At 51.1% G+C, this 71343-nt stretch overlaps 3 protein-coding genes across 3 annotated transcripts; all 3 read left to right on the top strand.

Moving 5' to 3' along the window:
* The first annotated feature begins 21233 nt into the window (after positions 1-21233).
* Positions 21234-29861, top strand: LOC108865041 (calphotin-like). The gene is made up of 2 exons (XM_018641675.1): positions 21234-23203; positions 29735-29861. The coding sequence occupies exons 1-2, from the start codon at positions 21234-21236 to the stop codon at positions 29859-29861; spliced, it is 2097 nt and encodes a 698-aa protein (XP_018497191.1).
* A 9299-nt stretch (positions 29862-39160) lies between these two features.
* LOC114828528 (bromodomain-containing protein 4-like) lies at positions 39161-45340 on the top strand. Its single transcript, XM_029113026.1, has 3 exons — positions 39161-39229; positions 42069-42312; positions 42417-45340. The coding sequence occupies exons 1-3, from the start codon at positions 39161-39163 to the stop codon at positions 45338-45340; spliced, it is 3237 nt and encodes a 1078-aa protein (XP_028968859.1).
* A 15299-nt stretch (positions 45341-60639) lies between these two features.
* On the top strand, positions 60640-62557 carry LOC100900238 (transforming growth factor beta regulator 1). The gene is made up of 5 exons (XM_003738400.2): positions 60640-60748; positions 60942-61075; positions 61162-61714; positions 61864-62049; positions 62248-62557. Exons 2-5 carry the CDS (start codon positions 60942-60944, stop codon positions 62386-62388), a joined length of 1014 nt encoding a protein of 337 aa, XP_003738448.1. The 5' UTR covers positions 60640-60748; the 3' UTR covers positions 62389-62557.
* Positions 62558-71343: the final 8786 nt, after the last annotated feature.

Genomic DNA, 71343 nt, shown 5'->3' with positions numbered 1-71343 from the left:
ACAGAAGTTCCGCCTTTTCTGTAACCTGTCGAGCTTCCTAAGCCCCAGAAGCCGGAAAGTCACGACGGCTCGCTTTAATGTCGCGTCTCGAGTCTCGAGCCAGCTACTGTGCTCGCTGACACCGGACACGAACCCAGGGAGCTTCTCATGCGTCAATGATGCCCAAAGTCGCTGAAATTGAACCTTGCCCGGTCAGTTGCTTCAGATAAACTCTTGGAAGCTTCCCCTTGATGATATACTTGAGGACGAATATTCTACAGAATAATTCCTTATCGAGCCAAGAATTGAATGATGTGAGACTAAGGAGACCTCCCATGGAATGTGAGCGCCCGGTGCCAGGTCACCCTTCATCGCTTGCACAGTGGATTGACAACAGTCCGCAGCATTGCTCGTCCCGATAAGCTTGATGCTCATTTTCGACTCCCGCATCGCGTCGTCGACTCAACGGGCGAAGCAGAGGGAACGAAACACGAGAAAGGTATCTGGGATAGAAGAGGCCAAGGGAGAAAAAGGAGTTGGGTCCTATGGGGTCGGTCTTCAGGAGATACGCTCTGTCTCTGTCTATCGGAACATCGTCTCATCAGCGGATCAAGCTCAATCAGGAGACAGGGGATAAAAATCCGAATATCTTCGATTCACAGTGAAATCTCGTCATGACGGACCTCGCGGGACCGGTAAGATCTGTTCCTTGAAGCGAAACGTTTTCGCCCTACGAAAGATTATCCACATTATCTCTATAGCAGAATAGTCTGCGGGCGGCAGAGAAAAGTGCTCATTTGACTGAAAATTCTTTGTGACGGTTTTCGCATTGATGCGATTTCCTTGTCCATTTATTTCCTCAATATATTTTGAAGAGGGACATGCCTATGAAGCTTCGTCTAGAATGGTGTCTCGTACGTATGCGCGTATCTTGGGTGAAGCTGATCTGCGTTGTACAGCATGTGATAACGCGCAACAGCTGCAATAACGAAGACTCGTGCGTAATCGGGTTTTATCTTCATGTGAGTGATGAGCGTCAACAACGGGTGATAAGGCAGATGATTGTTAGGAAATAATTCACACGGCTGTAGCGTCGAATCGTGCCCAGTGTGTTTCAATGATCCAAACTCACCGTCAGTGAGATAATTTCTGTCGATAAGCAACTCGAACATCATGGAGAAAAAAGATATCCATGCTCCCGGACGATTACCTTGAGAGATCCCTGTGCGAGGCGAGGTGACAGGATATTCAGACATGTGGATTTCCCGCGAAATTATGGAGGAGATTCTTCTCGCGCGGCGAAGACGGCATTAATTTCTGAACATTGCGGTAAAGAAAGCATCTGCTGCCGTCCTGCGGGCGGGTTTGATCCGGACGACAACAACACTGACTTTCCGTTCGCTCGCCGCTCTAGTCTCCCATAAGCTCCACACCGAAGCGCAATTGACGTCCGTATCTGAACTTCGTCGACCCAAGCTCATAATGCTGTCGTGATATGCGTTGAGTTTGAATTCATCGGAACTCGGGGCCGCACGCCCCCTCTCCTGCCTGCAGTGGACTGACTTCAAGGTCGTTGAACGAGCGGATGAGGAGACGCGCCCCTCTTCCCTAAGCCACAAATGCCGATTTGTAATGCGGTCTGGATTCTGGCAGTCACAGGGCCTCGGCGGAGTAGGTGGGCTCGCGGACGCTCCTCACACGCCATCAATCGGCGAAGATGATCGGGAATCTAGTCACGATACGTTTCCGCATCGGCAGATTATAATTTGAGAGTTGGTCGAAGTTCAACACCCGACTAAATGGGATCTATAAGTTTTGTAGATATCAGTTCGAATGCTCCTTCCCGAGAAGTCAAAAGGCAGCGTTAATTGCCCGCACGGCTCGGCCTACAGACGTCTTGCTGGCGAACTTCTGATTCTGGCCACGACCGCTAATGTCCGCAAGTATTAGAGTTCGGAAGTGAACTGAAACCGCTGAGCACTGAGCTAATCAGTGACTGTTGGAGCTCACTCACGCATTGGCCACAGCCGCATTGGCAGTATCCTCGTCAAGGAGCCGAGTCGTCATTGTTTGGCCAGCCGCAGATCTGTCATGGCCATCTCGCTTTTGACAGTCGATCGGAATTGTTTCCGTTTTTTTCCTTCGCTCTGTCTGACCGGCGTCAGTCTTCGCATTTCGCGAGCTCGATCGTCCTGAGATTAGCCAGTCTGCCCGGTGACCTCTTATTATTAGATCTCGTCTTCAGGAGTTATTCCCGCCGACGACCTTGTGGTCATATCTTTGGATATGGATGCCTGGGGCGCTGAATTCTCTGATTTCTATTTGGCTACCCCTCGATCTCGTCATCCCGGCGAATACCACGGCGAAGATCCTGCAATGCGGCGAGCCACACTCTTCAGATGATTTCTGTGACTCATTTCTAGAAATGCTTCAAAGGCAACACAGATCTGACCTGCAGCAAGACCAACTCCTTCGAAAGATTCAATCCATCCGTGTATTGACAGCGGCACTTGAATGGATCAAGGATCAATCCCAGATCAAGCATCGCCCACTTGTTCTGGAGTTGAGACCGGCTAAACGCTGGAAGTCACGACCGCCATTATCCCGTTCGACGCGCGACGGACCGCTGAGGTCAGTTCCAAGAAAATTTTCTCCGTGGAAAGCCTGAGCACCGGGTACAGTATACCTCACTGAAGAGAAGAAATGAGTTCCAGAGGCGGATATTTGGCTTTGAGTAATCGAATATCACCACCACGCGACGACTGAGCAGGTTCGGGATTAATTCGGCTAGTCCACGCTCTCCGGAACATTTGTACGATTCATCACGTTATCATTCTTACGATTCGTCGTCCGCATAATTGTGCCCTATGTAGTCCGGGGAACGAGGCGCCTCTTCACTCTGAAGGCGTAGAAATACATACGAGTCATGATGATACTTGCCTATCGATTCAGCAGCCTGTAGACATCCCAAAGATGGCTCTTCAGCGCGGTGAACCCTCACTTTCTCCTCGAGCTGTGGTTCTAATCGGGTTTCATTTGTATCGTGTATCCATGAAAAATATTTCGGCGTACAGGCGTCATTGACGTGCCGAGAGTTTCGAGGTGGAAATTCTCAACACTGGGAATGCCCGTGGTAATCATTTGGGACCATCGAAGGGTGGAGCCTTTGAAATCCAGAGACCGATATCCGCTCCTGGGGAATCGAAGGAGAGCGCGAGATCGGAATGCCTCATTGAACACGAATCTTCCGCATCTCCAACTGGACCGATATTTGAATAAGGCGAATATAGACGGCATCGATCAAAATCATCATGGCGTTTTCGCCGCCGCCAGTACTTGCGCGTCTGAGAGAAAACAGCAGAAATGAAAACGGCACGGGGATGATGTGAAAAAAATTCTCCTGTCCTTAAGTCCGGAATCGCGCCCACATTTCGCCAAGCATGTTCAGCGGTCTCGAGCCATTTAAAGCTTCCAGAAAAGCCCGATATGATGGATACTGCAGGTCCCGCCCTTTTGCAGTCGGACGCTTGATCGGTCGCTTGATCATCCGCGACCGCGACGTTATACAGATCAGAATAAGAAATCCGTACAGCCAAGTCGGCGATTCAGAGTGATCCATTTGGAATTCTTTTCATTTTTACCGAGAAAAAGAACAAACTTTCAGCCGGAGCTTCAGTCATCAGTCTCGCGGTTTCCTACGGGACGGCCAAGGCCGAGGAACGCATTGTCACAAACAGGGTGTTCATAGTTCAATACACGCTTATTATAATCCGTGACGGAGACCAAGCGGTGATCCGACCGAGCGAGCCGCGTCGTTTGCGAAGCGGTCGGATCCGAACAACGGATCCAGCAGCAGCGGCAAGGGTATCGATTGTTGACTCGAGGAAAAAAGCGAAAAAATTGAGCCGAACGTATCACCCTGCGTCTAATGGCTTTTTAATAAGCCATCAGTGCGGTCGTGGCAGCCAGAATGTTCAAAATGTCGGTCTTCGAAAGCCGCCAACGATACTGTTAATTCAGATTCGCGCAGCCACGCGGGCGTGGGACCTGATCGCTGTCACGATGGGTCAATGAATTAGAACCATCGGAGCGCCCTGACCGAAGTCTTGACTCGATACTTAACGACTTCTGCGATTTCTGGGTGATAGTCGTGTTCATCTAGTCGCTGATCGTTCGGCGGAGCGATTAATAAGCGGTTCACAATGTAACTTGAACTTGGTCCTGAATGACGAAGGGTCCTTTTAATTTTGCCGGGTAAGGGTGTGTGCCGGGATAAATGACTCGGGTGAGGTTCAGGCTCCTCTTCTCAGAGTTTCTATATTCTCGCTCTCATTTGAATTAAGGGAACAGGCCGCCGAATAACTCGCATCATTCATTTGGGAGAGGTCCGGCGGCTCGAATGCATAAGAGATTGAAATATGCATTCCTCAGAGCGCATTGAATGAATGAGTGGAATCGCTGCTCGGACGATTCCTGTACACGTTGGTCCGACAGTTTTTCTCCTCGTCGCACGCTTCGGATGATATTCGCCAGACGGAGATGAGTGGGAATACTTATGTAATTGATTTTCCTCGTCGCAGTTTAGAAAAATGCAGCTCGAATGAAGCATTCGTCATGCGAGTCTTCGGTAGGTCTTTGATCTGCCGTTCGAAAGCGCTGGCGGGACCTGTCCCTAGAAATCTATCAATGGTCGTTTTTCTTCCTGAAACCGGATTGAGACATGAGAAACATTATTTGACGTGATTCGGACCAAAATGATTCACTGTCATAAATTGTCTTTAGACAATTTACTTCACCCAGAAGCTGACGTTGTCCGTTGATTGCGGTGAGCCTACGGGAAACGATTCTTGTAGGTCGAGCAACGATACCCACTAGAATGGTTAGGTTGACAGGAGCCTCATTATTATGCTAAAGGTCGATCTAGAACTCTGGGACAAAGATTTGCATATTACCGCTTAAAACAATCGGAAGAAAATGGCTGAAATGGCTTACGTTAGATTTGTACCCTCCTCTCGGGCTATTTCGCCGCTGCATCTAGAAAAAGATTTGAGAATAAGGAAAACTCGATCGGGAAGCGAAATGCTTGGCTCCATTCCGACGAACAAAAACGAAAACCGGATATCTTCCATGCGTTTGATGCTTCTTCTCGAGGCGGAAAACGGAGCAAGGAAGTCCCCGAAGTTCCAGGCGAGCTCTCTTCCCAACCCAGATCTGTTGGAGCCTACGACTGTTCTCGAGATTTCATTCATGAGCCGTGACGGGACCTCACAGGTCTTTCGACGAGCAATCGAGACATGCAAGCTAGGGATCGTGAATTTTGAGATAACTTTAAATCCTTGAACTTTCCGAGCTTGAATTCTCCCCCTGAAAATCCTCCCGTACAACTACAATTATTAATTGTAAGACGCACACCACATCAGCTGGTGACAATCCAGCCTCTGTCGCAAGTTCCGTCGGACTGATGAAAGTAAGTGCGCAAGACCGTGTGTCAAGTGAAGCCGAAACTGAACCGGCTCGACCCTGAGGGAAGAAGAGGCACCGATTGAGGGAGCTCAAATCGAGGGAACCGGCTGGATGAAGAATCTAAGTCTCTGGATTCCTCACGGAAGGGTCTCCCCTCGCAAGCCCCTCCGCATCGTACGTGTGGCTGTTCCCTGACAAACCACATTCCTCTGGCGCTCCAGGAAAGTATTCATCATCCCCGGTAGGGCAAATGTTCTATTCCGGACGTTTCTCTTGAACTCTGGCGAGAGTCTCGAGAAGAGTCGAGCCTCACGAGGAACGTGCTCGGTCGACTATGTTATTGGGGTCTGGTTCACTGAAAATTGGTTGCCAGCACCTAAAACAGATTCAGATGATGCACTGAATTCAGATTCAGTGGGTTTCCATGCGGAAGAATGATGCGAATAAATATCACGGAAGCTGGCGGTTTATCCCGAAATACTCCAATCTTAGTGGGAGGGGCTTGAAGCTCGTTGGACCAACTCCCTGCGGTACGAATAATGATGTCATTGGGACAACATCGTTAGCAAGAATCAGGCTAGGATCAAAAGTTCCCTGATTGGTCTTACGGTCAATGATATTCCCACGGAAACTTATGCCTCATGATTGTGAGAATAATAATCGATACGAGGTGTCTCCCAGGTGACATTGGAGGGCGGAATGGTCGAAGATGCACAGCCCATGTCGTGATTGCATTCAATGAAGTCGTAAATCCCCGGTAACAGTTATTGACTCGAGGTTCCTGAAATCGCAGTGTCTCTCCGAGAGTCGGCTATTCCGAACGACGGTCAGACTAGCGGCTCCGCTAGATAAAGCTTTGTCTCTCGGTGAGTGTTTTTTCGAGTTCAATCGACGATTACTCTTTCGTAAACACTGGTCCCGCTTGGCTTCTTTGCTCTGAGCACCACGCCCCGTGGACTTGTTTTGTTTTGCTCCTGCTTCTTTTCTGTTTTCCGCAAGGCAGTGTATGTTTCTTCTGCGGCGAGACGTAACGATTAACGAGATCATAAATAACCCCGCCTGACTTGTGTGTTCCGAATAAAAACTTTATTAGCCCGCCCCTCGGACGTTCTTTATCTGTTGTTGCTCCATCTCACTGAGCGGGATCTCTGCTGATAACATTCTTCCTCGTTGTGGAGTACCCGCTGCCGTCGACCTATCCTTTGGGAAGGGACGATCGGCGAGCTTTATGAACATCATAGGAAGGCTAAGTGAAGAGAGACTCATGATTACATCTGTAGCATCCTGGTGAGTCAGACAACTAGGCGCGCACAGTTCACAGGAGTCGTAGGCCTCCTGTTCCCGTCGCAAGGTAGTTGCTACGGCGGTCAGGGGAGAACAGGCGGGAAACACCCGGAAATATATTTGGGCGAAATTCATAGGATGTCTGGCTGACTCAGTGAGTTCCGCCGGAGACGATCTGAGTGGAACGCAGAATTAGCCGTCCTAGGCAAAGAAGACTGCACCGTGAAAATCGGGCCACACAGAAAGCAACGACGAAGACAATAAAAACAAAACAATGAGCGAGCGAACAACAAAATGAGCGTGGACGGAGGAACGAAACAATACGTAAACACGATGACATCTTCTTGTCTGCCCTTGAACATTCCGGACTCCTTGCATGATCGCTTGCCTTACAGCCCGCCCGTAGTGATCCGGCGACAGTCAAATTAACGAAAACCGCAGCTCCGAAAGTCCTGTAAACCCTGCCATCATCCATTTACTGCGAAACTGCGATAAGATTCCGCGATCCTTTCGGAGCAGTCCCAGATACGATGCCGTCTCGCGCGTAGACTCGCCGACAGAATTGGTCTCAATGCGGGCATCTGATCATTCGAGCAGAGGATTTTCGCGCGGTGGATGAAAATCATTTTTCGGAGGAGAGGGCCTCGGTCGCTTCCGCTGCTGAAGCGCAATGAGTTGATGGACCATCGGCGGCCGATGCTGGCCGAGTTGGAATCAGAACTGGTGGCTCGAAAGAAAGGTCGAGTACGTAGATAGAATGGCGCGCCAGAAGCGGTTCCGACTTGTCGAAGAGTTTCCATCTAATCTCTGAAAGGCTCCGATTTCAATCCCAGCTGCTCACAATGAGCTTTCCCTCTCGCGCGCCCCACCCATCGGGATTGAGGTCATCTTGTTGTTTACACTCTACCTGCGACAATTCCGTCGGCCGTCCCCCATTCACTTGGCTTGTGTCTCCTCTCTTGTCATTAAGGAACTATTAAGCCTTCGTTGGATTCAGGGAACGAACGGCGCGGCGGGAGGGACAAAATACATTTTCGTTGGTCGCGAGGCCCCGCGCGGACCAGAGGACAAAAACTCAATTCATTCGAAACACTGATAATTATAATGATCGATTGAGCGGCGAGTCACTCTGCGCAGTAAGTGTGTGATTGACTTCATGTTCGAAGAACGGGGCATATTCATGTCTCCTACCGAAAAGTCACCGTGGGCAAAAGCAACGGTAGTTCTGGAGGGTATCTCCCGGGGGCAAGTGAGAGCTAAATCCGCGAGGGGCACCGATTTCTCAGAATTCATCCTCCGCGACAGATGATGGATCATAACGGGTCGTCCTAATGATTGACGAACGAGAGAGAAGGACGAGACAGACGAGAGATGAAGAACGATCCGGTCAGACGGAGGGGAGCTTTCGTTATTGTGGGCACTATGCACTCAAGAAATCTCGCTGGTGACGACTCCGCAGGCAGCGAATCGTTTTCGCAGGCTTCGTTCATGATTTGGGCAAACGTGAAAGGGCATCGAAGAACAAAAATCATTTCCTCGACAATCACGACTCTTGCCAGATCTGCACTGATGTTGAGGCATTGCCAAATCGCAGGGATCCACAGAAATATCATATACCGGTTTTGGTTGGGCATTGTCTTTCAACTTCTAGAGATCGTAGCCGGTCAAGGCGCTTAGCGCGAAACATGGTGGGAAGGCGGAAAATTCAGTCAAAGTGGAATTCTTATGAGAAGTAGCGACGGATTTTCAATCCTGACCGAACAACTTGAGGCAGATGCAAGAGCGAATTCCCTGATCAGAGCGGCGAACAGAGCCGATCACTCCTAGGGACAACTTCAGCACTTCGATATCTTTCGATCGAGGAAGTCGGACAGGAATCGAATGCTTCCACCGAACCCCACGATAGATTGGTAAGAGTGGGTCTGTTGACACACGTCACACCGCTCTACGAGCGCTGTCATGCGAAATTGTGGAATTTCGTCCGGATGTCAAAAGTTTGCGCGACCTCTGGAATGCGGCTGTTCATGTGCGGAGCTGTGGGCGACTTTCTTCTGCTATACGTGACGGCCATTGTCGCTTGCGATCCGGTTTTCACGGAGCCGACTCACAATTTTCACTCGACTTCGAACTCCTCATCTTTCCCTCCCATTCTCGACTGCAGCCGCTTTGCTGATGAAGATGCCCGGCAAAGCCGCGGTTTCTGTGCTCTGACCGGTACCGACTTAATTGTCCGTGAGAGTTTCGAGGACCGTCAGGCCTCATGGCAGAATCTGAAACGCTCGGCTTTACCACAATGATTCGAGGAAGGGATGAAAACTTGGCTGCACATACGGGCTCAGATTCACACACGTACTATGATTGGCCATCCCGCTGATTCCTTGACACGGTACAAAGCCACGATAACTCAATTACATACCGCTTCATATTTCATTGCGATATCTTTTGATTTATTCATCGATTTTCCGTTTGGGTTCCCGCATCTGATAATCGACAAATTAAGCGGTCAAGCGTACTACCCATTAATGTCATCGATGAAAAATGCAAGAGAACAGTAGGCATCCATAAGCGGAAAGGAAGAGGCTCCGTTTGGATTCCAGAAATCGGGGATCAGCTAGCAGACATAATTTCTCTTCTTCGGCCTTCGGGGAATCTGCGAATTTAGAGAAAAAATGGCGCGGAATCATTTACCGCTCTGAACATGAGATGAATAATAACAAAGATAATGATGCCTGTCCCGATGTGCGTGGGAGTAAATATTTCTCATCGTTAGAGAAAGTTTCATCGAGCAAAACGAAAACGATGAAGTGTTCCAACATGTGGAGCGTTGGAGCCGTCTTCAACCGATTGGCGCCTTCGATTTTCATCGGCAGCGATTCCGATTGTTTTGATTGAATTCTATAGGAGAAACTCCGAATAGAAAGCGATCAGAGTTTTCGGACGAACGTGGTGCCATGAAATGAATTGATCCGAGAAGTATGGCAAAATCTCATCGACTCCCCGTAGCGCCCAGCTCCTGCCTCTGGACTCTGGATGTTTCCCTGATCGATAAAGCGAATCCCGCGAGAATACTGGGCGGTCGTTCTTCATGCGGATGTCCTGCGCGACGCTCATATCGAGATGGCCTGCGATGGCCTTCGTAGTCTAAGAAGAGAGCACCAGCAAATGAGGACTATGTAATCAGAACCCGGCTTTCTTCTTATCCGGACTCCGCTCGATCGACTGAGACTCTCCAGAGCATCAGGCCAACATTCAACCAGAGTCGGAGTTCTTGTGCGAGACCGGTCGGTTCCTTGAGGTCTTCACATTCTTCTCAATTTTTTGAGTATCCGATCTTGCAATCCAATACTCCGGTTTCCAATTGATGACGGCGATAGCAAGGACTGCATCGCGAAGGCCCTTAGGTGTGATGATTAATTGTCTTCGGATTAGATGGGCGACAGAAAACCGACATACCTCCTGGGACGCGGGCAGATGAAGCCGAGCAGCGTATCAATGGTGTAACACTGGATAGAAAAAAAAATTGAAAAACAAGGTGGTGGCGAAATTAGATTCGCTCCGTGGAACATTAATCATATCCGACGATGGTGGGGCGGGCGACGGAGTCATCTCTTATGAAGAGACGCTAATCGGACACACGATCAAGATATACGAGAAATCCACAGATCGGGTGCCCTATACACTCTACGGATTAGCAGAACGCGCAGTCGTCCGTGCGTCCATGCGTGTCACCGGAGAGGCAGCATCTTCACACCTATGGCTACAGATTTATTCACAGAAAGCCAAGAATTTTGTTGAATCAGCAGAAGAAAACCGACAGCGCAGGTGCTGATTTCAGATGTGTTCGATGGAATGGCAAATCTTGGGGTTTCCGCGTTCTATAACTCCACAAGGAGAAGACATCATTTCGCAAAGAAATTCTGACTCTCGGTCGACGGGACGCGACAGCAGAGCTCGATAGAGTTCGCCTCCTGCCATCTTTCCCTTTCTTCTCGGCTGTTCCGCTGCGAATTCGACGCCTTCTTGACATTGTTAAAAACTCCGCCGAATACCCCTCCGGATTTCGCAACACTCCGTCTCTAGCTGAATCTCTCAGGTCCCGTACGGGGAAGCTTGAGTTTGGAGCATGGATCGGCACGTCAGATCGAGATGCAGCGTGCTTGATTACCACCAATGTGATCGACGAGCGAGGACGCTCTGTCGACCGACAGGGGAAAACAGCGTCTGTCAAAACATGCTTGTTGACAGAGAATTCTAGATCTGAACGCGGGAATCATCGGTGAACGATCTGGCGATAATCAGATTCGAATCTCGAATCGCCTGCACCGCCACCGAGGGAACGTTTCGAACGAACTTCGAATATTTTTCTCGCCTCAGCAGACAGCCTAACCGACCCCGGATGAGCGAACCTTCTGATGCTCTCATCGGGCTTCGGAAAACTCTCCAGACCCATCCCCCAGCATCCGTCTCTCACCACTCGGCCGGCTCCTTCGAGCCTTGCCCTTGGAAACACTGACGGCAGAACTAGCAAGTCGTCGTCTGTTCGAGGATATGAGCTTGCTGATTGCCATGCTCATCACAGCTTCGACTGTTCTGAGGGTTGTGCTGTTGACGCCACGGCTGACCGGGACACTTCCGGTGGACCTTTCGGGTAGGGCACTAAAGAGTCGTTTTAACGGTTTTTCCTCAGGGTGACCGTTCGAACGTCTGTCTGACCGACTTCACCCATACAGAATTTCATAATGCCTCCGAACTGTGCTCACATGTTATTACGTGTCTCGTCCGGACAAGGGAGCGCCCTACGGAAATCTCGAGCATCCGTTTGAGGCGCTCCTCGAGACCTTGATGACGCGCCTAACAATGTTCAGAAAATTCGTGGAGTTCGATGGGGTATCTCAGAACACGCTTGTATCGATGTGCCATGACGAAAGTCGAGCTTCGACAAGCAGATCATTATTGCCAATTTGTCAGAAAACAAAGGAAAGGACCTGCGGGGCTCTGAAATGTATATCGAGAGAAGGTGCGGGGGGTCGACTATGAATCAAAGAACCGGGAACTCTTCGCCTCGGAGCGAGGCAGTAGATGAATGAAGAAATAACATCAACAGCTTTCGATACCTGGCGCGAATATTGACCCTTCGACGCCGCACAGCGTCGACGCGAGCGCATGATTCTTGTATTGAAGCGAATGATTTACTTAGGCGCGCTAGTGTACGCCTAAGCACATGATGTTTCGAGCATTCAACGTGGGCTTTTGCGGGATAGAGGGGAAGTGCGGCACTAACGAAGGACCGACGCCGACGCCCAAGCCATCGAACGCTGATTTACGATTTATTTGAAGCTCCACGCTGATTGTAAGCACAAAGACAAAACGCATTTCACGAGAAACGAACTTCGAATGACCGCCCAGACAGATGCCCCCATGAGATCTCACGATAAATTCGTGAAAGCGTATGAAGTCAAGCAATGCTGAGAGTTTTCCCAAAGCTTGACGTAGAACAAAGTAATTCCCAATCCTTAGGGGAACACCCGAGCTCCTCGAATTCTGCATGAGTTCGTGGGCGGGTCGAGCTCCCCGTTCATGAACTCGCACGGAGAGGTCTGAAGATGATTTTTCTCATAGAACCTACAGAGAGCCGTGTGATGGATGAACAGTCCCGACGTAGCTGCCTCTGCCTCCCAGTCCGCCGACCCGCTCGGCTATGCGTGAAACACATCGCGAGGTACCGGAGAGATATGCCTCTTCTCTTGTCTCGCCACCTCACGCTGTGGTCACAAAAAAATGCACGTATTCTCAAATTGCAGAAACGCTTTATCCGTCCCTCGAGTATTTCGGTAGTCCGAGAGATTTCCGCCCACGTCGGTTGTAGCCTTTGGGCATCCCCATCTACACTGTAGCAGATATCACATCCAGCGTCAGCGTCACCCATACTTCACGTACACAGACACTCCCCTTCCTTGTGCCATTCACCGGAGTAACACCATATCCACCCGAACAGCTCATTCCCGATGCACGTGTGGCTCGCGGATAGGAGTCGTCGGACGAGAAGTGATTTCTGAAGTTTCTCCAGCCCGAGGCCGAAAGAAGTTTTCTTCCGACTAGTGATTCGATGGCGCGAACACTGTTCCCCGGATCGAATAGCAGACTCCTCTAAGTCGGGGAGAGAACTATTTTCTAGCCCAAGATCCGCGCTGTAATCTGCTCCATCCTCCTGGAATGTACGGAGCTTGGGCCAATATTGCGGTATCCCAGCTTCGAGACAGTGATTTATCGTGCGGATGAAAATTTTCCGTTTTTCTTCGTTCGACTTGGTTCTCGGCTCCTCCATCCTCTTCATAGTCGGCGAAAATCCATATTTCAGTGTAGACGGCTGACGGAGCGTGTATCCCAGTGTGCTCGTTCGGTCGGTCGGTCGGTCGGTTGGTTGGACAGCGCCTCGTCCCTCTCGACAAACAGACGAACGGACGGTCGGCTGAGCACCTTGAAGGAGTCCGTGATGCCTGGGATTCCGCTAGAGAAGAAACTCAGATACCCGCGTACATGGGAGCAGCTACAAAGTGGGTCTTCCTCGGAGTGTCCCGTCCGTCGCGTCGGTTCAACCTCGCGGAAGGCAGCACCATCCATTGGCGATGTCTCTCGGCGACTACTCGGACGCCCCAAGCCTTTCTCCGTTGCCCCGAAGAAATCCTGGGTGCATCGCGCCGCTGGCCTGTCATGTAAGTATCGCTCCTGTTTCCAAGCGGTGAGAAACGAAATCTCATGAAGCATGCGGACCGCGTGATACACGCGCGGAAGATAGAGAGCCTCACCATCGACCGCGAGAGACTCCGGGAGTGCGATTGGGAACGACTCGGTCGTCATTCCTCATTGATTTTGGAAGAGTACTCTGGTCGAAATTATGCTCCGACAACACGGGAGAACAAGTCAGACCGCATTTCTTCCCGTTCTTTCCGGGAAGAAGAGAACGGGGTGATGCTCTAGGCTACGTTGAAACTCGACGCAGTTTTATCAAAAGGGATTCGCACTCCGAAGTCGACAGTAGACCAGGCTGCGCACGGACGTTCCAATCAAAGTTCAACGTTTTATTTATTCGTTTTATTGGATAAAAGGATGTTTCGGTGCTGTGAGCGTCAATAATAATGATTTTGGTGTGAGGGAGCTCTTTTCAACGAAAAATGAGTCGTGTCCCGAGTCTCGAATGGAGTGATTGTTTGGTAAGTGAACGAATACAGTAACCTGCAAAGGATTCGTTTCCTAAGAAAGGAGTGATTCTCCCTCATCCTCAGATGGAAGGAATTCGATTTGGGATTGGATCCTCATGAGCATGCAGACTCTCGAATGAGTTGCGTCCCGTGGGCGCACTTCGGGAATCGGCTCTTCTGGGTTTTTCGGAATAGCGGACGGTTCGAGTTGAACGAATTAAGAGCCGTGCCAAGCTTCGGCAACTATGTTCGTTTGAAGTGAAACGGATGGCTTCCTTTTTTCGACAGTTTAGTTGCGTATCACCATCAAGCGGTACTCTGAACGCCGGCCCTAGCGATACCGATAGAGGCCTGAATGGGGGAAGGGCCTAGTACTTTTTTCGGCCCCTTCAAAGGTCGACCGAGGTGGTATTAAATTCAGGTTATCAGGGGTGAAGGGGGGGGGGTAGGCCCCCTTGCCCTTCCCCCCTGAGCACGTCACTGCTGACCACAGAGAGTCTCCGTAGGTCGTCGGTCGTCGGTCGAGCCGCGGCTCCGGCGTGGAAATCAATTATGGATATATGTATAGTGAAGGCGCGATCGGTCAGGCTTAGCCAGATCAGCCGTCGGCGTCGCAGAACCTCCCGTTCGAGGAGCTCAGCTCGATCCATTAGGTTTACGGAGCTCCAGATCAAGCTGCGTTACAGAAACGACTCGCGAGAAAAGCGTGGTGACGCTTGCGAGGGAATGCGTGAGCTGTCAGAACTCGCGGTCTCATTGTCGCAAGGCAAGCAAAGAAAGGGGGTTGGGTGATTGTCCCCCGGGAACCAGAAAGACCGGGCTTCTCCCTCCCTCGATACGCTCCAAGGGCCGCAGCGATTTGATTAAAGCAATCGGGGGAATGTCTCACACCTGAGACAACCTTGCCGAGGAGACTTGCGGAATTCTTCCCTTTCAGATGAAGTTGATTTCATAAGATCGCCGATTCTGGGCCGATTGATGAAGAGCTTCGTTCACGGTTGATTCATTCGACCGAATCAGCTGTGAGCTAGAGCGCTGACGCCCTGCTGGCGCAAACTTTCGATTGAATCTCTCGATTTGAAAGCAGTGTGGCGGTTCCGAAGGTTCTCCCCTTGCGAAATCTATTCGGGAACCGTCAAGAACCTGCGAGAGGAATGAATCGCAGAAATACATCAAAATCTGGAGCGGGAGACTTCCGAGAGGGGCTTCCAGGCTTAGGAAACATCGGAATGTCCCCCCAACCGGACTTTGGAAGGGAGGGTAGCTGATCGAGGGGCTCAAGCGTCAAATGTTTCTTACAGCCGAGAAAACGCCCGATCAGAAGTTGCGCTGAAAGCCGGTGCCACTTCGGCTGACTGGCTAACAAATTATCCTGTCGGGAAAGATTCGGGCGGCGCTCCAGCAGCGCCATCATTCTCATCGATGACAATGAGTGTAGAGAGCGGACTATGGGAAATCCGGATAAAGGAGGATCGGCCCTGTTTTCCTTCTGACGAATCAGAATTACTGGGATCAGCTTATGTTGGCTCCGTCATCGACCCACCGGTTGCTGGGTCGCGACGAAATTATCGCGTTCATTATCAGTAAATTCTTTTCGAGGCGCCTAGTCGTGGCGGCATAATGCTCCCGGATTCGCCCCTGGAACAGAAAACCGTCGCTTCGGGACAGCTCTGCCTGCGCAGGAGGGAGATTGGACTCTAAGAAGCTGTATTCGGAGGAATATTCTACGATTTCTTCCCAATCGAAAATCATATGACTCGCCTCGGAGAAAAAGGCCCTCTATGTGTTTGGGAAACTAAGCTTGCAACACCCGAGTTGTAGAACGTGGTGAAACAAAGGGGCAGTCCACGATGAACTAATAATCACCAATTCAAAATCGGAATTCGATGCCGCGTCCGATTCAATCGTCGGAAAGAATCGATTGCAATCCGGAGGATCAGGATGAGTCGATCTCTATCGAGGTAAGGGAGATCTGGATCCACGACTTGTCCTCCGATTCTTGGACTTCTCGACGACGACTTCAGGGACTCCGTACGCTGACAGGACAGTTTGGAAACGACTTCTCCTCGAGCGGTCGGGGAGTTGCTCTGAGCGTCATTGCAGAGCCAGTCGCTGGACAGAAACAGATGTTGATAGCAACCCGTCTCAAACATCAGTCATGCCTTTTCTATTTTCGTGCATTTTAATTGCCTGATGTAAACGAGTCAATTCAAGCTGAGCTTGATTGGACGATTCGACAATGGCTCCACGATGACCTTTGAAAACAAAATCGGTTGCGGCCACTCTACTTCATTAATCGATTTGTTAGATCCGCTCTGACTTTGCTATTCCCATTGGTGATTGACTGTGCTTGGAGCGACGAACAACGATCAGATACCGCGGGACGCACAGAACATGGAACTCTCAAGGGAGCGCGTGCGCGCCGAAAGTAGGGACGTCATCATTACGAACAAATGTTGGCGTATTCTCCCGCGGCATTTCACGGCGACCGGGGCCTCGGTCTATTGCCCGAGAAGGTTCAAGTTCACGACGTCGACGTCCCTTCCTCCAACTGAGATAGAGCTCTATTGAACTAGTTATTTAAATAGAATGCGCGTCGTCCTGGGGAAGAATAGTTATTGAACTTTGGAAGTCTTACCAGGCCACTGTGAGCGAAAAGAAAAAGCTCGGAGGCTACCGCACGGGATGATCTTCGCCAGCATCACAATGAAATGGTTCGTTTTTCTCCCTTGAGCATAATACAGGATTTTACTATCGAAGCTTCTGGCGCACAAATCGGCGAATGGGGAAACAATGGGTTCAGAAATTTCGATCGATCTATTCATTTCCGAAAGGATCGAAATTTCACTCTTGAGAAGTTTTTCTCGGGCCTCGGTTTCGGTTGCAGCTGCGCGCCTACGCACAGAAGAGCACTCTTGTGTGTGTCAACAAAATTGGAATTAGCCTCCGTCCTTCCTCATCGATCTTCTTCTCATTTTCTGGCTAGCCAACGAAAGCGCCAATATCGGCCACCGTTCATCAACTTGATCAGTTGTCGAATATTATCCCCTTCTTTAGAATATTTTCCTCTTCTGTTTCGTGCCCTTTGAGAAATTGAACTTGACTTGGAGACGCTTTGTCATGCGAGCTGCCATTCAGCGATCGAAACGGACGTGCGAGTGATATAGTGCTGTGAGTTCTTTCGACTTCATTTATTGTGGTTCGGGGTGCCGCCCAAGAACAAAGAGCCGGGCGAAGCTCTCTGACATTTAAATCAACAGATACGCTTGACGGTAGGATTTGTCTCTGTACAAGGAGGTGATTCATCAAGTCGACGGGAGTACCGTTCGGTTTTTTCTGGGATCCCGTTGGAGTTGTCGGTGGAATACCGGGTCTACACGCGGTATCTCCGAGGCTAGGTCCTCGACTGCGAAATATTTCCCGCTCATGGACAGCTCTTTTTTAATGCTCGTTCGACGACGGGTAGGGGAAGAGGTTCTTCGGCCTGAGACTCCACAAATTATTATCGAGAAGAGAACCTCCCGGGAGCACACGTATCTCGACTGTGATTCGGGCAGTCGGAGCTGATCCTCTCAGAGAGACATTGCCTCCTAAGAGACCATCCTATGATAGATTTGATGGAACGGAATTCTCATCCAATTTTGCAGTTACCCTCCGGTCGACTGCCTCTAACTGGCCGGAGCTCCACCCCTTGTGGAGTTGCTCAAGACACTTGTTGTTTTCACAAAATCCATTATGAACAGACGTGCGACCGCATGAACAAGCTTAACGGTGGTTCTCAACGTCAGGCGTACGTGGGTCTCAACGATGTGAAAAGCTTACAAGTCGTAAGGGAAGCGTGACTCCGACAGAGCCGAATGTTCAGCGCTCGCTCTGCCCCGAAGGGACTCCGCAGCCTCACACCAGTGGTCGGTGTCTGTGTCTGACAGCAGCTTGAACGCTGGCGATGAAAAAATCCACCGAGTGAGCGAAAGTTATTAACGTTATGCCTCACACGATGTTGCTTCGGTTCCCATCATTCACTTACGACATGCCGGAAGGATCTCGCCCTTCGTTAGCGAAACTGTTGCACCGAATTGACACTCCGAATTAAGCCGAGCGCATATTCGAGCGGCGGCGACCGTATCCGGAAATCGGTGGGGAATCCACTGAATTGTGAGTCACCAAGGGAAACGTCTGTCTATTTGCGCGAGTCCCCGTGCGCAGGCCTGGACAGAAATTCCAGGTTTCTGTCCGTGAACGGTCCGGCCAGGATTTGACCGATGAAGATACAAGGAACGAGACGATGGACGCAAGCTCAAGCACTGGAAGTCCGTGACGGGTCATGGTTTCGGTAGCGCGGGAATCGCTGAACGCGTAATTGAAACTAATGGGATAACGATGTGAGATCTTGCGGGTATGATCCCAAGCACAGACGAAGATAGAAAGTCTCCTAGCTTAAACTGCTATCGCACCTCACGTTTCACGGTTGCGCCGACCCGACTGTTCCTTAGACGAATTCCTCGAATTCGTAGACAGTGAAGGGCTGCAGCCGCCGTTGAATCCATCGCAGAAATCGAACGATTCACGCGGTCTTCCTGAGTAATTCCGGCGGAGCGGAAATCGAGGTATGCAAGACCGGCAGTTGACTTGCGCTCAAGAAAACACTCGCTATCGCCGCTTGGTCGTCCCCTCGTTCGGGTACAATAGATCGTCAATTGGAACGAGAGTTTTCAGCTGAAAATTCCCTGTTTTGAGGCCGTTCTGCTCGAACTTCGCCTAAAGTCTTCCGGTGCCTCCCCTAACACTAACCTTGATGTTCGACAATAAAACGCAGGCATGCTCGTACCGTACGATGTCCACTCAATCATTCGTTTATCCTATTACAGGCCATCGAAAGAATGATTTTCCGCCAAGTTCCCGCATGTGATCGGAACCATTGTCCCGATTGAGAGATCGGCTCTCGTTGTCTTGATTAGGCCGACCGACGAATAAGCAGAAAAGACTTCTTTGTTTCCCCTGAGTCTAGATAAAGTTTTACTCAGATCACTTCTGATGGTCTGTCCCCTTGTAGGAGCGCGAAAAGCTACGGCTGTTTCCGATTAGAAAATCCGTTGACTCGTCGGACTCGGGACATGATAATGCGCTTTTATCGACGCAGTCAGAGAGCAGACTGAAGTTTGAGGCTCCTGAACTGAGCGACGGCTCAGCTCAATTGGATTTCGGGTATCCAGGCGTTAGCGTATCGGATTTTTGAGGGCTCGTTTAGTCGACCATGCAACAAGCGAGAGCATGTCAGCGTTGCCCTTCCTATTCGAGTTAATTTCGTTTTCTCGAGCCGCTAACGAGAAAGGGCTCCGAGTTGAAGGCTCCGTTCCTGTCCGGGCATCCATGGAATTCCCTTGTTTCCGAAGTCGGCGAGATTCGGCGTCCGATCATCCGGATGAATGCAGTCTTTCTCTTACTCGGAGGAGTTCAAGAAGCAGTTGGACGTTGGACCATCGACAGCCAGCATCGACGTTCGGGGCTGCATTAGCTGGGCAGAAAAATGTCGCCGCATAAAGCCGATTATATCGATCATAGCAACCGACGCAGAATTTCGGCACCAATAGAATGGCTCTCAGGCTCTCATTCCGAAGAGTCCTAGTTCGATTCTGACAAATGAGTCCTGCTTTCTCAAGAATAGCTCGGTGAAATTTCTCCGGTTTTTTCTCGTATAACTCCCATATCAGCTTCATACGCCTTTCATGTTCATAATCTATAAAATGGAAGAAAAAATGAACATCGACTGTGCGCAGTGCTAGAAGTTCCACGAAATAACTCCGACGGGTGCGGGCATTGATTCTACGAGACAGCTATGACTGGAAACACTGCGATGTGATAAATAATCGGATGAAAAACGAGATTTGCCTATGAGGACCATATGTAGTATTCAGAAGTGAATGTAGTATTCAATCAATGGACGAGGTGAAGACCATTCCGCCGATCGACAACGCTATGACCTCCTCGTCATGGGGCTGGAGCGCTCCGATAGTGGAATAACGAGAGCTATTCGTACAGAAGACCGGATCCCATGATAGAGGAAATGCGCGGGCAAATACTGATTCGATTTCGTTTTTAAACGTCGACTTCTCACGAATCGAGCATACTTATACATATGCATACGGATGAGATTTCAGCGTGATAATTCTTCGGAAGGGATATCGACAGGGCTGCGATTCCAAGCATCCAAGCAGATGCGACAAGCCGAGTCTCGGAGATCGAAGCATTGGATGCGAGGCATGTCGAAACGGAAGAAGAAGAATGTCTGTCGACTGGGTCCTCCACGTACAGGATCCCCGTCCCGCTTCGCAATCTCCTTCTATTGGGGATAGAAGAATACAAGAATGAGGGCTGGTCGAATGCACCGAAAATATTATTGATGGATTTCTATCACGCAGTGACTCCATATTGGTAGCCGCTGCCCCCGCTGTTCAGCACCGTTCATCATCGTGCCACTTAATCTCCTTGTTGATACCTACGTTCCGCGTTACTGCAACTTCTACGATATAATACGGACCTAGCTACAGCTTAGGTCGCTGGTTGTCGCACAAGCTTGCCACAGGCTACGGCATTGCTCCATCGGCGCAGAGCGAAGAGAGGAAAACCCTCATCGAGGATCCTTCTGACAGCCACGGAACGTGAACCATCGGTACAATGTTCGTCGATCGTCTCAATCTCTAGTGCAAGTAAGAGAGTGATCCCCCGAAGATGATTAGGAAGCATCGCGACAATCAAAGCCCCTATTCCGCGTCTTCTGCCGCGCTGCTGATTCTGCGAGACAGCTCCAGTAGCCGCCGCGGCGCAGCGCCGGGCTCAGACGTCTCATGAACAAAAGGCGTGGTAACGCGACGAGCCGTCGCTTACCGTTATTTCTGGATGGCGCCCAAGATTTTCTCGATATTTCTCGAGCATGTGGTCTGTTTGTTGGGGGAGGAGGTGTCAAGGGGCTTTCGCTCTATTTGCCGCCGCCGCCGCCGCCGTTGTTGTTGTCGTCGTCATGACTGCCGCATGTGCCGCTGCCGCGGCCGCTGACGTCTTCAGAGGTCCTTGGTATATCCGGCCGCATACCGTTAAGGCCAACGTATCCACACCCGATCTTTCTCCACCGCCTTCCCATACTGTCGGTAGCCATTAGAGGCGGAGTGGTGGTCCGTCGGTAGATCGGTTCAAAAGTAAATTTCAAGCCAATTTTTGGGTGAGGACCAGTATATAAATGCCCCCTGCACTGTATGCAGTGTTCAGTGTTTCGTGTCGTCGCTCAAAGCAGAACCAAACAATCGGTTCAGTATGTGGAGGAAATTGCTCTGTTTTAGCGCCGTGCTCGTGTCGACCGCCAGCGCTGGTCTGCTCCGCTCTACGGGCACTTCGAGAACACATCGAGCCGACGATGGCCTGGGGAACTATCAATTCGGTTACGATGAGGTTCACTCGACCGGTGGCTCTTTCCGGCGCGAGGCGGGAAACGCTGTCGGGGCCAAAGTCGGCTCGTACGGACTCCGAGACATCGACGGACGCTATCGTATTGTGAATTATGTTGCCGATGCGGCGGGATTCCGCGCTCAGGTGTCCACGAACGAGCCCGGGACCGCTCCCTCTCTGACGGGCGCTGCGTCGTATAACGTCGCCCCGGTCTCTCGTCTTGCTAGCGTTGCGAGTCCTATTTACGGGGTCCGTGTCGCGAGTCTCGCCGCGCCTGCAGTAGCTCCCGCTGCCGCCTTCAGTGCTCCTGTTTATTCAGCTCCCGCGAGACTTGCAGCTCCTATCACCTACGGAGCACGAGTACCTGTTGCACCCAGGATTGCCTACGCTGCTCCTGCCGCCATCAGGACAACGGCAGCGGCTCCTATCGCTTCGTATGCAGCTCCTGCGACCGCTTACGCTGCTCCTGTAGCCAAGATCGCCGCTCTAGCTCCGGGTTACGCCACCCGTATCGCTGCTCCCGCCGTACAGACCTACGCTCCCATCACATCCTACGCGGCTCCGCTCAATCGAGTGGCAGCTCCTATCGCGTCTCTCGCCGCTCCTACCATAAGTTATGCCGCCCCCGCCACAAGGTACGCCGTTCCCGCCCCAAGGTACGCCGCCCCCGTCACGAATGTGCCGATCGGAACTTACGCCGCTCCGTTGTTGGCGTCGTACGCCGCCCCGGTCGCGGCATACGCTATTCCTGTAGGTGGAGTTCCTTCCCGCGATGCCGGAACCGTTGCCGGTGGCCTATACTCCGCACCTCCAGCCAACTCGAACGGTACCGCCGACCAACTCGCTGCCGCCCCCGCTCGACCCGAAATCACTCTGATGGAGTCAGTTGCGCCAGCAGCTGCTGCTCCGGCCGGAAACAACGCTCGTTTATTCAGTCAGGATGCGGCTCCACCCTCGGAGAACAACGTCGCTCCGTCACAATATCCTCCGAGTTCAGCCCCCCAGTCGGGCGTCTCCGATCGCGGGGTTCCTCCGCCGATGTCGATTGATGCCAACGCTCGATCGGCTCCGGCCTCGACCGACGAAAACAATTCGATGGGAATGGTAGCCGCCCGAACACCATCGGCCTACGCGACACCTCCGAACTTCTTCTTCCGGGGAGTTAATTTCACTGCTCCTCAATTCTCCTCGCCGTCTGCCCCTGCCGTCGCACCTTTCCTGTTCAATACCCGCTTCGACTCAGCCAGAATCGCTCCAGTTTCAGATGCACCCGTCACTCCGGTCCCCGCTTTCGTTTCGACTGCTAGGAGCACACCTGCCGCTAGCGAGGCACCTGCAGCGAGACCGGCGGTTGCCGGTACAGCGTTCAATGCTCCATTCCCGTTCACCTACTCGTTCCCGGAGTCCAATATCGCCATGAGCCAACAGCGAACCACACCTGCTCCAGTTGTCTCTGACGTAGTACCCACTACTCCTGCAGCGAGGCCAACTGCTCCATCTGCATCTGTTCGTTCGTCCGCTCCCTCGACCAGTGCTGTAAACGCCGCCTTCCCCGCCGGAACATACGCCGGACCGGTGGCAGACTCTCCCGCAAACGGAACAGACTCCACCAGAGCGCCAGCAGCTGCTCCCGCAGCAGCCACCACCGCCGACCCACCTGCCGCGTTTTTCTCGTCACGCGGAGTTCCTTTTGATCAGCAGCAGATCGCTTTCGCTTCACAGCGGCTCCGAGCTCCGGTCTACGCTCCTGTGGCCGCTCACAGACTGGTCTATGCCACAGCTCCTGCGCCGATCGTACATTCCCAGTACGCAGTCTACGCTCCGCTTGCGCATTATTCGTCATCCGTCCATACCCGCGTCGACTTCACGGCGTCTTCTCGGGATCCCATCCGATCGCAGAACGCACCAGCACAGCCCGGAACGACCACCGAGCGACCATCGACCCCTGGAGCCCAGGCTCCGCAGACTCCGAGTTCGATGCCCGAGACTCCGGCCACGGATGCACCCCGGGCCCCCGAAGAGCTCGCCACCCCTCAGGCGCCTGCCATTGAGGCGAGCACGACGCTTCCGAAGCAGGACGATGACGAAGATGTCGCCGATTTCAGAAATTCACCGCCGGTTTTGGCCGCCAGAGAAGAAGCGCCCACCACGACTCAAACCGCGACGTCAACGTCCACAACGACCGAGTCCATCGCGTCGACGACTACAGAAGTGCCCGCGGCGGCCGAAGCCGTCGATCAAAGAGCTCCTCAAGCGGCCCTTCTGAGCTCTGGAGGATCCTCTGCCAATACTGGCCGCCTCGCTGCCAGAAGACGATTTGGTCCTTCTGCGTACGCGACTCGCGTCATCCGCGCCCCATCAGCCTACAGAGTGTTCGTCCCTCAATACGCTCAGCTCAAAACCGCGCCCGTTTCGCACTACGCTGCCGCTCCGGTTGTCATCCCTAAGGTCGGACCCGTTGCGTATGCGGTGCCAGCTATTCATTATTATTAGCGTGACAGAATTTCCTCCAGTGATTCGATGTAAGACAAAGGCGTGTTAGTTTGAGATGCAGGAGAGATTGTAAATGTTGATTGTTTGTATCAGCGCACTCCCATTGGACATTTTGATGATTTGTCGAGCTGAGCGCTGCAAGCGGTGAGTTGGGAGACGACTGTGATTTTTTAAGTCATCCAGAAAGGAATGAATTTCGCTTTGAAATGGACAAGAGAAATGTTCAACTTCGCTGTCTGAGCTCACGCCTGATGAATTATTCTGTGGACGGAGTTGTGAAAGGGAATATTTAATCGCTCAACATCAGGTGAAATCGACGGCCGAATCTATCGCGTAGGATTCGATTGTCAGTTCATTGCTATTTATTCCGTCGAATGGAGATCTTTATTCTCGAGTGATGAAACGTGCCATAATGATTGACATTTTTTTTGTACATGGAATATGAGGCAATCTCAGAAATAAACGGAAGAAGACCAAAATAAGCTTCGTTCCTAGTTCCCCTTGTAGGAGACTTCACAGTATAGCAGGCACCCTAAATTGCAGTGAGTAGTGCCGAAGGGTCCACTTGCATGGAGTTGCCATCTGATTTATCGGACGATTTTTTCTCCGAACCGTGGGCCAAGGGAGCCCACGGTGATCCGAACGCGTATAGGCCCACCGGGGAATCGGTCCACTCTTCGCTTGGACCGCAAGTGCACTCATTAAGCAGTTTTCACCGTACACTGTATGTCAAACTCGAGAATTCATTTGAACATTTCTCATCTGGGCTAGCTTGATGAGAATTGTTCCAAGCCGTCTCCGGTATTGCCACTGCTCTTTTCGCAGCCGAAACGTTTCGGTAGGAACCTTTAGGCGCTGTGAACTCAAGCCCCGAAATCCTTCATGGAGCCCAACGGAAGCTCAGACGTGTCGAACAAGAGCGCAGCCGACCTATGTCGGGAGTGCTGTGGAGGTAGTGTCCCACATTCCGTTTGTCTTCCCAGGCTTCAAGGAACGACAGCCGCGTCGTCGATCACTCAATTTCCGATTCAGGAATACAGTGTTCCGTGAAAACGAACATCGTTACAGTGAGATTTCAGCATGAACGCCGAGTGATTAATTTTCCTTTCGCACGAACACCCTTGAGCTAACGGGGAGATGCTCTCCTCACAGCGGATAACCGTTATAGAGAACGAATTTCGCCGGTTGAGCGGGGTTCCTTGTGAAGAAGTCTCTCAGTATCGAACTGTAGACTTCCAAACGAACTTCCGACCGTTTCTCGAATAAGATCGATGATCTGATGCCTGTGAGAAATACAGTGTATGGCGATGGATTTGAGCCACAAGTCTTGTGGCTATGGACCACCCAATAGACACACAAGGTGTTTTGGGAGGACACGATGGGCGGGCCTTCTGCCCAGTATAAAAATTGTATCAAAGCGAATCCCGCTCCATTCCGTTCCGCTCTGGGCCCCTGTTAATGTCGGGAAGGACTGTTGATGTGTAGCGCAATGAAACTTTGGATCGAGTCTGCGAAAGCTCTAGCTGCCTCGCAGAGCTATCGGACTCGGGTTCAGGGGTACCCAAACGTGAGGGACCTTCAGAAATGGAATTTTCCGGAAACCGAGCGGGATTCTGGGGGTGCGGGGGGGGGGGGGTACGACAAGCGGCGTTTCGGGGGGGAATGGAATATCGAGAGCGCAAGGCATTTCCGCATTCGAGAACACTCCTGGGCTTCCAAATACAGACTGCTGTCCCGAGCAGGTGTATCGCCAGTCCCCATAGGTCCCTTGTTCCTCCTGGCGGCTCTAGAGGAATCCTGTGATTCAATGTAGTGAGACAAAAGTGTTAGCAGTATCTACCTGGTTACAACTTACAACTTCCTCAACTCGAGATGTTGAATAAACGTGCTTTTCGACAAGCGAAAGAGATGTTCCTCGGAACGCCCGTGCCGGTAGCCGATGCTCTGCAATTTCGGAACACTTACGGCTCCGCGCAGGGTATTTTACGGGTGGAATCGCGTCTTACTAGAAAGCTGTCCCGATCCAAAGTTCATCGTTCGACCACACATACGCGCAATCGAGAAAGCAGTCGGGCTAGAAGTCATTGTAACGGTTGCGGAATATCGGAATCTGATAATTTTATTGGTTTTACAATCGACGAGGGAGGCGGAGTGTGGCAGAAGACCGTGATGTAAACTATTCGTCGTTGGATGCGGATTTTTTCTGCTCGACTCGCGTTACGGATCTGTCGTCAATCGAATGCTACACGCTGTAATTCACTTGATACCTGACTAAACGAACATGTTTGTTCTATGTTATTAGACGGAGACATGTGGCTTGAGGACGAGTTCGTGATAAAAAGCTATCAGGATCGGGGAGCGAGTAGCCTTCCTTACCGCTGTATCGACAAATCCATGGAAGAACGTGCCGGTCGCAATCTCCTTCTCGTCATCGCTAAACGTTCGGGGGTACGCCGACAGAATTTTAAGACGGATTTCGACGGCATTGGGCTCTTATCTATTCATACAACGTCGCCGCTGACTTGTCAATCGGATTGTAGTCATCGACACTCCGCGGCATTCATTCACACATCGCCATTCATTTCTGTTGTTTTCTCCATAAATCACCGGAGTGAGCTTCCAAACAAGTTTGTGTCTGCAATCACCGCCTTTGTCCATTACTGAAAGGCATGGCTATTGTGTAATGGAGGCGCAATGGATCGAATGGAAATGCATTCCAATGGGTCATGGCGTAGCTGGTCAAATTTAAGAATCGCTGAAAAGATCTCGCTCCTGTATCGAAATTCCCGAACGCCACGCATTCCCTCGGGTCGTTCTCAACGTTCGCGCACCCGCACTTGGGTAGGGTCACCGTGGTGTGTCGGGACATATAGAGCTCCATGAAGTCTAGACACCGAAATGTACATATTATGTGTGAGAGCTAATGTCTCGCGTCAGTATCATTCTCGCAGCGTGTACGTCGTGTCGGATCGGATAGAATGCTAATATTGAAAAAATGTCATTGCCATGAACCATGAATGAGAGAATCCGAGACAGTATTTTCATTTCCCTCAGGAGTTGGTCAATTGGAACGATCGAGAATTCGCAGCGTGAACCTACCCCTACGATCAAAAAGCACAAGCGTGCCCGCGCAGCGCCCCGAGACCACGATCACCTCATCGCGAGGATGGTGGGCCGTCAGAGAGGTCCGATTGAACTCCCGGGTACACAACAGGTTCGAGAGATGGGACTCCAGTTTCCTTTCCATCCTCATCAGAACAGATCCTGTAATAGGAGACATCCCTGCAGGTCTCTGCATACTAGGCGATGGATCTCGTTGGGGTGCGCTATCGAGCTGGAGTCTTCTGTGGGAGGCAGGTGGAGTTCGGATTCCAATCGTCTGGAATTTGGGTCTTCTGAAAGCTTTCTGAGATTGCTAGATCGGTGACAATGGAACTTCCAAGAGGATTATGTTCTGATGACATATACGCTTCCACAACGCAGCTTCCGTTGCGATGGGCCAGAGTTTGGAGCACGTCACAGTAGAGTATACCTAATCAGATAATGATACTTGGAGCGATTATGATGGCGACCGGATGGTCCGCGGAAAGTCCTCGCAAAGTCGGCCCCCGCTTCTCGCCGAACACTTGGCATCGTCTTGTTGGCAACATCAGATGGCTTCAGTCATCCGACCGGGCACTTTTTCATCGACGGTCGTCACTTCATGATTCAGAGTTTTTGAATCATCTCTTCATCGCCATCCGCTCGGGAGCTCCGTACATTCCCGGCCATTGGCTTCTCAGTTGGAGGGGGGTGCGGCTTCCTGCATATCGCGATTAGGGCTGTAAATGCCTCGCAAGGCCACTCAGATTGAAGAGTCTCTTTGAGGGTTGCGGAAAAGCTGCAACCAGGCAATCGACTCTTCGTCCTTCATTTCGTCGATGTTCAGCGGGGAATCTCAGACACGGAGTCTCGATCCGCTTGCGCCACCCCGGACGAGGACGACTCCAGCAGTTGTGCAAGTAGGAAGATTTGGCGAACGCGGCGTGTTCCGGAACCATGCGGCGAATCGTCTCCCCGCGGAGATGCGTCGGAAGCAGCCGTCGGACTTGTGACAGAAAACAGCTGAAGCAGACTGACTGAGCGATAGTGGAGCAGAAAATGGCGAATGATGACGTTTGATTGGTTTGGCAGTGGAGTTGGCGGTCGGTCGGACCGATGATGAGCGAGCGGCCGCAAATCGCCATCCAACGTGCAGCCTTACGGCTTCCGCGAGCTCGACGAGCCCATCCATCCGTCCATCTATCGGGTAATGGCGTGAATTAAAACGGAGAAATTGACGACTGCGCTCGTCAAATGCCAATCGTCGCAATGTGATCTTGGGGAACAAATGCCGGGGTCACAGGTCATGAAGAGCGACGGAACCAGTATTGATATTGAATTTTTGGCAACAACCGCGGTATTGTCGTTTAAGATAGTGGCATTGTCTTCGAATTTCCGTCGCTTTCCCTCTGATTCTCGCATGCCGCGGAACGTGACTCTCCCATTCAAATGATTCCATGTGGGCAGACGTCCACGTTGGGAGAGGCATCTTCATTACACGCTTTAACGACTCTCCAAAGTCAAGGTTTTCTAATGCTGCTCGGCTGTGGTCTTGGAATTGATTACTACTCGTCCAATCGAGAGAGAACGGTTTCCTTCTAGCGGGATCCCGTGGTTTATTCGATCTCCATTATTTGCATCGATAGAGGTCAAGCGGGAAGGGGATCACTTCTCCACCTAGCGCGTGCTCGCGTTCCCCATCCCGACCGCGGTACGAATATTATCCCGAACAACACGATCTCACGTCCGACGAAATTTCTCAATTTCGTGCTGATACTCCCCGTCGCCGAGAGTTACCGAAGCTTATTCGGATTTCCATCCTCGGGTGCAAAGTTAGCCCCCGCAGGTCGATTCCGAGCAGTCTTGGCAAACGAAACATCGCTCGTTCTTCATTAATTTCGTACGTCCAAGTCTCGTGTTATGTAACGCCTCCCGAGGAGCGAGTATATGCCTTGCGATGCGGCAACTTCTGTTAGACGCGCTGTCTTCGCTTTCAAGGGGAAGCTTGCTTGCACGTGAATGTCTGTGGTCATAATAGAATGCCTGGAATGCGAAAATGAGACGTTCTTCCTTTTCGAGAGGCGTCGCAGGACTTGTGATACCGACGAGCGATACCGTAGAACATCAGAAAAATGCCCAACGGACCAGAGCGCATCCCCTAATCTGAGATTCTGCTCAGATCGGAATGTTTTCCCATGGTGTGGCCCATTACGGAGCCAAGTTCGAACGTCGGATCGGCTCGGAGCTGAAAAATTACTCGACTTTCCCTGATTCCTCTCGTTTCACTTTCTGTCTCAGGAACTTGAATCATTGAACCTGATGATGACTTTGCTCGAACATAAGAAGAGGCTCGAGAACTCCCGAAAGTGTCACTCCACATTGAAACCAATGTCAGACACAATTGAAGCTCATCCTAACGTCTTGCAATTAGTAGTCGCGTACTAATTTTTGGCAACTCCGCCGACAGGGGAACTTTTCTTTTGTTTCGGACTTGAGGTGCGTAATAAAAACAGAAACGACATAGACGAGTCTCACTTAGCGGCCTGATCACGTGCGGAATAATTCTATGGAGAAAGACTCTTGCTCCAGAAGGCTCGATGCAATGTTGCCCCCGCGATGCAATACCATTTCGGCAGGGACACTCGAAGCGGCTTCGCTCTCGTCAGACAACTCTGGGTCGGCGCTCGCTCCCTGAGGGACTGGAAGCATTCCCAAGCACGGATTCCATCTGGAGCACAATCGGAACGGAATCATCGACCGAGTTTGTCGGCGGTATCCCGCTGAGCTGCCGAGAGTGTGGGCAATGCCCCTGGCAGTTCGATTCTAACAATAACTTATTACCCTCACATGCGAAATCTGCACATGACAACTTCAGTTGAGCGAGTACTGGCGCCTATCAAGTCCCTGTTCGACAAGACATGAATTTCCGTCAGAGAATCTTTGCGCGGTTCCAAGCGAGCGCGAAAAATCCCGGCGTCATAGAGCTTCAGCCAAACATGAGGGAGAAAAAACGTTGGAGTTGAGATAAAGATTTGGAGGAACCGAAATAGGCAGGACTTTCCGTTTCGGCTCGAACGGATCCTTGACCTCTCTCCCACGTCGACGGGTCCGAGAACGAACTGCGAAGAAAGGACTGACTGCTCCAGAGTTTTGGCATGGAAAGGCTCGTCCGTTGGCAGGCCGCATGAATCGCACCGAGAGAATCCACGGACGAAATTTATGAAGACGACCGATCCCCTATAGACGTTCAATATATCACCTGTTACAATATTCACCGTTAGTAATCCTCCCACGGAGGATCCTTCTGCTTTTTCTTCCTCTTCACATCTTTTGCCCGCTTCGCCATCGCCTCATTGAAATTTATTGGTATCCGGCCCGAGTTCAGGGTTAACTGGTAGCGCTGCCCACGATACGCTTTCTCGACGTCGGACGACCGAACAATGAGCACAACAACGTGATAATTACGTTGACCGGTTCGGATGCCGCACAAATCCGGAAGCCGCTTCTGTGGAAACGACTCCTGGCTCGTCGGTTCCAGAATCGATTCGGAGCTTGACTTCTGATCGGGCTTGCGCAAGAATGCCGTTTGATAATAGTTTTATTTGATCGAAAGCCAACCTCGATCGATCCCTCTAAGGAATCGATACGTAAGCGTTCGTTGTTCTAACGCGATTTTCAATTAGGTATCCAGCGACTCAGCTGTCGGAGCGGAACCGTTGCGGACCGGGAACCGAAACGTCGAGCGGCACGTCGTAGCAGTGATCGACGATCCTCCTGCGTCGGACGCAAATTTAACCCCTTCATCGATGCATTGTCAAACTTTTTTTTTCTTGCCCAAAACATTTCTGGATCGAATGGACCGTGGGAATGGTTAGGGGGCGCTGAAGGCGCATTGTGTCTCCTACAATCCATCGCCACGACGGATACGGTGACGACGACGACGGCGGCGGCGAGTGGCACTGTTTTGGATTCCTTCGCAAACAAAGGCAAGGGCTTCAAGGACGTCCCCTTACCGCGGGGCAGAAGACGCGCCAACTGACCCGACAGACAGCCGTCAGTCGCCCCCGAGTAGGACGTGCCAGTCGTACACATTCGTGAGAACAAACCCATTGAGCGTTCTATACCGTATTCGCTTGCCAACTTGGTAACGTATAGCATCGGTTGCCTGCTTGTGAAACTGAGCATCCTGAACAGTGGCTCGGACTAAACAGTGCCGCGTACACTTTCGGTCGGATACAGTTTATCTTCGACAGCTCTACAACCAACGGATACTCAACAACACGGTGACTCCAATCGTACACCTCGAAGGAGGTGTGAACGGGTCTCTCAAGAGTCGCTGCAATACAAGTGCAGAAACAGCAAGGTATTTGAAATCGCGATGTCGCTAGTGCAGAGGTTTTGAATACTGTGACGTTTCCTAGTGATCAGGGGTAGGCTGTGGGTGCTAATCCCCACCACTGAAAGACGATCCGAGACATTGAGCAGAGATTTTCCCGTATACAGCAGCACTTAATCAGAAGAGCCGCAGCGGAAAAAATACGTCGCTCTTCGGATAAAGCCCGAGGCGGGGGGTCGCGGAGTTCCCGGCGCAACCCGGGCTTTCGATCGCACGTCAGAAACGAATTCGTTCCGAAGTTGAGAGTTCGAGCCCGACATTCAGCCTGGTGTATGTTTTCAAAAAATCCTATCCGGGGTTCAGTCGAATGGTCTCAAGAAGCTCTTATGAACCTCCGTCGAACGGGACAGGTTTCTTCATGCGGGTGTCTTGGCCATGTACGCCAGGGAACTTTTCTCGGAGTTGAGTGCTCCTATCGGATTTGCAATACTGAGAATCTTGCATCGACGACGAATGATTTCCGAAGCCTCAAAAAAACGATATAAGCTCCAGGAAGGATGAACGTCGGGGCTTCGATGCGGCTCGAGGCATGTTTTCGCTTCATTGTAACGTTCATTCTGCGTTGAACTTCAGCTGCGAGTTTTCGCTGGATTATAGCTTGCCCATAAAGCTTGATATGGTCCGTTGTCACTTCATGAGTCATCATGGGAGATTTCCGAGACACAGCGCGGAGCTCGCATATTTCGACGGACTGTGAGGTCTCGAGATCGCACCGGTAGACTTCTGTAAACTGTTTCGGTCGGATCGGTAGCGGACTTATCGAATCTGAGTCTCTTGGATTCGTGTAGGAATTTCACTTTCGTAAGGAGAACATGCGCGGTTCACTTTTTGACCGACACTGACTTATGTTTATTCTGGGATTCGTTCTGCTACGTAGCGCTGGCGCGATATTTAAATTACACGCTATTTCACAACTTCGATCTCATGAAGTTCTCGGGATTCCTATGCCTCTCGGCGAGGCTGTATGATCGAGAGCAAAGTATCGAACCCCAGGGCTCTTCGCGGGACATTTCTTCTTCTCACACGGCTCTAGTCGGGTCCACGGGACGAGATCGGGGTGCCTTGACTGGTATACAGATCCCCAGCGACTCAATTTCGTTTCGAGAGATGTTGCCCCACCCTCATGATTAGGACCAGCAATGCATCTCTCCACCTCTTGGATACGTATCCGAATTGCTGGAGCCCGAAAGCCTCGGTACATGAGCCAGGCCGCCCTTTCCACCCCGAAATCGCAGACGACCGACGTCGATTCGGTCATTTTTTGTGAAGCTGTCTAAGCGGTCGTTCGCATCGTCATTAGGGGATTCCGGCTAAAAATCTCAGCTTCCAGGCTTGAAAACTACACGAGCTGGAGAGTAAGAGCTGCTGCCTTGATTCCTCCATCGGGACTAATCGAGGACTGAACTCGGTCGGTGATTTGCGCTCGGAACGATTTTTTCCACTGCGGGATTAAGCACTGCAAGCGATTAGTCTAAGCTGTCCGTTCTCATTTCTTCTGTGTACAAAATAGCTAGCGAGAAAAAACGAAGGTCCAGATCGTTTGCTATTTCCTCTCTGGAGACCACACGGCGTCGTGAGATCGAAGCCTCAGAACGATTTTCACTCCCGACGGGACGAGACGGAGCAGCTAAATTCTTTCTCGAAACTCTGGAATTTTAACGATTATGCATCAGCCAAATCGGAGTCTATCAGGTCGCGAGTGTCGTTATGTCGAAACGATCGACTGGTACTTGAATAATATAGCCTCGATCAGACATTCCGCGAGAACGAATGTCGAACAAGTTATCTCCGCCATTTGAACAAAAATTGCTTTATTACAAATTTGGCTCGGTGTCGATCAAGTTTCCTCCGGTCGCGCGTCCGCATTGTTAGTCTGCCCACTATCGAGATGATAATAATCATGATAATAATAAAAATCAGATCGACGATGATGGAAACGTAACTATCTTCAGGCAATGGCGGCTTTCATTGTTTCGAGCCGCGTCTGATGAATCCGTTCTTGTTTTTTGCCCGAGAAAAATGTCCGCTTAAAGGGACCACCGCACTGAAGCCTTCGCTGAGACGAAAGAGAAAAATCGCTTCTGACTTTTAGTGGGTGCCGACCGCTGCCACGATTTGTCGAAATACTGTGAGCGATCAGATAAATCGCGCGCGTCCCATCGTTGACACTGCCCCACCATATCGGCTAGAGACGCGTAGTCCACACAGTCTTGAAGCTTATCCATTGCCACGGTGGGTGGCGCGGGGAATTCTTCAAAAAATTGCCCAAGCGGGATTTTCTCGCTCCGAGATTCTTCTTTCATGCCGTCCCCCCGATTTCCGGATCATGTTAGTTTCCACAGCTTCAATGGCAATGTCTCATCCCCGGAGTCAAGACCATGGCGCGCCGTTTTCAGCCTGGAACGCCAGGGAAGACATCGACATCATTTTTCGCCTCCCCCTAAGAATCCACAGCAAGGCTTCGAAATGCAATGGGCATCGAAATCGAATAACACATATCGGCTGAAATGAAAATAATAATACAGAGCTTGGTGAGACTCGGCTAGACATGAGTGAAAGATCTGCTCGAGGAGAACATTGCGGACACAATCTTGACGGTGCATCTCCGTCGTTGGATTGCCAGGGGCTGCCGCACTTTCCGACGGTCACTGTAGACTACCATCACGCGAGTCTTCGAAAGCGGGGGTATTGATTCAGAGGGCGGTTCTGGATAGTGCGATTTTTTCCTCACTCAACCCGACAGCGGTCGCTCGGGCTGTGTCGACGTCGCGTCTTATCGTCTTGTGGCGAACGACGTCACCACGACGGCACCAGAACTATAACGGTTGCTTCAACGACCGTCTTTGTTGGCGTCGCTAGTGGGAGTTAATTACTGACAGCACAGAGGATGGAAATCTTATTCATCGACGACCGTCGCTCGGTCGGTCATTACGTAACTCGTGTCAGAAGACAAAGAGCCTATTGCGTGAAGCTCTGGCGGAGGAGACTCAAAACAAATTGATTATCCTCGACAGAATAGAGTCAACCTTGTGGGGAAGCTCATCTTGAGCCCTTGTTCGACTTCGGTCGGTCAGTCACTCGTTCACTCAGTCTGTCCATCGGTCGTCGCGGCCCGAGAGACACTGTGTCGCGTCGCAGGAGCAACATTGTTTCAGCGCTGTCGATAGTTTTCGTTTGCGCGCTTCGGCTGAAGAGAATCGTCATTCTCGATGGCGTCCAGTCGATTTGAAGCTCGGTTCATCGGTCGATCAATCGGGGGTGGACTATTGCGAACACGCGGATTTTTTTTTTTTCATCGTGCCTCCAACTGTGGATGCCCTCATTCCTGATATCGGAGACATTTGATGTTGGATACCGGTCGATCACGGGAGATTTGGTTCAGTCGTTTACACGGAGAGAATTCGATCGATGCCGGAAAAATCAAGAAATCTATCGCCGAGAATAAAATGACGAAGCGTGGAAAACTACTCGGCAGTTGCAGTAACCGTATTGTGTTCCGATGCGGACTCGTAGGCCGCATTGAGACACTGATGCTTTTTCCTTCCATCTTGCCGGCGCTCATCGTCCCGATCGCTCATTATTGTCTCGCTCACGACTGCATGAAGAAATCAATTGACACGAATATGGATTGTCTTCGTTTCCCCAGCGCGCGGTCGCTTCCGATCTTGTATTCCTGCTGTATCAATTCAAGTCGCTCGCTTCAAATCTCTCGCTGAGAATCGACAGTTCCCCGTTACCGTCTGAGGGAGCAGTTGAGCTTCTCGGGACCGATGCTCCCAGCGACCGACCCAGTGCCTCGCTCGAGGAGTGGGATTCGACTCATTTCATTATTCCACAGCATTGACGAGCGACTCGAACCTTGGGAGTTTCGCTGGATGACTTCCCCAAAATCCATTGTTTCGGGAGTGGATAAATGTTAATCAGGGCGTGAACGACGCCAAATTCTCTCCCTCAGTATGCGAATGAGTGATTCGATTGGCAGACATTAGTTCACAGAACTGTCTACGCGAATTCGTAAAAGCTCTGCGTTGGAGGGACTAAGCGACATACTGCCCACAAGGGCGCGAGAGGTTTTGGCTTGGGCCGCATTCACGGTTTGCTTATGGCTTACCATCGGACATCAGCAAGCATCTGTATGTGAATGTGCTCGTCGTACATTTGTCATGACACGCGCGGCTGTCAGATCACGCGCATCGGTCATGTCGTCACGCACTCGCGCGACAACACTGCTGCCGACTTCGGGAAGGCCGGTGGTCGAGCACCACTGGGAATACGCAGCTTCGGCACCTCTTTGCTTTGATTCCTCTCGTTTCAAGATGTCCAGGTAGCGGCTCACCTTCATTCGTCCTCAGGAGACCTTGACTCGTCATCACGGTACGCCTCGACCCTGAAATAGATCTGACATCCATCAAAACTCGTCGTACGACCACACAACGCAGCAGCGGCGCGATTCCGCGCGTGAAAGTCACCACCTTCTCCCCGGGCGTGTGAGAAATTCCATAGTCGGCTTTGTCTTACATGCCCGGCTTTGTTCCACCGACTGAAGAACACATTAGCGCCGTCAAAGTCATACGAACCATTTGACACTCGCCTCGCATGGGTGAAATTCCCGGGAATCTTCCACGCTAGATGCTCGAAGCCGTCTTCCGCCGCCATGCCCTTCCCTTGTTTCCGAGTCGGGAGATCGAGCTCCCCACCTCATGATCAGAGCTTCTACGTCAGATGTATTCTGTGGTTTGCCTTTCAATCGGGGAGTTCCGTTCCGGTTCTGGTGTCACGCGAATGCTATAGCTCCCATCGAATGGGGCAGTACAACCGACTTGTGACATTCCCACCGTTGAAAACATTCGGGATAGTTTCATTCTCAGGAAGGGTGTGGTGGGGGGGGGGGCGTCGTCTCTCGAGGAGGGCACATGATCTTCCGTTCAGAAAATGGAGTCTCGCCCGGAAGCTGCGGCTCGATTCTCCGCTGGGGGTTAACCTCGTCGATTACCTTGGACGCGCCGTTGAGCCCGAGTGTCGAGTTTTTTGCCGCCAGATCCGATCTGGGAAGAGCGTCGAGCGGGACGATGAAGTCCATGATTGGCAATTGATCCTGGAGCATCGTAATTTGTGAATTTACGACGAGCCTTTTCCTCGAAAAATGCCTCGTGGATAACGGGGCAGATTGGACTACTCCGACCAACGACCACGCACTCTTCGTCCCTTATCTACACTACGCTTCATGTGTCATGAACATGCTTCCAGTGCTTCTATTTCCATTCGCTAGTTTCTCCACGAGCGATTCTTGTCACTATCGTTAAAGGGGCACGTTTTGTCTGCGCGTGAGCTACGCAATGGCATTGTTTTGCGTTGTCTCATCGTGGCGTGGCAGCTAGCTCTCATGGCTGCTGGTCACCGCCCGCCCCATTCCGGCAAATTATTTAGAAGATCACCTGTTGTATTTGTCGTCTGTTCGGATTCGACTATTATCCGTCGTGCTACAATTTCTACATCGATTGGTACTAGAAGGGGAATACTTCTTTAGTATTGTCTCGCAATGAGGCGAACTGTTGTTTTTCTTTGATTTCTCGCCGCCAGATGAATGGGCCACACACGGAGCCACCCATGGAGACATGCGGCCAGTATTCTGTTTCGATGTCGATATGCGTCTGCTGGAAGCAATGCGAGGAGTGATTCAAAATTGGCGCATTGTGCGGGGACTTGATGCCGTCATTCATCAGTTCGACATAAATTGTTCGTTTGTGACCGAGAATAGACGTTTCCGATAAAGCTGCGCGTACACTCATTACGAAAATATGAGTCCCGCTCCGAATGAAACGATTTTTTGTGGAGCGGATTTTCCCGTGGATAGCGGCAGTCCTCAAAAGACCCATACTGGGCCTCTTCAGATCTTTAAATTTGTATGATCTGTTTCATTTTGTCAGTTCGATGGAAAGATGAAGAATGCTGCTGCGCCTCGCGAACCGGCGAAGCTTCAAAATCATCGGAATCTGAATTCTACAGTGTTGATGCCGCGTGCAAATGGTTCAGTCCTTGCAGAGGTATCGTCGGAATTCTGTTTGGTCAACAAGATAATATATTCGAACAATAATCCTGAAAAGCTCTCCGTTCAATTTGATGCTTTATTTATACATGCTGAGTGAGATGATGATCTTGTAGCCTTTGCAGGCCATTGTGTCAGTCCGAGGTCGTCCGCACCACGCTGGCATTGTTCAATTATTGTCTAAATATCCCGACGAATATAAAATATTGGTCAAACAAGATGATCGAGCGAATCGATGTACGTACTTCGATGCATTCACCGAATCCGCGTAGACGACGGGGATAACGATGAAATTTTCTTTTCTCGCGTCGGCTACAGTCACACGTGATGGTGCGTTTTGCCACCGCGCGGCGCCCATCTTCGATAGTATCCCGGTACTTCGATTGGGTCCTCGTTATCTTTTTCTGTGCCCCTTGTCGCTGAAGGGGCAAGGCCTATCTTTCGTAATACGGTCATCGATCCGACAGGGATCGCTTTCGATTCTGTTCGATGTCAGGGTGTGATTGATCTTGAGGTTCTGACACCAGTCGAACGTCTCACTGAGCTGCTGACCAGAATGAGAGACGAAGGGGAAAAAAACTTCAAAAATGTGCCGAAAGGTGCTCGCCACACCGTCGGAGCTGAAGTTCAGAGTGCTGAAAGCGGCTTTGAAGCCCGTCGTCTTGATGTGACGCCGCTGAAGAAGGCTGACCTTAGCGTGATCTTAATTCGGACTATGACGTCTCTTAACGATGGGAACTCAGACATAGTTCACAGTGGTCATCGTCGGGGCCCTCAGATGTTCCCCCGAAATCCAGAAACCGCATGAATGTCCTTTGAGCCTCACAATTGCGTTTCTGCGCGCCGTACCGTCCCGGGGGAAGTCGCAGCCCTCTCGCACGCCCAACTTGGCCAATTTTTCCCGGGGTATTTTCGTCTTCGCTATTCGAGGTCCTGCAGGTTATCGGCCCTGCAATCGGAACCCCGTTCTGGACTTCATAGGGCTTTCTGGTTTGCAATCCAGACTCGTCTCCGCCGCCCGGATAGGTACCGTTGCGCAGGGGCTTACGTTTATCTCTTATGAAACGCGTGAAATGAAGCGTTAAGAAAAAGAGCGCCGCATCCGCCTTACGTTTCTCACGGGTGGCGTACTTGGAATGACGTTCGCCGACGATAGCGTTCCACGCGGTCCGCTCTTTCGCGGACAACGGCGACGACGCGGCACCGCTTATCTACGATCGAGTAAAATCGAATTGAAATATTGAGATTCACAGTATATCGGACACTTTCTCGATTTTTCTCTCGTGTCGCCCATGGTTTTCCGACCGTTTGTCCTCGGAAAGCTTGTGTAACGTTACGTATTTGTCTTGCTGCTCATTTGCCATCCCTGTAGTCTGCACGAAGATCGAACTATTCGCCGTCTGTGGTCCGCTTGTTGCATGGTCAACAGCCATGACGATCCACTGATAACGCGGGCTAAATGGGAAGCGGGAGCGAAAACACACGGGTGTAGGAGGAATTTCGTTGATCGCTCGGTCAAGCGCAAACCTTCTACGCATCACAAAAGCGCCATGAGAAATGTGTTTGGCGCAGTTGTTCGAACGGAGCAATCTTACAACAAAAAAAAATCATCGGCGAAAACGAGGAGCCGTGAGTGCAAAAAAACGATCTGTCCGCCGAACATCGTCGTGGTTATCTGACTGGTGTATAGCTAGCTTTGATCTGGGCTGGGTGGCTCGTTCTGCGCCGGATGTACGACCGTCGTCGCTCTTCTAACGTTATCCGCCTCTGTTCTTCCAGATGAGATTCAAACTCCTGCTCTTACTGCTCTACGTGAAAACGTCATTAGCCGACGCAGCACCGAAAAAGGTAACATGTTTCGCAGAGGACTTTCGATCCCCCTGTTCCTTCGACATCAGTACGATGTTCCGCAGAGTTTTCCGGTCCGGGTTCACTCCCATAATTTTTTTCCTCGTGCCTCACTGGTCTGCCTGGGACTTTCCTTCGTGCGACCGTCGCTTCGTCGCGTCGTCTTCTCGGGGCGCTCGAAGAGCTTCCATCTTTTCCGCCTCTTTCACTGACGTCGAACCTATAAATTTCCGATATTCTATCATAGACTCCGCAGAGTTCTGAACCGCTTTAAACTCGTCGCAGTCTGGGAAAGAGCTCCGGGTCGTGAGCCCCTGCACAGAACGACCGGAAGGTGCAACATGAGCGTCGCCTAACTTGATCACCTTCAAAAAAAACTGTCGACTCTCCCGAGGAGCTGGAGCCGCCGCGCTGGCGGCTACCACTAATCCAGTGATTGAGGCAGGCGGACATTCAGGTGGCGCGGACTTATAGTCGGACCATCGCCGGAGCATGATCACAATGGACTGTCGTAGTCAGTCCTTTCTCCTCCCTCTCTTGGGGCAGAATAGTGGTCGATCAAGGCGCGTTCGTTCGGCACAATTTCTCTACCAAAAGAGCCGCTGACCTTAACCCTCAGCCTTGATTGTTCATTCCCGAGATGTCAGCAGTTTATACCCATTCAACTCGCTCAGTCAGTCAACGCGTTCTTCGCTCCTCGTCGACGATATTTTCTACTTTGCGTGAAATTGGATCCGTACGTGTCGAACGATAGAAAACGCATCTGGAATTCTGTATCGGTTCGGATCTCGCGCTCGGAATCGACGGAATTCCGCCCTCGTCTACCGTCGTGAGACATGATCGCTCGTGGGAAGTCAATACATAGGTGCAATGCAAGGGAGATCACGGAAGAAAGTTTCGCTCGTCAAGTACCTATTCGTCGTAACTGGTCACGCGCAGTCTTCGTCGGAACTGCTTCCCCACCGACGTGTTGTTGTTATTGTTGTCTCTGTTCGAAGGTGATCCCGTCTGCATTATGTTTCTGTTCGGTGATGGAGCTTCGTTTGCCCTGAGGTGTTCCTAAGCCCGTACGTGGACACACAAAAAAGCGACAGAGAACCCCGACAACGAATTACGCATAACAACGGAGCTTTGACAAAAACACACTGTTGTTCTCCGACGAGAAAGCATCTCGCCTAAACGGTCGGAATCACAATTACGAGTGAGACAATGTTATTTCAGATTTCTCGGTTAGCTTCGGACCGCGGAACCGAGCCAAGCTCTCTGATCTCGAGGTCAACACGCGGAAGAGAATACTTCGTACAGCGAAAAACGGCATGGAACGATTTAGGCAGTTTTTTTTCTCCTCGAAGGCGTGGTCTCCGAGGTAATTTGCTTGCCGCGACGATTTGGGAGACTGCGCCGGTCAGAGGGAAAACGATTGGTTCCAACGACCGAACGACCCAGCAGAATAGTTTCCGTTCCCCGAATATTTCCAACAGTTTCACGCTTGGCACGCCGTCGTCGTCTTTGCGTCTTCGTCAGAATTCTCTGTTTTCACCTCATTCACGGGGCATTTGGCGTGTAGCGAAACAAAGATAAGTCTTATCAATCCTCGAGCGACTTTTGACAATCGTCCGGCTCAATGAAGAATTCGTCTTTGTTCGGACGGTCCGGCTCGTTGTCGAGCGATTCTTGTTCGTGTCGACAGCGCATTGCTCAAACGTTGCACTGACATCTGTCGCCTCCGAACAGCTCTCTTTCATGGGGAAATTCTGATTCCACCCCCGATCGCCACAACGATGCCGATACGGATTCTTTCTCGAATGCGCGGTCATCAACTCGGAAAGGTTAAGACGACGGCCACCGATTTTCGGTGCCAGCCGAGAAGAGAGCGTGGGTTGACATCTTCGTGGGAACCGGAGGAACCTCGGCACTGGGGAGCCGTCGGAGGCAGCTCAGAGACGGAGACGTAACTTCGCTCGAAAACATTCACGGAAACATTCTTCTCCCATAATGCGATCAACTTCGCTCCACTGTCAATGTCGAAGTGCTCATTGGAGACAATTAGGCACGCACCGACGAGATAGCATCGCAACGCCCTGCGAAACGGCTCGTGACCGTGTTTTCCGCTTCCGTATAGAAAACAATCATTAGGAGACCACGGTAGACTTCATCACCTCCCTATGAGTTTTTCTTCCGAAAAGAAGGCAGATCGGGGGATGCGTATTCGGAAGCTGTCCATATAGCGGAGCACATAACCGTGACAACTGGATGGTTTCGTGGAATCGAAAGTTTTCATGGTTTCCGTCAACAGAAGCTCGGTCTCCGGGAAGCACCCATCGCGATCGATTTCCGGATGATTCTTATTGTGCTTTCGATCAACCTTCTCGATAATCCCAATGAGAGGCCTCGGCGATTCATCACAATAATTACGTACAGCGGCGTGCGTGCTAAGATTCTGGGAGTCGTTGCGAAGATCATCGTCAGGTAGCGCGGTGGCGGCGATGCTCCCGTAGTCCTCGGATGAAGAGCTCAGATGGTTTCAATGACAGAGGTGATTTGATTCGTTCCTCAGAGCGGAGGGTCCATCGTTCCACTAGTTTTTGTTGTTGAGAGATAACTTTCTAATCGTCACGACTAATGACAATCATTCGGTGGTGCGTCCAGCCTCTTTCGAAAGCCACCGAGCAACACTGGCCACAGCGATCGTCACGGGAGCACTGTGCAGGGTCACTCTGTTCGTGAAGCAGTCCTCCGCACGAAAAAGAATCGCGATGACAGGCTTCGGTTTACACGACATGAAAGTCGGTGTTCTACAACGTGCAATTATTCTGATCGCTGTCGTTCTGTGTTCCAGAAGGTTGCAGCCAGCGAGCCCGCCATCGCCAGTGATAACTACAACTTCGGCTATGAGATAGGAACTGATAATTCACATAAGTTCCACAAAGAAGTGGGCGATGGCACCGGTCGGAAGATCGGCTCGTACGGCTTCACCGACGCCGACGGACGGCAGCGAGTCGTTCAATACATCGCGGACGAGAACGGCTTCCGAGTTCAGATCAAAACCAATGAGCCCGGCACGAATTCCTACGAAGCCGCATGTGAGTTATTCCCTCTGATTGAGCGGTCGTCGTGGCGGTTTTTTTTGTTTTGACAGAATTCCCCCAACCGGTAGCTTCTCCAATGCCTACGATCTTCATTGCAGCTTCTAAGACCCAGAAGAGACCTTCAATCATGGCTTTGGAAGACAAAGACTCACCGATGACGTTGCCCGTCAAAATGAAGGAGTCCAAACGACTCAAAGATAATCTCATTTCGGCGCCGACGTTCCATTCGCCGGTCCTGCCCAACGGTCCGGTGAGAATGTACACAATCGACAAGTCGAGCAAGTTTGCGCCAGCGGCTCAAAGCATAGAGTACAAACCACACCCGAAAGCCATCCAGATCGGCCCTCTACTGAACGTTATCGGGACCCCGGTACCGATGCAGTCTCCAATACTCCCGTTGGGACCGGTCAAGATGGTTAAATACGAACCGACTGGCGCAGCAGCTCCACCGAAGTACGAAGCACCGATCCCGTTCCCTCAAGAGGCCGTACCGGCGGCGCTCGTTCAGGACAGGCCGAAGTTCGAGCCCTTGAGGTTGAGCTCCGCTCATCACATTCCCACGCACCATCCTGCACCGATCCTCCACAAGGATCTCGAAACGTCACAACGCTTCGACCCAGCCAAATTTAACATTCTCTCCATGTACACCCTGCTGCCAAACGGCCCGAAAATGTACGACGGGCCGGTTCACGCTTACGTAAAACCGCCCATCAGGACCCCACCTCAGAACGGACTCATCTATGAAGGCACGCCTCGAAAATCGAGAAGACGAGTCGTAGTTCGTCAGAAGAAGCACGGCTCCGATGCACTGCAAACCACCGAGAATGGACTCGAGTTGAGCCAGACTATCCACGATTCTTCAACGGTGTTCTACGTTCCTGCAGAGCACGCTCCTCCAGTGCGACGTAGGTTGGCGAAGCCTATTTTCAAAAAGAAGCGCCAGCCTCTTCAGCATGGTGACGGATCTGCATCCCAGGAACTCACCTCCCCTTTGACCGGACACAAGGATGTGGTTTACGATGACCCCGTGGGTGATCTCAAGCCCGTGCCTCTGTTCAAAGGGACCTCCGTCACGGGGTTCCTTCCCCCGTCCGGGAAGCTGACCGGACCATCTGAGGCCTATCGACTCGTGAAGCCCCCTGTCGGGCCCTACCAAGTTCCTGCGCACGAACAATCGTCGTTACGGCCTCTCCAAGCGCCGAGTCCGGCCGTGATCCACCGACCCACACCTCAGCATCTGCCCCCTGCCCAACAAGCTCCTCCGCTGCAGTCTCTGCCCCCGCAGATTCCACACCAGCACCATCTGCCTTCGATTCAACAGACCGTTCAAAACCCAGCTGTGATACACAACCCGACCCATCAGATCCAAGGTCCCCCCCACCCTGGACTCGAAGCTCGTAGCTTCCAGAGGCCCCCGGAGCACCAGGAGCCTCTGTATCAGTCACGTCTCGTACAGCCCCCACCCCTCTATCAGCCGAGCGTAGCAAATCCTGGGACCCCAGTGGAGTCCTTCAAGATTCCCTCGTACCCCAAGCTGACTGAGATCGAGAGGGCTGCGGCATTGAAGCTTGTGGAACACCCACTTCATATCCCCCAACTAGCGAAAGAAGTGCCGCAAGCGATCGAGCACCAGAGACAACCGAACTTAGCACCTACCCCACAATTTCCTCGAGGCGTCCAGCAGGATTCCGTCCCGAATTTTAACTTCCAGGGAGCTCCCGCGGAGCCTCTGCATCCACAGCAGACGCTCCAAGCACGCCAGAGACCGCCCCCGCCCCCTGAGCAACAGCACGCTCTGCATGACTACTATTCGAGACAGACACCGACCTTCCTTCAGAATCAGGGAGCGATCGTGAGCAGGTATCAGGATGGGGCATTGCGTCATCAGGTTCCCACCTTCGAACAGTATAAGACAACAGATGAGAGCTTCAGGGAAGCCGAGAGAAAGGAAGAATTTAAGGAGCCCCCTCCTCCGAGAAGTTTCCAGATCCCTCCCCAGTCGGCGCCCACGTTCAGCTCACCGCCGGTCCACTTGCAGCAGTCAGATGTTCATGTGAGACCTCAGCATCAACGATTGCACGAACCAAATGCGCCCCCGCATCAATCCGGTCACCTGCAACAGCAAGCCCCCGTGGGACATCCTCCACGATTGCAAGCGCTCCTTGGTCCACCTCAGGGTCCAGTGCAGTCCACTCCGGGTCTCTTGCAGGCCCCTCAGCCTCCTGCACAGGCTCCTCTGCAGTTCGCTCCTCAGCAACAAATTCTTTCCCAATCGATTCCGGCGCAGTATCCCCAACCGCCGTCGTATGAGGTCAATGCTCAAGGTCAGCTCCCGCCCCAATACCAGATTTCTCCTTCACCCCATCAACCTCAACATCCGCCGCCTCAGATCCCTCAACACCTGCCTCAACATCAACAAGCAGTGCGACATTTCGCCCCTCCTCCAGAACAAGGACCTCAAATCCAGAGTGTGCCGGTTGAGCAGCTGCAGCAAGCGCAGAGACAACAACTCCCTCAACAGCTTCAGTATCAGCCTCAGCAGCTGCAATTAGCCCCACAACACCTGCAAGCACAACAATTCCGAGCTCCAGAGCAGCACCTGCAGCTAGCTCATCAGCAGATCAACCTCCCGCCCCATGCACCGCACCATATTCATCAGGCGCCTCCCGGAAGTCAACAGCTGCAACAGTTGCAAGCACCCCTCGCTGCGGGTCAGCAGCTGCAGCAGCTGCCGCTCCACCTGCAGCAGCAAGGCCAAGCAGGCTTCCAGCTTGCTCCAGGCCGAGTAGCGGAGCAGCAGCAGCAGCTGCTCCAGCGAAGACCTGAGCTCCTGACTGCGGGTCCGCTCCACTATCCGCTGTATTCGACTTCACACCTGCAGTCGCAAGCCTCCTCGGAAGAATCGCGAACTTTCGCGCAGCAGCAGCAACAACATTTAGGAGCTCAAGCTTTCATATCTGACAGACGACCGAAATCGTTGGCAGATCACTCGCCATTCGAATACATCAAAAAATCCTCGTGATGACCCGCAGCCGTTCGCACACACGCTTCCGAGTTGCGAGCAAAATGGGCAAGCAGGCGAGCGAGTGAACGAGCTAGCCAAGCCATAGTTTAGCAAACATGTCAGGAAAAACAGCGTCATCTCTATTTATGATTGCCAAACTCAAACACAGACACACAGCGTTCCACGATAATACAAGCGACAAACGAACATAAAACACTATCGAGCAAACACGGGCAGACGGTCAAATGGACCATCTTTTGGATATCTAGAAATTTCATGCCCGCTCGAATTTAGCGGGAGCTTTTGTCCCAGGTGGGAAGAAGTCGAATCCACGCCACAAGAGCTAGCGCATTTCGGGAATGTGCTCGTCGAGTTACTGTTGTGAGACCACTGTTCTCGAATGCCTACGGAACACGCGGACCGCGAATGAAGAACCCTCACGTAGCGTGGACTTCCAGGCTCCACGGTACGATGATGCATGCAAAGAAAGGAGGGAATACTGTCACAATTCTGATGACCAGCCGAATGTATATACTGTTACGTCCCTCAGGGCGTACCCGCCTTAGCCGTACGCATGTGTTGATGTTATGCGAAAGATTCTGTTTACGGGAATTTCGAGCAATTCAATAAATTCTTGTTGCGCCATTTTCGGTTAAGAAGTCGCATTTTTTCCCCCATACATCGTTCTCCTTTGGACTCTCAGAACTTTGCCTTGGCTTTTTCATCATAATCCTATCAGAGCTTCGAAGGTGACCGCGATGCGCACGCTTTTCATCCACCAGCGAAAATGAGGCCGGAACCAGCCGTGGATTGAATGATGAGGAATCGTTCTCCGTAAGTATTTCTCCAGTCCCTGAACGAGTCCGAAGCCCGCTCCGATTGCAAGCACCGCCAGTGTCTATGAAATCCGAAAAAGATCCTCGTCGGTCTAAGAGCAGGATACGATTCGAGCCATCGTCTCCGTGGGCCCTGGCGCACTTGTGACATTGCCATCGAGATGTGGTGAACTAACCGTCACTCTACGGAAACTCCGCCACGTTACGAATCGTCATCGAGCGCGACTCTGCCAATGTCGAAGGAAGCGGCAACAGTATAGTCGGAACGATAATAGTGCCTGTGAATAGCTGGGTCGGCGCGGTTGCCCTATCTGGGACACCTCGTTGCTGTAAAACAACGGACATTCAACTGCCGCCGCCGCCGATGTACTTAGCACATAGGCTCGAGCCTCGGGCGAATCTAGGGCCTTCCTGTGGGACAATATTGTATTGTGTCTGCCCGGCTGCTCGACTGGGTGGTTGACTGACGGACCGACCTGCAGACTGGCGGGTGGTTGGACGCCGCATGAGCGTCTGGGTGTTCCAGCAGAATCGAGATGACCCTTGATCTCCGCGAAGGTCGTTTGCACTTGTTCGCGATCAAGTTACACATCGCGTAGCCGTCATCAGTCCAGAATAATGCGTCCAGTACGTCTCAACACTGGCTGCCCGCTCAGCTAGCATGCATTTCGCTGGAACAAGCCATGAATTGAAGTCGCTCGTTCCACCAATGGAAACAAGGGCATATATCAGCTACAAATGAGAGTAAAACTGGAATCATGACAACTTTCCCCAGGGACAACATGGTCCCGTCCCCTCTAAACAGGGAAATACCCTGAAACCGGCCGCAGCCTTTCACTTTCCACGATTATGTCGGATCGTAAGGGGCTCCGAGACGGGACTTCTCAGGCCCAAGATTCGTCTTGCTTCGTTTAAGACCTTTGATCCGACACGCCGATTTTCTCTTCGTGCTTCCAGTCAACGATCGATCCATCAATCAATCGTCACAGGACTCGACAGCAAACGTCTGCTCAGAAATTTTCTTCAGCATGTCCAGAAGCCAGAGTGAAATGGAAAGTTCATTTCCGTTATACCTGAACTAATCCCGTAGCCTTGGCCCACAAGGTGCGGATCCAATCGACTCCCGGATTTATTCATGGTGAGCAGCGGTTCGGACCGGTGTCTTGATCAATACATCGAGTACTGCGATCGCAAACTCCGGCACGGAAAGGGCTTTCGAAAATTCCTCGGTGGTGGTCGAACGCTTCTCGTTTCGAATCCCTTTCTTTCATTCTTTCGACTTTTCCATGGAGTCTGGAAGGCGTGTCTGTGTCCTTGGCTCAGATCGGGTTCCGTCACCGCTTTTGACAACTCTGGCAGATGGATCAGACCTTTTGCTCCAGAAACCCCTCAGGAAGGAATCAATATCGAGACATATCTGCGCGGTGGGAAGATCGGTCGGTCGATGAATAATCACCGAAGAATAAGCAAAACTGGATAATTGATTACTGATAACGTGATGACAATCGGCGATAATTCGCACCGTCGCGTCGGGAGAAGTGCCTATCAGTCGGGTTTTCAGACAGGATTCGAGGAGCGAGCGATGCCCACCGTAGATGTGTGCATGTCGGCCTGTCATCTTCTCCCTCGAATCCCATGTTTCAATGTCGCCTCCGTCTTTCTGCTACAATATTTTCTAAGGTCAGGATAGTGGCTCAGGCACGTCTCTATGCAGCGTCGTATCGAGGATAAGGCGAAGGTCGCCAGAAACACAGCGTTCTTTGTTAATTTCTCGCGTGGAATAATGTTGCGTATTGTCACGCGCGCCCTGGTCGCAGCGGCTGTTTGTAACAAAGAGTTTCTCCAGGCAGCGTCAACGGTGCTGCTACAGTCGTTGTCGTCGGAATGGTTTTATTCGGGTGCGAACTACGAACACCATCGACACAGAAAGTTCGGACTTCTCTGCCATCTCATTCACTCTCATTCCTTTCTCCCGCCTTTTACCATTACCTCCGTCGCGTTGACGTTCATCACCCACATGTCCATTTGTGCTGCCGGTCGCATGCCCCATTCAGCTGGTTGCTCACTCGCTCCGAATATTCCTAGGAATTTCTGCCGGATCGGACGCCATCAAGTTCTGCGAGAAAATCTTTTTTTTTTTGACACATGCTCAGCGAGAAACATCATTCCGGCGCGCACGTCCCAAGACGCGATCCAGGAGGGGGAGCGAGGGGGTGATACGAATGGAAAAGACAGATTCCTTCTCGATGCCTCTTCCCAGCGGGGGAGAAACTTTCCAAGCTAAGAAGACTATCTCCACCGGGAAATCAACGAACAGGTGAGAGCCAATCTCTATTGATTGCTCTCCTCGGACCCCGACATGAATCAGGATCGAATCGTGAATCAATGAACGACACTGGGGGATTCGGATTCACTCCCCCGCTGTGCGCCCGATTTCCCGCGAGCCACACCTCGGAATCACGAGCCGGATGTTCATGCTCCATCGTTCTTCCGGCGGGACCCCACGGAGGAGGAACTATAAAGGTCCAAGCCGCGCTCGACTGGCACCCTTCGCAGAGAGGCAGTCATTATATTCTTCAGAGTGAAATCGTTTGCCGGAGCCCGAGCTCTGCTGTCGAATCGGTATCAAAGCGACGCTGCCCAGGTCGGTTTCGGAACACGTTGAGTAATCTCCTGCGAGTACTATTTCCAACCCTGTGTGCGAACGAGCTCGGCTTCATTAAAAGGTCGGTCCAACGAGGAAAAAAAGCGTATTATTTTTAGAAAGTTTTTCAGATCTGAAAATATTTCTCGAAAGCATCTGGGAAAGTCGGCGCGGCTGACCTTTGGATGGCGGAGTGGAAACCGCTCCGAAGACAATACTCGTCCCGCGAGAGCTTCTAATTTTTATGTCACAATTGTCACCACCGACTTCATCACTTTCACTGTCGCGTTTTTCGGTTCAGGGAAAATGCACAACTAACTCTTCATTCGACCCTTGACCGCTGACTGCCGCCCCTACGATCGTCGCGTCGTTGCTCTACCAGTGAGCGGTACAGAATAACTCGGGCTGTGAGATAATCCTCGAACATCTAATGATGACGATGATGATGATATAACAGAATGTATGCTATCTGTCCCACAGGCGAATGGATCCTATGCATTGTCGGCGCGGTCAGACCGCGAGGGAACAAGGTCGGGTCCGAATCGTGATTTTGACCCGCCTATCTTCAGCGGGAGCTGCTCACCAGCATCATCCGGATAATTCATCTTCCTCCAAGCCGATCTCACGCGCAACTATCAAATTACCCATTTGGCGGTCGATCCATCGATGAACACGCACACGAGGGATTCCATAACCAGAGTAGTTACCGGCATGGCCGTGAGCAGCTTCGCCCATCCGATCAAGCGAGCTGACGTCGCATATTCATAGCGTACGCAGCCGCTCTGAGGTCGTGGTCGAATGGTATGAAGACTTTTGAGAGACCCCTAATCACAACAGAATGGGCAGACAAGAGGCGTTGGAGCGGTTCACCTCACACCCGTTGTTTGCGCGGTCAGCAATCTTTATCTCCAATTTATCAACAGTGATTGCCGCACGCCTGTTGCGTCGATGTCCTGCTGAGGACCTACCCAGCATCGACTTCCGTTGAAGAATTCTCATGACAAATTCTCATAGCTCGTCGGCTACAGAATGCTGCCCTGACGAAATTAATTATGACACGTCCGCTGATACCAGGATGATATGATACTTTCTTCTTCATGTCTCCTCCTTATCAGTGAAGCTTTACGGCGAAGAAAGCGAAAACGACATTTCGAAAAGAGGTATTCGTCAGGTCACTGACCGATGACCGACACTTTTCTTGAACCCCTTGCTTCCAAAATTCAAGGACAAACACTCGTCAACGACACATTCGAAGCAGCTCGGGTAGTTTTGTTTCACTTGATGTCAAACTCTTCTCCTTAAGTAGAAGCGCGTAGCTCTTTAGAAATATGCGTAAAACTGCTCGCGACGGCAACAATGTCGACGCGTCGAGCTCTCCCCTAAACCTTCGATCGAAACCCCGGTGCGTGAGTATCGCGAGCCTGACCGGACACCGCCGATGATTCTGCTGACTGTGGCAGCGATCATGAAAGGCGAGCCCGGTAGAGTTTCAGTGATGGGCGCTCTCCATCGAATAAGATTGGGACGACGGAAGATGTGTAGGAAACGTAGATAGTTATGTGCGAGAAGATGCAGACCTCTCACGCCGATTGAAGTTCCCAGAGCGATCCATGGGAGCTGCGCAGAAAAAACTGGAATTGAGTCGTCAAACACGCTTCTGGAGAATTACGTTAACCTGGAGCCTGCGGGCCAGAAAGCGAAGAGATCGAGCAGAAGTGTTACATGAATACGGCGATCGTCGCGTCTAACCATCGGATGACAATTCAGCGACTCACGATGTCCATAAGCATGACCTTGAACGGGAATTCCAGACAAAGGATCTTTGAACTTCGGCATCGTAAGCGGACAGAAAATGCTCTAAATAGCCTCCGGATGCGGAACACAATCGTCACAATGGAAGGAACGTTAATGCTTGTAGGGTATGCATCATTTCCGTGCCGAGTGTCTTCGCGTTCCCGAAATATTCCTCAGTTTAGGAATTCCCTCCGAGGCATTAATCGGCGAGGGACGGCTGCTCTGTGTACGGTGAAAAGTCTGCTCACGTCGCTGAACCCCGCGAGCAGCTATAGGATCTCTCGACTCCACATTCGGGGTCTGGAATGAAATTTTCCCGATTTTCTCTCCTCTCTGGATCCCAGAACGATGCTACGAGAGCTTGGCGATCCCGAACTCTGTGACCGAGTGTCGTTAGGCCGTCGACGGCTCGGGGTTCTCGGACATCCTCAGAGAGCGAAACTGGCAGGACTGCTAGAGGATTCTCGAAGAAAATGTTTCATTGTGGATCAAATATCCGGAGGTCTTGTCTCAGCATCCGATTGGAATCCGTGAAATATTGGACGAGCGAGCACACGGCGTCACAGATGCATCAGTGACAGCAAAATTCGTGATTTCGACCGAGCATTCCGCATCTGTTAAGAAATTTCCCGGATCAAACACTGATTTCCAGCAGTCAAAACCATGACAGCTTCGTTCCGATGTCCGGACTATTTTGCGATTGGCGCCTGTCAATGCACCACAGTAGCTGGCCTTTGAATCTGGTCATTGGAGATGAAATCGACTGACGAAGTCATCCTATAGATTTCGATCTACTTTTCACCCACCAGCTTCCCGGTTCCGATCAGGAAGGGCTTTCTATCACTCTGTATCCGCCGCGAGACGCGAATCGCTTCGATTCACTGAGCGTGGTCCGAAAAAAAAAACATGATCTCCAAAACCAGTCTTTCATAGGTTCTATTCTTTTGCAGTCCCCTAGTGCCATCGTCCTGATGAGGAGAAACTATCCAAGACGGATCTCTAACTTGAAAATATCCAAGGCCGCCATATGCACAATGTGACGCGAAAAAATTGATTGTCTGGTAATTCAAGTTCCCTTCCTGGCGAGCGAACACTAATGTTTATTCGCGTGAAATCAAATCATTCAATCTCTTGCAGTTCTCGCCAAGTCGATGCTAGAAGTAATCACGTTTTACTATAAATTTCATTCAACTTGCTGAAGGCTGTCATCGGTACAGCATGGATAGATTGCTATCTGACCTGTTGAATCAACTTTCACGGTCATCTGACATTATTCCCATCCGATAGCTGATAATCAAGAACTACGAGAATCACCGGACGTATCCCACACTAAGATCTGTGCTGTCTCCTGGTTCGAATCGCTGACTCCTTATCATTATCGGAGTGGATGGATTCTGGTCAGATTCTCCGTTCCAAGGGGCACCGGGGCTTTGACAGCTATGACTACCGGGGAACAAGTCTGACATTCTGTCCGGACAAAACGCTCAAAAAAATCCTCAGCAGAAGCAGACGATAAGTACACACTTGAGTGATCAGATACGGAGCTGCCGACATCCACAGAATCGGAGAAAAATGAGGTCGGGCAGTTTTCTGCTCTGAATTAGATTCTGTTGTTAAATAACAGGCGGACTACAGTTGAAAAGCCCGCGTCACTTTTTTTTGTCAAACGAACGCTGTCTTTTCAGCGAAAAACTGCGAAGGTTGGGCTCGACGCTGGCTTCCTCAGCATCGCCGCAATTTTTTTCCTTCAAAGTTCTCAGAACCTTTTAAGATTTTGACTGGCTCCTTGTATGACCGAGGCTCACGCCTCAATTGCCTTGAGCTGACTTTATGGAAGCTGCGACATAAAGTATATGAAACATTCCGGCAAAACATTCCGGCGTCCCTTCTGCTATCGTCGCCTTATACTACCTCAAGTTGCATTTTCTGAGGCGAAGAGCCAGCTTCATTCGATCCATGTGGAGTAGTCTATCTGAATCAGCCAAAGACCGTGTTCGATGTCATATGATGACTATGGACCACAGGGAGAGCATTATAGGAAGAAATGAGCGCAGGCCGGTGTCAAAGGCAAGTCTGGAACGATTGACATCCGTACAGGGGCCCGAGAGTGCCCCAGGGCTTAGGCTTATCCAACGAAAAACGAAATCTACGACCTACGACGCGACGGCGGCAACTCCAGACGGAAGTCGGGGCTTGATGACGCTGGCCTTCGGATGAGGGAGTCGCCGTAGACGCCGAGCTCAGGGAAATATCTGTTGGCTTCTGATAGCATGACAAAAGGCAGCAGATCCATTCTTGCCTCAGTGACAATTTAATTCAGTGAGGATCGGTGCGAGCAAGCCGCTCGGTCCGCCGTCCAGTCGCGCTGGAAGCGGCCGGCCGGGTCCGTAACGGTCCGTTCTGCCGCAGTCAGTCGTCAGAATCGGCCTTGGCCATTGTGTCACACAGATGAGATTCATCGAGTCCGATTTCTCCGAATTGAGCCTTTCGAAGTCGCGCGTCTTCTCTTCCGGTCTTCACTGGGGTAGCGAAACTCTCCGTCAATCAGCAATCGGCACCTAATAGCTTTCTTCAGCCCGTTTTTCGGCTGTCCCCCAACCGGTTGTATGGTATGCGACGCCCTCACGAATGAAGAGTCGCCACTTGATTCCTCATGAAGCCTCCGTATTCCGAGACACAGAAATCCCTCTGGGTGCCCCAGGCGTGCTCTGGATGCCATACACGCCGACGGACCCGCCGGAAAATTCCGGCGGCAAAATGATCCCCATTCCCCTTTGCCTTTTCGACTGGGCGAAATCGAGAATCTTGTCCTTCTGCGAGGAGAAGACCTCATGAGCGATTCTGCGCTGGAAACGATTCCTTATGAGTCGATCAGATCGAGCATATTCGAAAGTTTGTGGGAGCATCTATGCTACCGACCAGTGGTAACCAATCCGGATTCTCCGAGGTCGGCGATTGTTCAATCGACGGCTTCGTTGACGCCAATAACATGTGTAGGTCCAGCGTTATTAGCGTTCTTCTAGGATGACCTCTTCTTCATCGGGTAATGATACGAGTACTGGTCGAACTGGTCGACAGGCGGTTGGCAGCCTAGCTTATTGTCTCATTGATTTCTGGATCTGAAATCTTCGTCGAGGTCGTCTCCGCGCAACTCGATGCCACAACCATGGCTTCTCACAACGAAGCTTTCACTGCGTATACTTATCTGTAATTTCCCCCTCCCACTCCGGGAATCAGAGCCATTCTGGCTGTGAGGTCCGAGCGGTAGGGATCGTCTCCCTGCCAAGATCCGTTGTTCTAGGTGCTCTTTTCAGAAACATCGTAGAAGTTTCCAAACTTTCTCCTCAAGACGCAGGAGCAGGGGCGGGGAAGACTGCGATGGTCTGCTCGATCTTGACCTCTGGAGACGGAAGATCGAAGACAGAATATTGAACGAAATGTCGGCGATTCGACATGGACCCGAGTCGAGTCGAATAGTACCCACATTGTACAATGAGTGCTTACTGTGATTGGCGGTGCGTAAATGAGATCCGACAACAGAAAGACGACCGACTGTGAGACGTTTCAAAGTCGATTTTCTTTGAAATTTCGAAGTTTCCCTGAATCCGGGACGAAAACAAACAACAAATCGCGGCGGTAGCGAAACGATAGGAAGGCGGACCCGTATCGCGAGCGTATTCCGTACGATCGGCTCATTCCGTCAATGCAGATGCCGAGCTGTCCACTGCGGGCAGGAAGCAGTAATTGTGAATGGTACTGAAATTCGTAAACGCTCCCCTTTTTCCGAACATTTTGTATACCATGTTCTTTAGAATAGAATGCTCAAATTCACCATATCTGGGGGATTTTCGGAAGGCGATTCCTCGCGCGGAAACGTTCATCTGATTCTGGACCATTCTTGTCGACGATGGCGAGGTTCGGAGCAGATGTCCTGGCTTCTGAGCTGTCACTTGCTATATTCCGTGGCAGTGATTCGGTGATCGATGCCTATTGGGAGTACTGGCCGTGCGAGTGGTTCCACCTACGTTCTTCGGAGCCGAACTACAGAGTACCGCACGATTATCAAGGCTTATAGCTTCATACTCCTACACACTGATTCCGAAAAGATGGCCATCTGGCTTCTCAACTATGCACGTATAGCTCGGTGTCGGCCAAGTAGCCGATTCCGCTCCCTCGACACTTCCATCCATTGACTATGATTGCTGCGAGCCAAACTGAGCCTCCATCGACTCGGACTTTTTCGGGGTCTCAGGCCTCCGTGAAGATATCCCCTCGAGTCGTGAACTCTGAGGTCCATCCCGCACCGCTGTGGGCAGCCGTCCCGTTCTTGACGGGAGTAGCCAGATAGACAATTCCAGTACTAATTTGAGCTTCCGAGTACTTGAGAATTTGCTCTGCTGACACCATACAATCTTCGGGAGGCGACTCCGGAAATCGCCAAAATCTGTTCACAAGGACGGCGATTCCGGCCCGGCCGCTTATGGCCGTGTAGAGCAGACGGACGGTCATAGCCGAAGGGCGGATGCTCAAAGGCTCGAGTTTCTGCCTACAAAGAGATTCTCCAGCAATTGTCATGCACGTCTCTGTCTCTCAGTCTCGATCGGATTCAGTTCCGTGGTCGAGAGGCATGGTCATGCAGGCGATTGCGATAGAGGTGTTTCCTGGCGTTCAAGAGAGGACGGTCGATCTACCCAGCGTAAGACTGAGGGCAGATTACGGTGGGATTCTGATGGGAACTCACTCGGTCCGACAGTGTAGGAGCGAGATCCTTAGGAATCGGGCGTATTTTCGTTCGGCGAAGAGGAAGGATCAGGGTTACGGACATACACCCAAGAGGAAAGCTTCCAATCCAATCTCTTGTCAGGCGGTTATTGGTGATCGAAATCGTCAATTGAGAGATATCTCTCGAGAAGATAAACTCTTCTATTGAATACCTAGTAGAGTTAGGAGTCATGAAATACTTTTTTATTATTTCCCTATCCTTATTTCTATCGGATGCGGCTGCGGAGTTAGAGCCGTCGGGAATCACCCGCTGCACGCATGAACCTAGAATCGGATATGATAGGTATTCGAGAGACTCGAAGACCCGCGAATGTGAGTTTTGTGACTCCCATGGAAGAGTGGACAAGATAGCCACTAATACGTAGCAATCACTCGCTCAACAGATGAGACGATCTAGCGTTCTTCGAAATCTCATAGCTTACCCTCCCGAGTCGGCACAGCTTAAGGTCCGTACAATCAGACTTGTAAAGATATGGAGGAAGGCTGCCGCGTTGGTCAAAAGCCACTTCAGGTCGCGATCTCATTCCGAAGGAGGGTATATACATATGTCCCGGTTATCTCCGACTCTCTCCGGCAGGATTTCTCCACCGCCCGATGATTAAATATATTTCGCTCCTCTGGAATTATTGCCTCGAGTTAATGACTCGGTGTTCAGGATCTTTCTCACAGCAGAATGAACATCCACAGAGAGGGCGATATCCCTCTCCGAACCCATGTAACATCATGCGGCAACTCTCCCGAGATCAGCTTCCAGTTCTGAGGATATCCTCGTCGACTGCTCTCGCATGCCGCGTGAAGGAATTATGCTTCCCATATGCAGTAGATATCCCGGGGAACGGGCATGCCCGCTCATTACTGAGCCCTCCACGGAGGTAATCGCTCATTGGGAGATACCCGCCGATCAACTATCAAGCGGCACTGTAACGAGAGACGAGAGGCAGTGTTTCCCAAACTGGGCTCCGCGGAACCTTCGGGGTTCCGTGGCGGATTGCGCGGAACCCCAAAGTCTACCTGCGGAAACCCTACGGAACCCCGTAGGGTTTGGGAACCACTGACCAGAGGCATTCAAGCCTTCCTTCCGAAATTCGCCAAAGGAGCAATCTCTGAATCTCTGAGCTTATCTCCGTAATTCAGCGACAAAGCTGGACTCAATTCTCCTCAGCTCTTGAGCCTCTTCGAAGCGAAAAACCAATCGGAAACGAGGGTACCCAAAGTAAGTCAAATTCGCCATTAGGTTTGACCAAAAAGGGTTGAGCGCGGGAGAGCTCATGCGACATCCCTGATTTTCCGACAGATGACATTGGGCCTATCCGACTGAAGCCATTTCCGTGCTGAACCGAATCTGTTCGGACCTTTTGGTTTTCACTTCCGTTTCGAAACCCCTCCCCGATAGGTCTTTGATAGGGCTCCAAAGATTACCCAATACATTCCACGAATTATTCCGAGTTCCGCCGCTTCGGCCGAATCAATCACGAACACAGACGACGACTGCCATTCAGGCATCGTCATTCGTAGACTGCGAATGACTAAACTCTCATTTCGAAAGCTAAAGGGTATCATTGCTTGGATTCCATCAGAGGCCCATCGGGAATCTTTTCCTCAGGAGAGGTCTAGCGAGGCACGAGTCGACGTGAGTCTCGCGTTCGTCGGTAAAAGGAGGATATGTCCGGGATAAGGCACCGATTTCGGGTCGAAAATGTGCGGCCACCTCAGAGGCAGCCTATCCATCAGGAGGTGTCTCTTTATAGGAAGGAACACGGTATCCAGACATACTAGAGAAAGTATGATGGTAAGGCGATTTTTTATTTACCATATGGAAGTTTATTACAGGATCCTCTACATTTTACTGATGAATACCTCAATCATATGCGACCGAACTCCCTTACTTGTTGACAGTTCTTTGGGCTGACGGATTCAGCCGCCTCAAATCCGCTCTCTCGGAAGGAGGAAACCTGAGAGGAACTGAACCGTGAGTCGATGACGCCCCCACAGTGTCTGACGGGATGAAAAATCAACTCACCCTCAAAGAAATGGCCGGCTTTTTGGGAACAAGTCAAATCCAAACTGATTCGACATCCCAATGGGTCTGTTCTGTCGTCCCAGGATCTAGCGAAAGGCTCATCGGTATCTATCGACTTTAGCATCTGCTGCATACCACTCGAGACGAACGTATAGAGCGGCGTGTGTTTTTTCTGATCCTGAGTGTTACTGTACGTGAGTGAAATTCGGGCTCGGGTTCACCTCTTCTATGATAGGGTCTTGATGAGTCGGGATTATATACGAACCTTCAGATCGTGTATGTCGAGCAAAGGTCTGTATCTCGGCTTACAGACTTCGCTGTCGCTCCTAGGAGTGTATCTACCCGCTGCGTCGACCATGAAGTATTCCCGCAGCTCCCTGTTCATTCCCAGGGAGGAAGATCTTTCGAGTTTCGGCCAATCGACGCCCTCAAAGTATTCATGTGCCATAATCGTGGTCATTCTGTGGCCCGTGAGCCGGTCTGTGGAGCACTGGGGCTTCAGAACGGGCAGCAGGTGATTGGACGTCAGTTTTTCAACAGAGACGGTAATCGAAGGGAACACCGACCGAGAGGACGTTTCTGCAGCCATTTTTGAATGAGGTTCCTGAACGTCGGATCCAGAACTAGATCGAAATCGACGTTTTGTGTCTTCGAGGTTATCTTCTTCTGTAATGACTTATCGTCTTTGCCTCGGAAAGGCAATGTTTGAGCACCGAACATGAAAGCAGTGACTCCCAACGACCACCTGTTAGAGAAACTATGATGTAAGCATATGGGCATCATATAGAGTTTCTCTGGAGTGTATTATGAGATGAGCATCGGGCGGTCAAAATACTTTGGCGACTAACATGTCGGAATAATCATCACGAGGGAGATCAAAAGCCGCGAGAATCGTTTCGAAGGAATTACCAATCTATCGCGCGGCCATAGGACGATCGATTCAAGACCTCCGGGGCTATGTAATGCAGCGTTCCCGCCGATTGCCCGTCGCGGAATTCCGCATAAGTTTTGCGGACGAAGGAGCTCGTGACACGCTCGAGGAAGTTCGCTGAGCAGACCTTACACGTTTCGAAGTCAATGATGCAAATTCGGCAATCTGCCTGTAGCATTATATTCGAAGGCTGCAAAGCACTCATATTGAGGTTCGCCTCTCGTGGGAATACGACGATATGGAGCACTCTGACAGTCGAATGTCTCAAGGATGCGCGGAAAAATAGATCGGTCCTCGGACGAACCTTTATATCCCGATGGATGAATCCCGTCATATGCAAGAATTGTATCGCCAAGCAAAGCTGTGCGATAACGATCCGGATGATCTGAGGGGACAGGCTGGGCTGGTTCTTCAGGATTCTGTAGAGGTCTATCCCAGGGACATACTCCATCAAGCTCACGAAGGCTCCCTTTGCCTATGAAATTAGCGGAAATAGAACATCCTCTGATGAGTGAAACCCGGGAGTTCAGTGAGCCAGTATTGAACTCGGAGACGAATTTTTCGCATGAGCCCAACGACCCACCTCGAAGCTGGCATAGATCTTGACGACGAAATGGCTCTTGGCGACAGAGGCGACGAGTTTGTCAGCACACTTGACCCGCTCTCTTTTCAGTTTCTTGCTTGATATTATCTTGCAGGTCATGACGATGCGTCCGTTGAACAGGACTTTGTACACAGCTCCGAAACCTCCTGCACCCAACAGGCGGCTCTTCGCCAGATTCGACACAGACGGTACGAGAATTCCTCTCTCCTTGCCGCGCTTTTTCCTTCGTGTGGCCGAGTCCGGCACCGCGGGCAATATTTCCCGTACCGCAATCCAATTCGTGCATCGAACATGGCTGACTTCCTCCAAGGCCGAAGCCACCGGTGTGAGAATCAACAACAGGGCCCGCAGGTACATGGAGAGCACCTGTTCACGAATAGGAAATCGTATGGCATTCAACTCATCCTTTTCCCGAGACGCTCGCAGAAGTGGGTATGCTCGACGAGTGAGTCACCTCGGCTGAGTCCTTGTCGTTGTCGGAGATTCTCTCGAACAAACTCAAGAGGTTGGCCAGGTCTTCTCGAACGTCTAAGAACGTCAACGCATCATTCTGTATCCTGATGAGAAGTCCCTCGGCTGTCAACTGAACCTGCTCCGCCAAATAGTTTTCAATCGGGGTTGCCCACAGGCGGGGTCTCCTACTGAACGAGTTCTCTCTGACGAAATTCGAGAGATCGCTACGCGCTGCGCTGACCATCCTGGAATCGGAGGAAGCGATTGCGGATATTCAATCTTGTTATAACATAGATTTCCTATCGATTGTCACGGGGGAGGCTCGGCGATGAGGAGAATGTATTCGGACTCGCTGCATGAGAACTCACTTTCCGTTTTTGCTCCGAACAGTTCTCATAGCTGTCCGCGTCAGAACTTTGAGCTTGAGGACTTTGTCACCTGAGAGAACGGGATCGAAATAATGTCCTCTCTCCACAATTTGACGGAGTTCGAAGGTTTCCTCGTCAATCTAGTTTTTTTTATCGAATTCCTCTCTGAGGAATCTCGGCTCCATCGCAAAATCGAGAGCGGAACTCCCGCGAGCAATGATTGCGTTCCACTCACTATAGCCTCTTCGGTTAAGCTCTGGCCCGTCGAGATGAATATTGTCCTCGGGATGCGCGACTTTATTCCGAGATCCGAGCCGCATTTCGTTATTCCCAGGTCGTCGCATGCAGATTCTCACATATGGTGTTCGATCGCAACGCAATCGCGGACGTCAATTCTAGTAGAATGGCAGAACACGCTGATGCAACCACTCGCTACGAGAGCCAACCTCGGAACGAAAATGTACTGAAGGAAGCCTGCCTCGACATTATGAACTATCTGGAAATTGATGGTGGGAACATCTATGATACTGCGAAACGGGGCTCCGGCGAGAGAATGCAATCCCGGGGCAATTTCCCCACAAGCCAACGAATGGAATAGCCAGAATGACGACTCCCTTCTAGTCATGTGTCTCGTTCAGGACGGTCCGGGTTCTTGACAATGTGCGCGTGGAGGGAACCGGTCCAAGTTCCCGACCCGTGAATACTCGTTCCGAGCCTAGCTCACACTTTCTTCGGGCTCGCGCAGCCAAGACTTCGCGACGGGATGCGCTCCGAACTGTGGGTGAATCGCGCGACGCGCGGCAGGTAGCCCGGCCGGAATGTCCCAGACCGACGCCATTTCGCTGGTGTGTCGAAGGGAAGCGCGGGTGTAAATAGAACGATTTGGAACCCTTGCCTCAGTCGGTGCTGTCACTTTCGGACAGGCCCAAGGATACGTTTGTATGAGGATCGTTCTGCAAGTGCTCAGCCAAATTCGAAGACAATCGAATGCAAGGTAAGCTCTTCAGAGGACCGTGGACTCGACCCCTCGGGCCCTCGAGCAGATCGTGCGTAGAGAATAGCTTGTGAGGATTTCCTACTCTGTACCTGACCGAGAGCCGAAGCTTAATGCTCCTGGGGCTAATCCTACCCAGAGTCCTACTCTGAGATACCCTCTGTACGACCTACAATCTCTTCTTCAATTCCAGATGAATTCGTCCGGCGTGGGACCTATGCCGCTGAGTTCGGCGTTGAGCAGTGCCCACCAAGCTGTCGTCAACGCCAGGTTGAATTCCCTCACGCAAGAGCACAAGTTCGCGAAGAAATGTAAACACCTCAAAAGGTTCGTGGGGCTCGTTCCCGAGCTCGAGGCTCGCTAGGGCTCTGAACTCCCGCGCGGATCCAATTAATAATTAGAACTCATTCCAGAATGATGAAGGATTTACTCTGGGAAAACTCGATTCTGTTCAATCACCTACAGCGAGGTATCACGGAAACGAATATCTGCAACGAAGAGCGGAGACGATTGACCCGGAAACTCATAGGGAAAATCAACAAACATGTCATTCCTCTCCGGAAACCTCTGCCGAGCTGCATAACAATCTCTACAACGGGCAGCCACAAGATCCAGTTCCCTTCGGGCGCGGCTCGAACCCTGACGGGCCTACCGGAGCGTCCCAAGGAGTCAATATCGGTGTCGACCGCCGCCCAGGCTAAAGGCCGCAAAAAAGCTCATTCAGACAAACGATACGTTCAGCCCATCCCTCTCGACAACACAGGCAGACCGATATTTCCCATCGAGCTGCCTGGAATCGAGGTACATTGCCTCGGGGAGATCGACAACAAGCGCCCAGCTTATCACACCGAAGATCTTCTTTATCCTGTCGGTTTCTGCTCGTCGAGAGAATTCGCTGCGTCATCTGACCCGACCCAGACCACACTCTACACTTGTACGGTCAACGATAACGGAACAGAACCGAAGGTTATCATCGCATCCATGATGAACATTCTTTCAATTTTTTTTTTCGACGAATTCCTCTCTCCCTGCTAATCCATGCGAACCGAAGATGTAGAAAGGATCGGATCTGCGAGTTCGTCTCGGAGGATTTCTAATACACTTTCTCTCCGCAGTTCGAAATGAGCGGCGAGGATACGCTCACTGTTTTCAAAGGACGGACTCCCGATGAATGCGTCGCAAGTCTGATCGCAGCCATCAACGAAACCCTTCCACCAGCGCGACATCTGCCTTCGTTACCGCCCAATAAGGGAGCTGAGTTTTTCGGGCTTTCAATTCCAACGATTCATCATCTCATTCAGGTTTGTAGCGAAAGACCTGACCCGGGCTATCGAGGAAAGGAAACTGTACATTGCCTTTTATCAAGATTCGCGAGGATAAGCTGCTGTCGGCTATGCTGGTGATCGGTCGCGATCACGCGACCCGAAGAGTGTAGTTGGCTCGCTCGAATCTCCGAAATTCAGCATCTTGGGAATCAAGGATGTTTTTTCATTCCACAGGGATGTCTGGGTACGCGGAGATGTCTCCGGTACAAACCAGTCCGATACGAGACGTCTCGATTACCACCACCGGCCTCGGCGAGCACTCTACTCGACGTGCATTTATCGTACACCGCGTTCCGCGAAAAATGTCTCAAATGAGCTTCGGAGTCGGAGAGCACCAGCCCTTCGAGATAGAAAGATCTTGGAAGAAAGAGAATACATAAAGATCGGGGACGCTATCGACTTGAGCTCCTGCTCGATATTTGTTCATAACTTGTACAGACCCCCCGAAGGTGGGAATCTATGGGCGGATGCAACGATCGGTAATAAAAAGACCGCTCCCTTCACTCTCTTCTTATCACTCGATAATTCCCCGGTGACGTCCGCGAAGTTCTTGTTTGGTCGATTGTTTATCGAATCCTCTCTTTCTCCCGCCTTTTTCCATGCCGGATGCATTCATGCTCCATCCTGTTTCCGTTGGAAATTTTTTGATCATGGCTCGCGAATCTCTCTTCTGAGAAGTGTGAGTGAGCTTATCTAGCCGTAATCGACGAAAAAGAGAGCTTCGGGGACTCGTTTCGTGCGTCACTAAACCGTTTCACCCATCTCCTATCCACGACGGGCTTGGAGATATGCTGATACCAAGAGCTGAGGACCTCGTTGACGGTCGGTACCAAGCTACAGCCCTCCTCGCAGTACGTCTCCACCGAAAGTTCAAATCCCCGATTCGGAGATATCAGCAGAAGACTTCGGTCTTGTCTGAGGTAGCCTCCATCAATGGAAGCCTCGGCGTGGAGCCCCGTCCGATATCCATATTCTGGTACCCGGAGCTTCCGACGGACACGTCTTTTGAACTTCCCCTAATAAGCTCCATCCTAATCCAGAAGAACAATGTTTGTCGTTGGCCGACGACGGTCGCTGGTGAAGGAGTCCATGAGACAGGTTCTTCGACTGGGGCAGATAAAGGTTCGGAATGGATTGCCATTAAATTTGGGTACACGGCTCGGGTTCATGGCCAACTTCTGCCTTCGATCCAGAAGGGCCAACCACGTAGAGAAGATCAAACGCCGGATCGCTGGACCAAGATACGGGCTTGAACCTCTGTGCGCGGATCCGAATGGCGCGACGACCAGAGTCATCAGCGGGCAGCTCTTCTTCGTGCCTCCGCTGATCTGCGCTCATCTCATTTGACCTTGGGCGGGATTCTTCGGAGCGAATGATCTTCCGAATGAGTTTCCCTAGAGATGAAATATTCCCGGGTCAGCGTCGTGGATTAAGCGGGAGCGATGGCAACTTTCGTCCACCGAGTAGATCGGGATCTCCTCGGGGCTCGTGCAGAACAATTCCTCCTACTGGCTTTTCCTGCGAAAAACCTTCTCGATTTGGTCGTCCTCATCAGAATATCCCGGAGCTGAGGCTCCGTCAGTTTTTTTTTACGCTTCTATCGCGCTCCGTTCCGACGGAATGTCAAGCTTGACTTCCATTTCCAGTAGGTGGTGTTCTATTGCTTGTCAGCACGATCCCATCGGCGACGAGAACGATCATTTCTACAGGTTTCCTGGCTAGAGTCGATGAAAAATTGTGCAGACGCTCATCATACGCCACTGAGCATCACGTATTCTTCATGGACTCCCTGCATATCTGTGCCATGAGCATCCGTGGGGAATTTTGGAATAAAAATTAGGCGATAAATTGATCCGATTGCTGTGGTCATTCGGAGGCAACACGGTGGAATAACTCCGCTATGGCGGAATTTCATCTTGGGGGACATGAATGAAGCTCCGTTTGGCTCGAGTGCCTCAAATTTCATCTTGGGAAGCTGTCGCCAGCGAAGATTTCAAGCTTTCCGCGAGGGAGGTAGAGCGGAGTCTCCACAGTACTGGCATACGAAGAGTATCCGAGAGCGAAGCTCGGTTCTCTGGTCGATCCTGGGGCATGGCGTCGCTTCGACCAAGTCCCCGTGTAGAATATTTTCCATCTTCAATGCAGCCGAGCTGGACGAGCTCCAAGCACGGAGCTTCATTTTCCGTTCTTCTGCTTCTCGTTCCAACAGCATTGTCCTCATTGAGTCGGGCGCTAATCTGTCTGTTCCTTCTATATCGGGCTCAGCTTATCTCAACCGAGCCCGATAAAGGAAGGAGTTTCGAATTCAATGAGCGTAGCTCCGCGATTATAGAGCAGTTTGACTATTTTCGCCGAATGATCACTTTCATAAGGAGAAGAGTGCCCTCTTCCGTAAGACAGCTCATGAGCTACAGGGAGTCCTGCTTCTCTACCCATATGGATTTCCGATACGACGCGTGCAGAGCATGAGGCGACGGAGTAAACCAGGGGAGCACTGCTGAACTTGACCTTCGAAAAGGGTGAGATACGAGCCGGGTATACAAGGGAAGAGCTGAATCGATAGATTATTTGGGGTAACGCGTTTTCAACGATGAGAGCGTTGCCTATTTCCCTGCGAAAAACACACGGGCGATATTCGCTTCCAAATCGATTTGGGATTGTTTTCTGCTCCATCGCTCCGTCCGAAAATAGTTCGCCAGATCAGGGCCTGATCGTGGAGGTATGAGAGTGGGTTCACGGAGAAGTTCACTAGTCAAATGATGAGAAACATCTCGTTTCTGCGGCCGTAAAATAGGATCAGGCCACGCGTCGGACTTGTTTTCCGTCTTGAGATCCTATGAATTACTGCTTCACAAGCTCACACACGTGACAGATTACGCGGGAAAGTTATGCCCAACTGCGTAGGTTCATCAGTCCAGCCTATACATAAAACCATATGCGCAGCATCTTACCACTGGGAGGTATTCGCTAATCTCCGAGCTCTCTTTTTTTCTTTTTTTTTCCTTTCCAGCCGAATGAAACGCAGCGGAATCGGGACACAAATCTGCAACACAGGCGTAGTTGACTTGACGAACGGCTCCTGAATTTTTCGCAGGATTCCTAGCCGGAACTCCACGCGGCGAGTATTCTTCGGAGCAACGAACAGGGAAATCGATTCCGAGCGAGGCTGGATGAAATCGGAACGTTTTGAAGATACTGTGCGTTGAAGAGGGACATGGATCAAGACCTCCGGAGCTTCAAAAGTATTCGCCGCTGGATGGAACATTACTCCGAACAGCCCTCTGAGGAGCCCTGGATCACACCGAATGTAGCACGCGATCTCTCATTCCGAATTTCTCCATGGAGGCACCATGCGGTCTGGCGTGGTTGCGGGTGTGTCATTGCATCTGTCTCGTGGAATATTTCTCGGAGGATCTGTCTCGCCTGCTCCCGTTCATTTGTTTATCCATCCATCGATTTCTCCACCGGTCTCCCGATCATCTACCCCACTGCGTGCGTTCGGCTCGTTGCCCAATGGTAATAGACGACGGACGGGTTCTGGAAAGAGTATTGAACCCTGGAAGCGTGCCGTGCTTCGAATGCTCGATTATCGTTCAGCGTCGCGAGCAGACTGTTCCCCACGAACGATTTCTATGAGGGATCCGACTGGAGGCAGGCCGTTCATTTTGGAAAGAACTAATCAGTACGACGCCGATGGCGCAGCTTTGCGATAATCAGACGTGGATGCGTATGGGCAGTGTGTAGATAGTGGTAACAGTGGTTCAATCGGGAGACCTCATATTCCTCATATTTTCGCAAGCATCGAAATTGAGAACGCTCTGTCGAGAATGACCCGAATAGTACAATATTCTCAAGTTCTCTTGTGGTAGTCTGAGCGGCTGTCGGTCCACCGATATGGTCCCGAGAGAGGTAGGCAGCCTCACAGGAAGTTAGCGAATAACGATAAATCAGATGCGATGTCGCGCACAATTACGGATTCGAACTTAATCGCCTACTTATCTCACGTGAATGAGAGATGAATGCACAACGCCACAAATCGGAGGCGTTTCTGCCTCGAATCTACCTAAAGGAGAGAAATTTCACCAATTTTCGAATCATTACAGCTACCGTTGTCGTAGCCTCTCCGAAATTTTCGGGGATGGATCGAGGAGTTCTCATCGGAATAATAATTAGGACCGGTTTTCGGAGCAGCTACAGGTGTATCCAGCTCGGAACCTTTACACGACCATCCGTCGACTGCAGCCGAAGAGCCGGCTAGTCGTGGATATCAATGATCGAGGTGGTTTTGATCAGTCGATAAAAAGAATAGAAAATTATGGAGTTGAACTCCTAGTTCTACTCGGATCTGAAACCATCGACGATCCCCGGAAGATTACAGCACGATAAAGAGGAGGAAACGATCTGCTTGCCACCCGCTGGGCACGGCTCCAAGCAGTCTAGCCGAGCGTCGAAATCCGCGATCGATCAAGAATCGACCTCGTGACAAACGCAGATATGGCGGAATGGTGCTCGAAAGCGATGCAAGGACCGGGACGGAGGCAACACAGACTCGTACCCCACGAACATGAGGCGCACGGACAACTTGAATGGCGGCGCGCGGGTCTCTAGCGAGTCCTCTACGTGGGAGGCTCAAAACTCACGGGTGCTCCAATTCTCGAAGCCTCTCAGGAATCCAACTCTTCACGAATTTGGAATCCCCGTTCTACTACGGAGGTAGGGTGTGACATTATTATTATTACCTACTTCCCCTCCTCTCCAGAGGTGAGCTGAGGAAATTCTCCTTTCGGAAGTGGTCGGAAGTTTTCGGACTACTCCAGTGCAGCGATTGCCAACACAATTTTTCCGGGAGAAAATGAAGGTCAGGACGGCTCGACTAGAGAATGAAGCGGATACGGGGGCCGAATTCATATCGCATTCGTGGGTTATCTACGAATTGACGTCAAGAGCTTGCAGTTCAATGACGTCTGCTCATGTAATCCTCGCGCTTCAATGAATAATGATTTGTCTGAAATCGTGAAAGGGTGCGGCCTCCTCTCGTTTTCTATCGATGCTCCTTGTCCACTGATTAGAGAGGGCCCAGCTCGCCTTCCTGCTTGACTGTCTTGATTAGGAGTGAACTTTGGCTCATGGTGAGTTTGTCAAATTGTCAGGCGACCGGGCAGCCGTTCTTCGATCCATGGACTCGCTCTTTATCTTAATAGGCGGAAGTTCTTCTTTTCATGACGAAGGGCATGTCGAACGTAAAGGCCGCGAAGCGTCCTCCCGTGACCGTCGAGACAAACAGACAAAAGCATCAAGATTGGCTTGAGCGTGCGCCTTGAATGGGATTCCAACTCGTGTACCACCGGATGTCATGTTCCAGACTCCTCGCGACGGGTGAGGGTGAATTTCTTAGGGGACAGTCTTCTTAGAGGGATTTTATTGTAGAACAGACGCGTCGCCATTACGTGAGTTCTGAATTCAATAACAACTCGCTCCATGACTTGTCTTCGAAAACGGGAGAATAATGAATTTGGTCTGAAAGACGAAGAGAATTTGATACACGTAAAAATATAAAACATATGCTAGATTGATTGCTGATAAGATCCCACTGGCTCCAGACCAAACGTCAGCTGTCACCAAGTGTTCCGTCTCGAGCTGAATACTAAGCAGCCCCGTTTTGAAATTCCGCGATCTCTCCAAGAAACGTGTTTCAGGTACTCACTATGCACCTCATCTGCGGGTTCGCACTCATGAACTCACGACGGGTTGGAGATATGACGGCCCCCTCGGGGAGAGAATTTTCGATTGAGATTCCTCTTGAGTTTCGGAGGATAAGGGCCGGACGAAGAACGAAGAAGTTATAGGAAGTCCTCGTTGTCGCATCGAAAACTTTCAGAAAATTCTCGGCGAGCAGAGAGAAAACTATTCGAGCGGAGAGCGCCCGTACATGGGACCAGGCAGAGAATGAATCTTGAGCGCGTCATTCTGAATCACTGAGCTGATGGATGTCTTGATAATCGTACATCCGAATTTTTGAATCATCCCTCCACCTGTACGGTTCGGGAGTTGTGAAGATAGTTCAGTAATGTGCGTCTCAGCGCAAATTTATGGCTTGCTACAACCGTAGACGGAATCGATTCCGATTTTCCAGATCATCAACGACTCGTCGCCTCCCTTTCCCGCCATAGAGCCTGTCTTATTTCACGTCGAGCTGGCGCTGAGCGTGTACGCGTCTCGGTACCACGGGGGGAAGACTGCAGATGAAACCTCTCAGCTCCACGAAAACTTCGACTGTGACGCGGATGCGAACCGTGACGCTCAGAGAAGTGTCCACAATTTTTCCAACCATGAACACTTGTCTTTCTCGTTATAGCGCGGCCCATGGAAGGAGGATGCCCCAATCACATCCGGCATGGTTCCCTCTCGTGGATGGCTGCTTAGAAATGGAACGCATTTGGATAGTGATCAATATCGTTTAGGTGGGAGCAATACGCTCTTTATCAGGGGATTTACAAGGTCATTGAGCTATTTTGAGCCGGCCACTCGAGTCCAATCGAAGATTTCCGCCCAAGAGCAGCTGTTCCATGCCGATCCCCAACGATGACGATTTTTTTCTATGACGCTTTCTTTGACAATCTAATCGTTCCCCTCAAGTGCTTCACGCGCTCTCGGAGCTGATGTGAGGCTCATACACTTGAATAATGGCGAGCACTGCTTTGGCTACTCAAAAGAAGGATGAAAACAACACTCGATTTCTACCTTCTCGCCGTCATTCTAATGCTGGCCGCCGGGATCGGATATCGGATGCGAAAAGTCGCAGGGGCCGCGGTACCGGCTCGAACTAGTTCACGCCCCTCACTCGAACGGCGTGCTCTACGCATCTAGGACCTATCTCACGAAATAGGTCTCGTCGTAGATGAAAACCCAGTCCCGCGTTTCCGTACGAATATGACCGGGAGTCAGAGAACATACGTCGATGAGTATGGTTCGCTTATTGGAAGTGTTGTTTTTACGCCCGTGAGCTGAAACCCTCATCGCTGAATGGGATGAAGAGACAATTCTCTGAAGCGCGCATGATCAGATATTACAATCGCTGCGCTCGTGATCGGAGAAATTCAGCGCGGCAACTATGGGCTCACGCTCAAGTTACTTGAATCAGATGCGTTCGTCCTTCGCCGTCTTGGACGGAACCAGCTCGACTGCATCAACTTATTTTTTCTAGACAAGGAAATAAATTGGAGCCGTAGCGTAGAGAAAATATGCGTCTGGAATCGAGATGTGCTCAGAAAAGCGCGGCTCGGGTTATGGCAACAGAGTATTGGGTTTGAGAAAACGCGAAATTAGCGCTCTGGATAGCCTCGATACGATTTATGCGATATACGAGCCCTTCGGAATTTATAACAAAGTCCGCGGAATCCCGCTCCGCAGTAGGGCGTCTGCTCGAGTCCACCGTTTTCCTCCGGATGACTGTTGGCATTCTTCCGCGGGGAAGCTCATTCTACTGGAATATTGGGAGAAGCCTCTTTCCGGAAAAATATCTAGATCCGGGCAATAGATAAAAATCCCAGCTCCAACACCTCTCGTCAGGCTCTTTCTGTACTGCCCGAGGGAGAAACTGGGAGGAGCTCGAACAAGAAGTCGCCACGAACGGCCGTACTCTGATGTGAAAACCAGCCGAACCATCACATGTAACTCTCTCATGTACCGATAGAGTGTCACCCATTGAATTTGTCAACGTTTCTAAGCGGTTCTTTCTTCGAGAATTTTCCACTCTCCCGGAAGAGGAGAAGCCTGTGTAGCGGATGTGATTTTCTCAACATCGGGAGCGGTCGTTCGGGTTGATGAGCATCTGATGGCTCCGGCTTAGTGCTTGATGAGTCTCATCCAGAGGGGAAGCACGCTCGACTCCGAATGTTTTCCATTGAGTCAAGGTATCATTGTCCCCGAACGGCCGGCTGTATGGATGTCAACATTTCCATCTGCGGAATACTTGAGGACGAGTTCATTATGTTGATGTCCTCCTCGGGAAGCCGAGAAGTTTGCTATCACGTTTCATCGGACCTAGAAATCACGGAGAAATCCCAGCCTACTTCCGTTAGGGAAACTCGTGAATTTCTTCTGACATCTGTAGCGTAGCAGCCGAGACCTACGACGACGGGGATTTCGGATCTTCCGTTTTCCAGCGACCATGGAGCAGGGATCAGATCGTTCCTGTATGGAAATTTAGGAGTCGTTTTGGTCTCGCCTAAAGCAGAAAACCGGTCAGTCAGCAAGGTTGGCGTCGAGCAGTCTGTGGAATAGGCGAGAGGGGATTTGAGATGGCTCGACTGAAAACGGACTGATAAGAGAAACACGCACTCGTCGTCGAATCGAGGCCTCGCTTGAAGGGAAGAGACAGACTGGCTGGTCGTCGGCTGGCTGACTACCTGTCTGTCTGTATCTTTCGAATGTGTGGCTCGGCGCTCTAGCGCTGCAGGAGCGAAGAGAATGGAGAAGCTCTTTCGATTCCATTGAAATAGAGCCGCACCAGATAGTGCATAGCGTCCCACAGTTCGCAGATAAGGACACGAGAACAAGAAAGAATCGGGCAATCGACCCGTTGACTGATTCACAGCGAGATATTGGCTCCACACAAGGATGGGAAAAAAGTCGAAAAATATATGAATTTGAAAATATTCCTCTCGATGAATTAGCAGGTTCTATCGTAGATATGTGGTGACCCCCGTCGATAGCCTCCCGTCTAGCCTGATCGATCACCTCAACCCCCACGATAGTCAACGGCAATTATTACATTCATCAGGAAAGGGCTGAGTAATTTATTCGAACTCGAAATTGGAGACTGGATTTTTTCCTACGACTGGGAGAATTAGATGCCGTAAATGTTCTATCTTGGACGACCACCCTGGGTGTTGCTCACGGAGCTCTCTATAATCGCGTCCCCATGAGCTATTGAAGTCAATCAGGTTCCGCCGTGAAGTTCTGTCTTTGGTGTTCCAAACGAAGCTCGAACGATCCTTCCAGTTCACGAGGACGCGTTGATGGAGGGTTTGGAAGTTGATACTGCGGCTGCCAGAAGCGCGCACAGGGAGAGGGCAGAAAAGAGAGCCATGGCCCCTACCAAAGTTCTTCGGTTTCAATGCCAGAGTAGGGACCCCGAGAAGGCGCGTCATCATTTTGGGTCGTCTGGCCCCCGTCCAAAACTCTAGTTGCTCCCCCCAGAAAAAATCCTGCTCGTCCATTGGAGTATGTATTCACGGTACTTACCTTGTGTTTATGATGCGAGTCAAG

Source organism: Galendromus occidentalis, unplaced genomic scaffold (genome assembly GCF_000255335.2).
Source record: "Galendromus occidentalis unplaced genomic scaffold, Mocc_1.1 scf7180000075950, whole genome shotgun sequence".
NCBI lineage: Eukaryota > Metazoa > Arthropoda > Arachnida > Mesostigmata > Phytoseiidae > Galendromus > Galendromus occidentalis.
Note: the sequence above shows the minus strand (reverse complement) of the source record. Positions and strands in the feature narration are given on the sequence as shown.

Coding starts and splice junctions, on each gene's coding strand:
- LOC108865041 (XM_018641675.1), top strand. CDS start 21,234: ATGTGGAGGAAATTGCTCTGTTTTAGCGCCGTGCTCGTGTCGACCGCC. Junction 23,204..29,734: donor GCTCCGCTTGCGCATTATTC/GTCATCCGTCCA, acceptor AGCTGCCGAGAG/TGTGGGCAATGCCCCTGGCA.
- LOC114828528 (XM_029113026.1), top strand. CDS start 39,161: ATGAGATTCAAACTCCTGCTCTTACTGCTCTACGTGAAAACGTCATTA. Junction 39,230..42,068: donor CCGACGCAGCACCGAAAAAG/GTAACATGTTTC, acceptor TCTGTGTTCCAG/AAGGTTGCAGCCAGCGAGCC. Junction 42,313..42,416: donor GAATTCCTACGAAGCCGCAT/GTGAGTTATTCC, acceptor TCTTCATTGCAG/CTTCTAAGACCCAGAAGAGA.
- LOC100900238 (XM_003738400.2), top strand. CDS start 60,942: ATGAATTCGTCCGGCGTGGGACCTATGCCGCTGAGTTCGGCGTTGAGC. Junction 61,715..61,863: donor ATAACGGAACAGAACCGAAG/GTTATCATCGCA, acceptor TTCTCTCCGCAG/TTCGAAATGAGCGGCGAGGA. Junction 62,050..62,247: donor CGATTCATCATCTCATTCAG/GTTTGTAGCGAA, acceptor TTCATTCCACAG/GGATGTCTGGGTACGCGGAG.